General features: G+C 35.1%; 1 protein-coding gene and 3 long non-coding RNA genes across 4 annotated transcripts; 2 read left to right on the plus strand and 2 right to left on the minus strand.

Annotated features, from left to right (window-relative positions):
- The first annotated feature begins 1805 nt into the window (after positions 1-1805).
- On the plus strand, positions 1806-2657 carry LOC145736577 (uncharacterized). The gene is made up of 2 exons (XR_014180017.1): positions 1806-2504; positions 2564-2657. It is a non-coding gene; the product is annotated as an uncharacterized LOC145736577 (long non-coding RNA).
- Positions 2658-18780: 16123 nt separating this feature from the next.
- Positions 18781-19571, plus strand: LOC145736494 (uncharacterized). The gene is made up of 2 exons (XR_014179980.1): positions 18781-19243; positions 19397-19571. It is a non-coding gene; the product is annotated as an uncharacterized LOC145736494 (long non-coding RNA).
- Positions 19572-37219: 17648 nt separating this feature from the next.
- On the minus strand, positions 37220-39150 carry LOC145736594 (uncharacterized). Its single transcript, XR_014180032.1, has 2 exons — positions 38639-39150; positions 37220-38568 (listed from the first exon to the last, which is right to left on the minus strand). It is a non-coding gene; the product is annotated as an uncharacterized LOC145736594 (long non-coding RNA).
- Positions 39151-44378: 5228 nt separating this feature from the next.
- Positions 44379-45116, minus strand: LOC145736203 (uncharacterized). Its single transcript, XM_081990505.1, has one exon. The coding sequence runs from the start codon at positions 45114-45116 to the stop codon at positions 44379-44381; it is 738 nt and encodes a 245-aa protein (XP_081846631.1).
- Positions 45117-72089: the final 26973 nt, after the last annotated feature.

Genomic DNA, 72089 nt, shown 5'->3' on the forward strand with positions numbered 1-72089 from the left:
GAATTGGGAAAAATTGTTCCTGCACATTCCCGAGACGCAGCAACTTCGACAAATACTTCTAGATGGCCTTATTTCCATGCATTGTCATTCCTGAAAAGAACTGTTAAGCCAAGAGTTTCAAAAGGGCCCTGTTCCAAGTCTAGTGATAGCCGGGATGATGAATCTTCAGATCAACTATCTGCGGAGGAAAATACAGTTCCTGAAGCAGCCAGCACTGAACAGGAAGTAGGAAGCAACGAACGAGAGGCAGCGAACACTGAACGTGAAGTTGAGCATGAGGACTCTGATGCAACCGACATACATGACAACCATGAAAAACAATCAGAATCTACTGCTAGCAAACGAGTTCGCAAAAGCTCACAAGCGGATCTCTGGAATGCAGCAATGATAAATATTGAGAAGCAGAAGCTAGAGTGCTTGAAAGAAAAGTATCAGAAGCCAAAAGAAGAAGACGAAGATTTGCTTTTTTTTTAAAGTTTGCTTCTACATGTTCAAAAAATAGCTCTTTGGAGAAAATTGGCGTTCAGAGCGCGGGTACAGAACGCTGTTGAAGAATTTGCATATAATAACCCGGTGGACTCATCACCCAGCTCCAGCTTACATTATTCTTCGTCTTCTTCAAGACAACCTTCAGAATCAAATCATATTCTACACTATTCCGCCTTTTTGAACAATGATTTTACTAATCTTTAAATAATTGCTTACTTAGCTTATTGCTTAGTTTAGCTATAGGTACAAAGTTAGATTACATATGTACTTAACTTACATATGTAAGCTAACGCTGTACCTATAGTATCTCTGAATACTCTGTATACTTACGTATATTTTCAGTTTTCAAATAATTAAAATATATTTTTGTCACTTACCTTAAAGTAATAACAAGTCTTTCCTCTCCCAAAATCGGTTGTTGATGCCAGTTGTTCCACGCTTTTACCAATCTGTGCTGAATTTTATTCCGAATATAGGTAAATGTTTCAAGCCCCATACGCATATATGCGAACAAACGGTCCTCATGTTCCTTCAACTGAGGAAATAGATGGTGATATTCACCATACGCCGATCGTTCTTTATTTATAGGATGCACGCCGAACTTTCTTTTATTTTTTATCAATTTCAAGAACGGATTGTTTATTAACGCTTCATCATCTGATGAACCGGAAGACATAAATAGAGAGTGACAGTGATGCTATGGTGCACTTCAACGCACCAGCCAGCACGCGGGTGCCGGCGTTCGCTGTACGTACCCTAGCAGGTTTTCCAGCAGCTGGTTGCCGGCGCCGGAAATCGGAAACCGGCAACCTGCTTTCGTTATGTTTTGGGCCTAAAGGTGCACTCAAAAATGTGGACAATGGCGAAGGACATACCTTAAAAGCTGCTTAACACATTAGACGCTGTCTTTCTATAAAGGGATAGACAGCGAGACCCATTAGTGGCAAAGAATTATCCTAAACATTAATGGAAGGCAACTAAACTGTAAAATGGTTGAAAAAGAATTTGGAATATAAAATTAAAGTATAAAAGAGTTTCATTACCTTATCATGGAGAAAAAACACTTAACTACACTTAGTAACTAGTAACATGTTAAAAAATTTAATAAAAATTATAAAAATAAGCCCGCAGGGCAGGGGGACGCCATACCGTAGGCGCGGGAGCCCCAATCGTACAGGGGAGTGCAGAAATTTTCACTATATGTTGCTGAGGGCAGAACAAGGGCAAAATGGACAAAGCAGACCAATTTATTGAAAAAAGTTAATTTGAATGTGCGCATAGGAAAACTGTTAAACTTAAGAGTGGGGAGGGAGGGAGGTTTCAAGAAAGAAGAATTATTGATTAATAAAAATAAAAATTGAGAGTTCTGCAACCCACAAGACAAGGCACGCCGTGACCCGCAGAGCAAGAATCCGCATTCATCAAGTTGACACCTGACAGGTGTAAAATCACTAGAGTGGCTAGCATGGTGGACAGAATGACGGCTGACAAAAGACGGATGGTGATTACAGTAGGAAGGGGAAGGGGAAGTTTAGTGTGGTGTGATGAAGAAGGAAAATTACGACTATTAAAACGAGTTAAAAGAATGAAAAATAATAATTTAAAAGGTCAAGGACTTGAAAAATGCTGTAGCAGCGTGGTTAAGCTGGTCATTGAGGCAGGGGTGCTCTCCATCCTCTATTGCCCTGCCAATCTCCAACACCTCCAGCAGACTCATAAGGTTGCCCTTATCACAAAAATGTAAGGATTTAAAGCCCTCTTCGGTAGTGAAGGTATGGTTGTTGAAGTGAAGGTGGCGGGAGAAATTAGATCTCATGTTGGTGGCGTCCAAAGTAGGTTTTTTATGGAACTTATCAAACTCTCTAAGGTGTTCATGGATTCTAGTGGAGAATTTCCTACCAGTCTGGCCAACGTAACGGGAATTGCAGTTTGGAGTACAGCAAGTTAACTGATACACTCCGGATCTGTTAAGAAGAGGGGTGGGGTCTTTAGAGTTGCAAAGGAATCGACCGGAAGTGTGAGAGACTTTGAAACAGATGTTGATATTGTGTAGGCTAAAGAGATTCAATTGTAGGGAAATGCCACCAAGGAAAGGGATAGAGAAGAATTTTGAGGTTATTTTGTCCTCTTGTATTATTAGATTTTTTTTAATAAATTTTTTAAATTGGTTGAAGTAAGTTTTATTGACTAAGGAGGGGGGAAATTTGTTGTTGATGGCCACAGTTCTAACCCAGGATAGTTCATTATTGAAATTGGATTGGGACATTGGGATGTTGTACAGGCGGGTGAAGAAGCAGTTGAGGGCGGCCATTTTTTGGTTAAAGGGATGGTTGGAATCAAAAGGAATAATGGAATCAGTGCTGGTAGGTTTATGGTAAATGGACAAGTCAATGTGGTTGTCAAGTTTAGTGCAGAGTATGTCAAGGAAGGGGAGGGAATTATCGGACTCCAATTCCATGGTGAAGGTTATAGACTCGTGTAGGGTGTTGATGAATGTAAAAAAGTCGTCCAAATCACTAGCGGTGCCGTCGAAGATGCAAAAAATGTCATCCACGTAGCGTTTAAAAAAGAGGACTTTGTGAATTGAATGGTAAGACTCCAATGAATCTTCAAGTTTAGTCATAAAGACCTCAGCCAGAAGTGGCGAAAGGCAAGAACCCATTGCCAAACCTTTGATCTGGGAATAGTAATTACCACCAAATTGGAAAAAGTTCTGGTCAAGTACTAAGGAAACCAAAGATAACAAGTCCTCAACTTGAAAAGGATCAATGGTTTCGGAACTGGAGAGCAGCTCTTGGACAAAGGTAATACAATCGGAAGGTGGGATACTAGGAGTAAGTTATAAACGTCGAACAAAACCATAACAGCAGATTGAGGAATAACAATATCCTTGAGTTCTGAGCACAATTCAACTGAGTTTTTAATTGAGTATTTACTTTTAAATTTAGTGATTTGTAGTATGGTGTCATTCAACCAAGAGGAGAGGTGGTGACAGGGAGAACCACAAAAAGAAACAACGGGTCTAACTGGGATATTAGGTTTATGGATTTTTGGGAGGCCGTAAAGTTTGGGAACAGAAGGATTAAGTGGGGTTAATCTGTACTTGTTAAAACCTAGCGGTGTTAGAGATTTAGCGGTTTTGTTTAAGGTTGATTTAAATTTTGTAACAAACTTGTCCAAAGGTGAAGTGTGTAAGGGTGTGAAAGAGTCAGAGTCCAGAAAGGTCAAGACCTTGTCAACGTACTGGGCTCTGTTTAGAACTACCACGCAGTTACCTTTATCTGCCTTAGTGACAATAAGGTCGTTGTCTTTAACCTTTTTTCGTAAAGTTGACAAGGCCTTGCCCTCACTCATTAGTCTAGAGTTGTTGGAAGACATGTGGTGATGATGGAAGTTGTTTAACTGGACAGCACAAGCAGAACGGACTGCACCCTGTGATGGTTCAGGGACAGCTCTGGAGATGACATTTTCTACATGTGCAGAAAGAGTATGTAAGTCTGTAATTCTTGGTTGAAAAGTAAAATTAAATTTTAAGCCACGGTTCAGGATATTTAAGTCGTCATGAGAAAGAGTACAATTTGAAAGATTGAGAGTACAAGGGTGAAAAGAGAAATTCGATCTTGGTGTCTTTTTGACACCGAAAATGCCCACAAAAACATCATTGGAAAATTCCACTGAATCTGGAGATGCTTCAGGGAGTGTGGGTGTGGGAGGTAAAATGGGTTGTGAAGGAGAAATATCAGGATTAGGGATGGGAGTGAAAGCAGGGGAATTGTGTGAAGGTGTAGGCAAAGGACGTAACTGAGGTAGCTTGGAGCGTAAAGACTCAAACTTTCTGTCCCCCATGTCAACCACAAAATCAAGGAGGGCATGGTGCAAAGTGTCAAATTCAACGGGGTGTAATGAGGCGGTAAGTTTAAAATAGATACACTTAAGTTTAAGGTCGGTGTTACTTAGCTTAAAATACAACTTCTTCAGTTCCTCTTTAATCCAGATTCTTGTGGCGTGGGAGATGGCTTTCCTGGAGGAAGAAGAATCCGTGTTGCAGCGAAGGGAAATGGTTCCTCCTTAAGCATTCGCAGTTGAACCAAATGTCCAGCTGAGTGAGCTTCCTCGTGAGCAAGCTCTTTTTGAACTCTCGGACCAAAAATGCTCGACCAGCAGTTTGAAGTTTAAAGTAGAAGTCCATTGTCTCGCAGTGGAGGTGTAAGAATACAGGGTGCGGAATAACACACAGTCTTCTCCACTATAAATCTATTAACCCACCAGTTAATGGGGGCGCGCTCGACTAATTTCGGGCATAGACTTGCCCATCATCAGGAGCTAAAAGAATTAAAACGCTCTACAAAGGTGAACTCAAAAATGTGATAAGGGCAACCTTATGAGTCTGTTGGAGGTGTTGGAGATTGGCAGAGCAATAAAGGATGGAGAGCACCCCTGCCTCAATGACCAACTTAACCACGCTGCTACAGCATTTTTCAAGTCCTTGAGCTTTTAAATTATTATTTTTCATTCTTTTAACTCGTTTTAATTGTCGTAATTTTCCTTCTTCATTACACCACACTAAACTTCCCCCTCCCGTTCCTACTGTAATCACCATCCGTCTTTTGTCAGCCGTCATTCTGTCCACCATGCTAGCCACTCGTGCCTTGTCTTGTGGGTTGCGGAACTCTCAATTTTTACTAATCAATAATTCTTCTTTCTTGACACCTCCCTGCCTCCCCACTCTTAAATTTAAAAGTTTTCCTATGCGCACATTCAAATTAACTTTTTACAATAAATTGGTCTGCTTCGTCCATTTTGCCCTTGTTCTGCCCTCAGCAACATATAGTGAAAAAATTTCTGCACTCCCCTGTACGATTGGGGCTCCCGCGCCTACGGGATGGGGTCCCCTTGCCCTGAGGGCTAATTTTTATAATTTTTTATAATCTTTATTAATTTTTAACATGTTACTAGTTACTTAGTGTAGTTAAGTGTTTTTCTCCATGAAAAGGTAATGAAACTCCTTTATACTTTAATTTTATATTCCAAATTCTTTTTCAACCATTTTACAGTTTAGTTGCCTTCGATTAATGTTAGGATAATTCTTTTCCACTAATGGGTCTCGCTGTCTATCCCTGTATAGAAAGACAGCGTCTCATGTGTTAAGCAGCTTTTAAGGTATGTCCTTCGCCATTGTCCACATTTTTGAGTTCACCTTTGTAGAGCGTTTTAATTCTTTTAGCTCCTGATGATGGGCATGTCTATGCCCGAAACTAGTCAAGCGCCCCCCCGTTAACTGGTGGGTTAATAGATTTATAGTGGAGAAGACTGTGTGTTATTCCGCACCCTGTATTCTTACACCTCCACTGCGAGACAATGGACTTCTACTTTAAACTATTACTTTAGATACTTGCGCTCTACAAAAAAGTTATTTTCCCAACCAGTTTTCCGCATGCTGACTAGGAGTGGGTTGAGCCACAATATAGCGCGGAAAACCACATAACTCTCAGTGAGTTACGTAATGAGAGATTTTACCAAACTAGTGCAATACAACAATAATTGTTACAGCACTACTGGGGTAAAATCTCTCATTACGTCTCTCACACAAATGCGTTATGCGATGAATTACTTCCATGCTGGTAATAGATAAAATATTTCAGTAAACACAAATAATTATCAAAGCATGGTAAAGCAATTTAAACACATTGTACTTAATGACAAAAAATAAAAATAACCAAACATCTACAAGTAGACAAGGTTAACGTTACATAAACACGAAAAAGTCTTGACCGACTTAGTGAGGAGAGGTGGTGTTCTTAGGGTATTAGTCCTGAGGAGGCCTCGAATAAAAGGTTAAATTTTGAGGCTACTAAGCTTGCGGAATTTAGTTGATTCCTTCATCAGGGTACTATAAACATGTTATACAACAACAACGCAAAGGGGATGTTTCTAGTCAATCAGACATCATATTATACATACAGTCCGCCACCCAATCTTTGTTCATGTTACATTCGTTTAAAAAAAAATTTAAAAACATTATAAATCTATCAGACTTAACCTTAATTAGGCACATTACAAATTATTATAACTTATTATTCAGGTACCCATGTTTGCTTATTAACATGGGTACCTAAATAATAAGATTTAATAATTTGTAGTGTATCTCTAATTAATGTTAAGTCTGATAGATTTATAACGTTTTTAGAAATTTTTATAACGAATGTTTTTTTAACTGATTTATTCGAATCAACCTCTTTAAAAAACTCTAATGTTGCGTAAAGGCCATATGTTTATAACACTAAACCAGCAGCACCCTGATGAAGAACTCAAATAAATTCCGAAAAGTTAATCTGTTATTCGAGCCCTCCTCAGGACCGATATCCTAAGAACACCACCTCACCTCGTTACATAAACAAATATGTAGGAATGAAATCACGAAAAAAATAGTCTCACATGATTTTTCACTCTATGCTTGAATAGAGTTAACGCCTTGTTCTATTAAACTCAGATGTAAGTATTCATGTTGAAGCTTACTTCTCAATAGGGCAGCCGATTTCATAGATAATTCGGGAATAGTGCTAACAGCCAGTTCTAATTCATTCTGACTGGGGTAGGTCATTTTTCCAGTCGATTTAGTTCTTGCCTAATACTTGGCAAAATGACTCCGTAGTTTCATTTTTTGAGGTGTCGTCCATCCCCTTGAAAAATTTGGATTTCCTGTAATTTAAGGCACCATTAACATAACAGAAGTAACAAATTGTTAGAAAAAAGCTACCTTTTGTTTTTTGTCTACTGGCAATCTCCGATCTAATCCAGCATTGAATCTGCAACGGAGTCCTATTTATTGAAACGTTTTTTTCTAGTAGTTCCTTTTGGACAACTGATAATCGTGGCACCGACTCTGTCTGAATGTAATTTTGAAACACTTTTCGACAAAGAGCTTTATGTGGTGTACGCCAAGTTCGACTTGAAGTTATTTCTTGGTATCGTATCTGTTTGTAGGTATTAATTTTTAGACCAAATTCACTTTTTCTTTTAGCAGTTCCTTTCAAAGCCGTTTTTCTATTTGTTTGGAAACTGATTGAATTCTCCGATGAAGTATCATTCACTACTTGATCAAGATGTATGTCATTGAGTGCTTGATCACAACACTTTTCTGCTGCAAATTTTTTCGTTTCACGATTGACTGAGCGGTTTAGGTGAGCAAAGTCAGCCATCACTTCATTCGATGTATTGTTAGAAGCATTTTGGAATGTTAATTCTATGGTTTGATTATTGTCGTCGTCAGAGTCAGCAATTACTTGACCAATGCCCACTTGTGACCCATATGACGGTCTATTCGAAGCGTTTTGTGGTATTAATTCCATAGTTACAGGATTGTTTGTGCGATTTAAGCCGGAAGCATCATATAAAAGACGTCCCATTACAGAAATGTCAGTTTGAACTTGACGCTGTTGGTAAATGTTTTCGTGAATATTGTAGCTATGACCCATAAAATCAGAAACAAGTTTTTGAGTTGTCTGATCCATATTTGACGTAGCAGTTGCAAAATGTTTTCTCAGTTTTGTAGCTTGATACTTCTTATAATCCAAATTTCTTTTCTGGCAAATTCGTTTCAAAGCTATATCAGGTCTAAAAACAGGAGATCGTTTGGCCCTTGGATTAGCAAAAACGTATATGTCTTCTTTAAGAATTCCTACATTGCTTCTGTTGCTAATAAAAAAATCAAGGGCATTTGTCATATCCTTGGTTATTAAATTGGACGTTGTTTTATTAAGTTTTCCTTTTGTGATGTACCTACATAAGTTTGAAGCTACTTCTTTTTCCGAGTCTTCACTTAAAGTTGATAAATAGGTTTCATCAACAGTACTTATGTACTTAATAAACTGCAACACTGCATTGCTGGATATGGATTTGCATATACTCCATTTTGTACCTCTTCTTCATATCTACCTCTTTCTCTGATACATTCAACTATTAGAGTGTACCGAGATGGGTAAAATAAATCATCCATTTCTTTAATTTCGCTATTTTTAGATTTTGCAATTATAAGTATATCTGCTAACAGTCTCAACTGATTGGACACATATTTATATAAATCAGCAGATTCAGGTTTCATCAGCTGCTCTTCGACCAATACGTTAACTAATATTATTGCAACTGGATCATGATATAATATTTGTCTATGATATTCTTTAATAACGACTAGCGTGACGTGTTGAATTTTTATATTTTCAGCAGCAAAATTACGTATTGCCAGACTAGTTTCCCTAATTTGATTGCTATCGAGAGATTCAGCATGCGGCATAATGTTTGCTTCAGTTGGTAAAACAGGTTCTCGTCCATATACTAGCATAAAGGGTGAGAACTGCGTGCTGTCTTGTTTCGCTGAATTATAGGCAAAAGTTAGATGTGGTAAGTATTGGTCCCAATTTGACTGATTTGTGTTGGTGTACATTGCCAACATATTTGCAAGAGTCTTATTAAATCGCTCCGTAAGACCATTTGTTGTTGGGTGATATACCGTTGTAAATTGACTTGTAGTGCCCATTAAAATGTTTCCTTCAATAGTTTTGTTACCAATTCTGATTGAAACACTTTTCCTCTGTCACTTAATAACTCCTTAGGCGCTCCATGTCTCGTAATTATTTTTTCCAAAATAAATTTTGCTACGGGCCCTGCTTTTCCACTTGGTAACGCCTCAGTTTCTGCCCAACGTATTGCATAGTCTGTTGCTACCACTATCATGGTTTTACTATTGCTACTTCGGCGAAAAGGGCCTAAAAGGTCAATTCCCACCTTTTCAAATGGCGTTCCCACAGGAATTGGGTTGTAAAAATCCTATCGGCTTTTGATTTTGCTGACCTTTTCTAGCTTGACAATCTTGACAACCCTTAACAAAATTTTCAACATCTTTTTGCAACCCTTGCCAATAATACCGTTGCTTAATTTTTGATAGCGTTTTTGCTATTCCCAAATGACCACTCAGCGGTTCCGAATGGTGAGAATACAAAATTTCTCCCACTAACTGTTGTGGTATTACTAATAGCTTATCTCGACCTAAATCATTCGGATTTACTCGGTATAAAATTCCGGATTCAATCCTGAAGTTTTTTGCCTGCTTCTGGAACTGTTTGCATTCCAGTTGCATGATGCATGCCCTATTCTTTTGCAATTAATGCATCTAATGCGTCCATCGTGTGTTTTTGTATTAGGTAAATAGCTATTACCTCGATTTCGGTAAGGTGCTCTGTTTCCATAGTTTGGACCTCTGTACTCATTATTTCTATTCCCTTGCATATTCCGATTTTGGTATTTCCTAGTCCGCTCCTGACTATTTGATTCTCATTATTTAACGCATCGGACACGGAAAGCAGTGCCGTATCACGTGTCATCTGATTCACCAGGGTTCTCTCTTTAATGTCACTCAGCTTTAACACTAGCTGTTTTAAGTCATTAAAATGTTGATCTCCTGAACTCAGCAAGTAATACATTTCATAGTAGGATGGATGTAAACCATTTTCAAAATGGTCCCTAAAAGTGTCAAAAGACATTGTCGGGTCAATTTTTGTTGCCAACGCAAGTAAATCAAAATAATATTTTTTAACATCCTCATTGTCTTGATGTTTTCGTGTATTTAATCGAAACTTTAATTTTCTTAGTGGCTGTTCACCAGAAAATTCTTTTAAAAAGTCCGTTTTTATATTCGTCCATGTTTTTGCCTGGTTTGCCGGTTCGTTAATATAACCATCAAACCAAGTCTGAGCCTTCCAAGAAATTTGCCAAGTAGGAAATTTTGTGGTTTTCCGACCAGCTGTTTGCAGTCGCTGCTTTTTCATATTTACTCACAAAAATAATGGGAGAGTCTATAGATGGGTTAAATATAGGTGGGCATGTAAACTTTGGTGTGGCCGGAGTTTTTGGCTCAGCCAAAGCTACCTGTAAAGTCATGTTAGCCATTGCTGCAGTATTGTTAGGATGTTTCTCTCTCGAATTACAGGGGGTGGGCAAGGATTATTACAACCTTGTAATAACTCTGTGGGGCGGGATGAGGTAGGCTTTGGCACTACCACTTCTAAGGGACTTTCTTGCCAGGGCTCTTCTGATTCCCGCGGTTTAGGCGGAGTCCTACTCAATGAAGCTCTTGGCTTAAAAAACTGTTCTGGGGATCGTGATCCTGCTTTGGAATCTTTAGTTTTCTGAACTTGGGAAGTCGAAGCTTTGGTTGTTTGAATTCGCGGGGTTTCAATTTGAGCACTCACGACAGTTTTTTCGAAAGGGCTGTTCTCGTCCTCACTACTTGTTAAACTGGCAATAGAAGCTGTTTTGTCAACTTCTGGGGCACCTGCAGATATCGATGCCTGTACAGAAGGAAGCCGACAGTTGAGCTATGATGCGCGGGTTTAAACTCTCTCAACTCTTTTAAGAATTTTTCGGGGTTTTTCCCTTGGGCTAGTGCTTGTTGCAAAACAAATTTTTCTTTGTCTGATACACTTTGAGCTCTACTGCGAGTTCGTACTCGTGATTTGTCACTTGGTTCACTCATGTAAAATTAATACGAAATGTTTGGCAGTATTTTTAATTATTTCGATTTTTCAAGTTTTCGGAAAAAAATTAAACGATTATCTTAAACAATTTGATTATTCCTAGCAATTTCTTTGCGAATTTGCTTATTCATCAAACTAATAATCTACCTAATGCTAAAATATACCAGCATTAATACCCCCATGCACAAAAAAAAAATAAACAAAATTATTGAAAATAAAACACATTTAACTCTACCATCAAGTTCTATTAAATAAGTACTTTAACATTACCTAATAACTCCTAACTTACTAACTAATAAAATAACAGGTTTCCTAATCCAACGAAAACGTTACTAACTCCCAATAAAATCATAATAAACCAGGCGTAAATCAATACACAACATAGAAGTACAATAAACATACTTACATCTCTATGGAAGACAGAATCTTGGAGAGAGGTTTGTCACTTGGAGCGCGTTCACGAATAACTTTACTTGAGCGTTACGGACATGTCTAATTGACACTTGCGGTTCGGTCACTAACGTGGTGCACAGTAAAACTGGACTGACTGGAATGAATTGAACTGAACCCCTCTCTAGGGTACAACTTCCTTTTTATAGCATTCCAGACACTGGTTCCACCAATCAAAGTTCCCAGACCTGGTCTCGTCTAGCCGACAACTCGTGACGACCTTTCGACTCTCGGTACTTGGAAAACATTCCACATATTTCGCCATTCAGCAAATGCATCATAATTGCAGTTGTACTCTGACCGCATTCCACCATTTTAATGTTTCCGCTCAAGTAATAAATTTGATTTATTATCCTTCGTGACAATAAAATAAGGAAATATTTCTTCTTTCAGCACGGGATGAGCTTCTTGACTAATCTTAGATGTCGCCACCCTTGTGCCGGTGCCTGTTAAATTTCTGCCTTCATTTTCGCAATCATCTGTCCAAACAAAAGGACCATTCAGTCGTGTCAGGTTAGTTATGCAAGCTACTTTAGATGAAAAAGCAGGGATAAATTTACGGAAATAGCTAGCTAAGCCAATGAACTGACGAACTTGTTTGACATTTGTTGGAGGTGCGCTTTCCTTAACTGCTTTAATTTTGTTTGGATCAGGACGAATTCCATCAGCCGATATTTCACGACCCAGATAAATTATGCTATGCATAGAAAAACGACATTTGTGAATATTGACCGAAAATCCTGCTTCTTCCAAGGCGTCAAGGACCAATTTCAAATTAGAGAAGCCATCCTCTACAGTGACAGATGGTATGACAATGTTGTCCATGTAAACGATAGCTGTGTCGTACTTTAACTTACCCAAAGCTTTATTAATTGCTCTTTGGAAAACTGCAGGGGCATTGGCCAACCCAAATGGCATTCTCAAATATTCATACTGACCGTCAGGGGTGACAAACGCAGTTTTTTAAATAGATTCAGGGTGAATAGGAATTTGATGAAATCCCGATGCCATGTCTAATGACGTAAAATATCGATGTTTACCCAACCGGTCCAATTGATCGTCTATACGGGGTAGAGGGTATCGATCCTTAAGTGTTATCCTGTTAAGGCCTCGAAAATCAACACACAGACGATGAGAACCGTCTTTCTTTTTAGTTAAAATAATGGGGCTGGCAAATGAAGAGTTACTTTCCCGTATAATGTTATTTTTAAGAAGGTCACTAACAGTTTCACGGACTTTTTGCCGCTCTGAATCTGACATACGGTAAGGGTGATAATAGACAGTTTTATTTTCTGTTAAAGTGATTACTAATTCTCCCGTTTTTACAATATTGGTCAATTTGCTAGAACTAGTTAACATATGAGAATATTTCTTTAGTAAGGTGAGCAGTTTTGATTTATTGGTTAAGTCCAGATCAGTAACGACATCTAATTCAATCGGTTTACTCGGTACGGTGCTTTCGACAGACAGCACTGGGACGATTTGCTGATCATTTTTGCCTTTAATCAAGACGACATTGTTTTCATAGACATTTTCACCAATTATAACTTCATATTTACAGTGACAGTCAGGTACAACGACAAGATCAAGATTTAAATTTACACCGGGAAATTCTATTAAAGCGTTAGTTATAAAATAAGAATTGCGAATAGTACTATTAAACCATTGTAGTTTCGTAACACATGGCCCTTTTTCAAGCTGCAGGTTATCAACCAAAGATTCACTAATCAAAGAGCATGTAGACCCGGTGTCTATTAAACAGTTTGTTTTGTAACCCAAAATAGAAATAGGTAAAGTTTTTAATGAAGTAATTGGGGATGTATCAAAATTAAACAGAACCTGTTCATGTTTACGTTTTTTATCGGACGATCGATACTCGGCTTCAACCTTATCACTTTGAAGACGCTTGTTTTGCCGGCGAAAACATTCGTCGATCCGGTGACCCGGTTTTTTGCAGTACCGACAAATGTTATCGCCTTTTGCGGTAAAAAATTTGCGTTTTTCAAGGCAATTTTTAGAAATGTGACCAACATTACCACAGGAATAGCATTTTATCGGCTTTACTTCGGTTTTGGAAGTACTTGGAATGCTCGAATATTGATTGAAATTGGATGTAGATAATTTATACGACGATGGGACTATTACATAATTGGTAAGAAATGCAATCAAATCACTTACCGAGGTGGCACTACAGTTAAAAGCTGCAGTTCTCACAACAGCATCATCTATTGAATGCGCTATTATTTCAATCATATCAGAATCAGACCAATTAGCCCGGGTTCGTTTTAATTTTACCAATTTCACTCGTGCATATTCAACGTAGTTTCGAGCCTCAGTGCTATGGTAGCTTACCGCATCGGTCAAAAGCATTCCCAAATTTTTTTGTTTATGAAAACCTACAGAGAAATCATTTTTGAATTAGTTTGGACAAGGCTAAGAAACTGGGATATGATATTATATTAAACTCTTATTACCATGCCATGCTAGTATTTTGACATTTTTTAAGCACTTCCTCTTCTTGACATCTTTTTTTAAGCATACTGTTCGAGAGCCATCAGATAATTCCAAGAGAGCAAACATTTTCCTTTAACTACTCTCTAGTTCAGTACATACAAAACAATCAACCGCTTTTGAAGTTAGGTATTAGGTGTCAATTATTTAGTTGTAATTGTAGCAGCATCCGTAGGGTGTAGCTATCATCTTAAAGAAATATGCAAATTACACTTTTATTCATGTATTAATTATAGGTTAATAGATAAAATGGTGTCTTAAAATAGCAGTAATTTTTCTTCTAATTAAATCATTTAGCAGAAAGTCTTAATTTGTCATTTGGCTCATTAATTAAAAAATTCTGAAACAACTTAGGATTATTATATTGAAATTACGTTTAAATAAGCTTCAATTCAAAACACGGTACTTGACAACTGAACTCTTTGCCAATTTTTAAAATGCAACATGCTTTATTCTATATTTTTGACTACAAACTCAAAATAAGAAAAGATGTCTTCAAGAAAAACGCAATTAGTCATGGAAAAAAAGTTTACTGTTTATGGACAGAGTCCACCTTAGAAAAAGTTTAAAAAAATACTATTGGACATTGCTTCACCTGAACTGTACAAAATTTTACGCAAATGCTTTAATTATTATTGTTTCAGCGAAAATGTATTTAAGTATCAGATCGTCTAATGTAATAGCTTCTAAAAAAAACTGCATAAAAATAGCACCTCAATAAAATTTCTATACCTCGAAAAATTTCACAAATTGTGACGATTACTAAAATTTGACTCTTTATTGGATATTGAGACTGATTATTGTGGTAAAAATAAATTTTTTGTTCAAACGGACGTAAAGTTCTCACTTCACGTACTGTTTAGCGGCCGTGAAATTCACTTTTACGTCACCAGTGTCAATAGCAACGCCCGAAAAAAAAAATACAGGGAAAAAGTGAATTAACAATCACTATGTCACCGTCTACGCTTATGGTTGCTGGTTACGATTTCTCTATGTGACCACTGTGTGCAGCAATTACAGCAGTATACCCATCCATATCAGTACAGCAATCTTCGTTTCCCAATTTCATTTTCGCATATATGAAAAAATAGAAAATATTTCTGACAAGAGTCAGTTTATTATTTTTTCGCCGATTGTCAGTAAACCTGTCGTTTTACTGCCTAACGACAGGGTGTAAACAACCACTTTTACTGCCTAGGCAGTAAAAATTTTTTACTGCCGCTTACCTGGCGCAGGGACAATATAAATATGACATCGTTTACGCAACATAAAATTTAACATTTATTAAGAAAAAACACACAACAACACTATAACATTTTTGGAGTCAAACATTCAAAAGTATATATAATTATTTATAAACATTAATAGTAAAATGAGAACATCCTTCTATTATTATTGATTTGTCGTTCACTTCGTTGTAACTATTTTTCAAATACACCGATGAGTTCATCTAGTTAGAAGTTTCATCTTTTCTCTTCCCACTGTCACTGCAGGTGGGAACATTCGCTAGAATTTTTTCACTAATCACACTTTTGCTTTCGACTGAATTCTCTATGTAGCCTTCAGCAACACTTGTGGACTTCCATCCTCCATGTCTTTTTAGCATTGTGATGTCAGCTCCAGAATTAACAAGCCAAGTAGCAGACGTCCTTCTAAAGCAATGTCCAGTTTACTTCTGAGCATTTGGTAGTTTTAAATAAGTTGCTATCTCTTGTAGCATAGCACCAAATTTATGAATTCCAATAACTTGTTTTAAGGCTTTACCCCTCCAATATCTGAAGAAAAATCTTCGGCTTTCAAATCCAGCAGGACGATAAGAAGCATATTTTCTATACATGTCCAGGTGTTCTGATACCACAAAAGATCCCGGTCTCTTCGTTTTGGTATCAGGAAGGGAAACTAATAGCTTATTGCCCATATCTTCAATAACATCTAATTGCATTCGCACAAGTTCGTCACTTCTACATGCTCCGGCAATCGCAAGAACCGCCGCAACCTAGACAAAAATACTTTATTCACATTCATTACACACATTTACGGTTATTCACTTAAAATTCGATCCAAAGTTCTGAAACTTTCTTTGGTTGATAAATAGTTGGCATCTGGAGCTTCCGATAAAAATTTAATAACTTCTTCCTTCTCAAACACCTTAGATTTTTTGGGTTGGTATCCATCTTTCTGCCTTTTTAAAAAAGCCCTTAGTTTCAAATACTTTGCCAAATCTACATTATGATGAGTTAAGCACTCAGGTGGATTTGAGCATAGAATATACACTCCACAATGTAGAAGACTTTAGTTTTGAAGACAGCTCAGCAAAATATGCGATTAACACGTTTTCTGAAAACGAACCGATGTTCTTGTTCTTCCGGTAATCCATAAATCGGCAGTATGTGTCTTCATATATTTTTTTCGATTTTTCCGGTAGGAGATTAATTTCTACATTCCTGGCTGCTTCTCGCACCTCCGGAGGCGTTAGTGGTACATCGTCGTCACTCTCCATAGTCTCCATCATGAAGAAACAACTTATAAATTTGCCGAAACTTTTAGATGTCAATTTTGGCTTATTTAAGATGTCTATTTAAGATCGTAATCATAGCAACCAAACAGGTATAATTATTGTTGTAGGTACATCATAGGTGGACAGTTTTCATTATTAGAAATAGGAGAGGTGTATTACTACTTAAATATAAAAAGTAATTCTGATTGACAATAATCGGCGAAAAAATTATGTGTTTGACTCGGCGAAAATGCACATTTACTGCCTCATCTTTCTTCATGGCCTCGTCTTCGACTCGGCAATGAATAGCGCTGCGGCAGTAAATGTGCTACTTTTTCGCCTTGTAAAACAAATAACTTTAACGTCACATCAACAATGCATAACCAGCAAACATAACAATAAACGTCACCGTGATTGCTAGACCCTTCTCATTTTATTTATCAAAAATTAAGAGTTTCTGAATAAATATCGTTTGAACAAAAAATTTTGTGTACACCTCGGCCGTGAAATAATTTTTTCGTCCTCAAGATTATTGTCCTCGGTCGTAAGACGGCCTCGGACGCCAATCTTTCTTTCGGCCGAAAAAATGCCATTTTTTTTTTCTCTTGGGACATTTACAATTTTTGCTAAATCTTAAACAATATGAGACAACTCGAACTAACTTCTGTAAATTAGAATAACGATCGAAAAGATTCAAATTAACTTCATTTACTACATTTAAAGATAAAGTTTTATGAACGTCTGAATTATCCGTTTTACATGAAAATGTCATTTTTTCAGGCCACTCAGCATGTCCCCTTAAATACAAAGGACCAAGCCACCAAATATCCAAACTAACTATTTCATTTGAAACACTCCTCTGGTAGCACAATCTGCAGGGTTCTCTTTGGTGGGTACATATTGATTTACGTCTGTCAAATTTTTAATAATTGAAATTCGGTTACGAACAAATACATCCAAATTAGGAAGTGGAGTATGTAACCAGTGCAAGACAATTTGTGGATCACACCAAAATAAGCAATGAATATTTTTTATATTCAATGATTGAATTACTGTGGTAGAGAGACGTGCTAAAAGAAGAGCTCCAGCCTGGGTATGGTCAACTTTTTTACAGGTGCGACCTTGGTTTTTGCACATAAGAGCGCTACTTTAAGAATATTATCGTTGTCAACACTTCGCAAGTAAATAGCAGCAGAATATGCCCGCTGAGATGCGTCACAGAATCCATGTAATTCTACATTGCTTGTGTTTGGACTTAGAACATATCTCGGAATTTTTAAAGAGTGGAAAACCTTTGCGTTTTCTGCAAACCTTGTCCAAGTTTTATAAAGTGTAACAGATAGTTCAATGTCCCAGTCAACGCCTTCAGCCCAAATATCTTGGAGTAATATTTTCAACGTGATAACACAAGGACTGATGAGCCCTAAAGGATCAAAAATTCTAGCTATATTTGATAATACAATTCGTTTAGTTATATAATTAGAATCAAGTGATTTTATAGCAATTTGATATAATAAAATATCAGCAGAACTAGACCATTGAATTCCGAGTGTTTTAGTACTTTCACTCTCAAATTTTAGCACACTTAACGGGTCCGACTTATCCTGAAATAGGTTCACCACTTCCCTACAATTCGATGACCACTTTCTTAAATTGAAACAACCTGTAAAATCGTAGAAATCTGTGTACATATATCTTTAGCTTGGACTACATTATCAAACCCAGTTATAAGGTCGTCCACGTAAAAGTCATTATCAATAATTTTACATGCATTTGGAAAAGCTTTACAATGTTGTATTGCTAACTGCTTAATACATCGAATTGCCAAGAATGGTGAACTGGCCATCCCATATGTAACCGTGTTGAGTGTAAAAACTGACATTGGCTGATCTGAGCTTTTACGCCAAACTATATTCTGCAAACCTTGATCTCGAGAGTCGACCAAGATTTGCCGATACATTTTACTAATGTCTGAAGTTACAACTATTGGATGTTCCCGAAAACAGAGCAAAATTGCAAAAATGTCATTTTGGATAACAGGGCCCTTTAATTGAAGCTGGTTTATTGAACATCCTGATTTTGGAAGAGCTGATCCGTCAAAATCGACTCTTAACTTTGTCGTAAGGCTATCGTCCCGAATGACTCCATGATGTGGCAAAAAACATAAGTTTGTTACATTCTCAGGATTAACCAGTGACATGTGTCCTAAAGAGATATATTCTTTCATAAAATCCTTATACTGTGCTGAAAATTCTCTAGATTTTTCAAATTAGCGTTCCATGGCTAATAACCTTTTTTCTGCCAATGGTTTAGTGTTACCACAGACAAACTAATATATACAGACGGTCAGCCAAATGGTTAAAAAACGAAACGCTAATTGGAGACCCTTTGCTGTTCAACAGTCTCCATCGGCGAATCGACGGTATCTATTTCGAGCGTCTCATAACAGATGGCAGTGCAGCCAGTAAATTTTTCTGCAGTTTGGCTCTTGTTTGAAGGCATAATTACGCAACGTTGCCTGGTATTGCTAGAATTCTTTGTACCATCAGAAATTTTTTTAAATGATCATTGCAATTTGCTTATATTGTTTTATTAAGAAATATTAAGATATTGAGGGTAACTAGGAATCGTGTTATTGGAGTTAGAACAGATAAAACTTTATTTAGAACGTATTTAAGTTTATAATTGGCACTGTATTTACGGATAATGTTTTCCCGCCAAATTCATCAAAACTGTTGCTATTTGTTAACCGTACGTGCAGACATCGGTAGTGGAAGTTTAACTTTTGTGTTATTTATTATTTTTTTTCTGCTCACATAGATATCTGATATTTACAAATATGTCGGGAAATGTGTGCAAGTACTTAAACTGTGGAAAAAGTGGTCGTGACGGTGTCCGATTATTTAGATTTCCCCATAAGAACCCTGAACTTTGTCGAAAGTGGGTGATTTACTGCGGTATGGGCTATTTTTAACTAAAAATGTTCTTATTTAGCTTGCTTTAATGTAGTGCCGCATGAAGCTTTTCTGTATTAACCTATTACCTTACTTAAAAGTTAAAAGACTATTTAAAACCCATTGTCGCACTTTGCAATAGGTATTCAATTTGTTCAGGGTTAGGACTTCTTTAATATTATTGTCGGTCAATATTATTGACTATCTCGTTTATTACGAATAGGTAGGTAGGTACACTTTTATAATACAGGGTGATGCTTAATAACATGATAATATTCTACTAATTAGTACTATGTTCATATCATAGACTAGACTTGCACATGTTTTAATGTGCAAACAATTTGGTAATTTTAACCAGTGGCGTTCGTACAGATTTTACAAAATGCTTTTTTTGCATTTTTTTTGTATACAAACAGGATGGTCCTCCGGGAACTCCATCGATTGTTGATAAAGTACACTTAAAAAAAATCGAAAATTTGGCTACCAACCAAAATCGATGGGGGGTCGTTGATCTAAAATATTTCCAAGTTGGTGGTACTTCCGGTTATAGCAAAAGTAGCTACCAACTTCCGTATTTTAAATGGAACACCATGGATTAAAAAAATATTAAAAATATTCTTTTTTGTACGACTTGTCTAATTTTGAGTGATTACAGTACCTGTTTTGAAGGCCTAGTTCCTGTCTAGTTTCTGGTTGGAAGGGCTAACAAACCGGGAAGTAAATACCTGCTGCACTTACCGTTCGTCTGAACAGGGAAGTAAGATACAAGATTAAAGGAAATTTGTTAAAATGTTTTCATTTTATTTCATAATTAGGATGATTTTGATGAAGTCGTACAAAAAATAGTGTAAGCATCACGCATTATGTCATTCTGAAAAAAATTACGTCATTCTGACGTCACATTCGCTTTACTCTCTCCATATGAAGCGTGAAGACAAACGCTTAAAGTAACCTAAGATGATTATTAAAAAATGAGAAACTTAAAAATTTAATCAAAAAATAAATACATTATAGAATGTGCTTCTCTGGGCATTCCTGAAGTATTGTTCATAAAACCTGGATGCACTGTATACAACAAAAATCATTTCGATCCTTTTTTATTTTGATTTGTAGGTAAACACAGAGCTTTATGACTTAAAGTAACATATGAATTATATGATCAGTCAATAAATAAAATAATTAAGATAAAAATGGACGAAATATTATTATTTACTATAAGAAAAAGTTTTTATTTTTAATAATTTTACAGGAAACGCAACTTTAGCCGATTTACCACCAGACATTATAAGGCAAAAATTCATCTGCGAAAACCATTTTTCCGATGAAAATTACCGAGGTAAAAAAAATTTTTATTTAAAAAATGACGCTGTGCCAAGACACTACGGTACTCTCAACTTCGAAGAGTTGAAAGTCCTTACACCTCAGAAAACTTACTCGAAAACCTGGAGCAACATGGACAGGCCCAAGAGAAAATTAAATTTTATTGAGCCCAATTTGAACGCTCGAAAAAGGAATTGAAATTTTTGAATCTCTTGTAAAAGTTAGTACGTCATGTCCAGCACTGAACAGAAATAAAATTGCAAAAATTTCTCGAAAAAGCAGACCACCATGCTTTGATGGAATGGTGCAGTCTATAAAAGCAATATTGTTATTTGAGTAAGAAAAACAAAACTCGTTCATTTTGACAAGTAAACTCAACCAAGACTATTTGGAAAACTTCTTTTCAATTTTGAGGCAGAAAGGCGGATGGAATTTAAATCCTACAGCTAAAGCTTTCAGGTTAAGTTTTAGAATTCAATCTATTACTAGTTTACTTGCTCCATCTAAGATATCAAATTGTGAAGATAGCATCTCTGACACTTATTACCTATTAAAATCTAATAAAACCACAGATTCAAATGCTAACATATGTTCAGTGACTGACGCATCTTTACAAAATACTGACAAAGAAATTGAATTACAATGTGAAAGTGAATCTGAAGACTGTTGCGCAAATTCTGATTTTTCAAAAAGTGTTAAACTAGAAGATTGCGCAATACGGTATTATGCGGGATACCTGGTAAAGAAAACTATAACTAAATTTCAATGTTCAAATTGTATTTCAGAGTTGCAAAATGCAAATCAAATTTTAGATGATCCAAAACAAATTTTAATTCTACAAGAAAATTATGGTGGAAATCTTAACTTATATTTCCGAATCTACCGCTAATATGGTTGAAAAATCTATGAAAATTTTTTCTAAAGCATTTAGTGATATCAAAGAGCAAGAATTTATCGGCATGAAAATAAAAAATAAAATTATTTGCAGAAATAATACTTGGTTAGGATCAAAGACAAGTACATGCTATGAGCATAAAGTTTTTTTAATTAGTCATATGGTTAACACAAATTTATTTAAATTTTGTGCATGGGCTAAAGGTAATAAGAAAAGTTTTAAACAAAAAATTGATAATTTAAAACATACTTAACTCTTACAACTACCTAAGCGTGCTCTACATTTTGTATTGTCAAAATGATTTTTATTTTGTAGAAAATGTAACTTTTAAATTGTGCAAAATACACTTGCAATTTTGCACAGAGTGGTTCAGTAAATGGTGTATACTACGTGCATATAATTTTTTATCAATCTCTTTCATTTTGGCAAACCAGTACGCCATTTATATTTTACAAAGCTACTATTATAATGATGAAATTCAAATAAATAAGAGTGATTTTTCGAATTTCATATTTTTAACACTGAGCATGACCCACGAGTAGGACTAAGCATATACTTTCTGATTCGAGAACCATCCCATAGCATTTCCTCAATTATAGGAAACAATATAATGTGGATATATATTCTCATCAATTTGCTTAGTCCGATAAAAACTTGAGGCAAAGCTTTTTTGTGTTAAATAAGCTGGAATACATTTCTTTAAATCACTAAAAATCTACATTTATTTATCAGTTGTTGATTTCTAGTTTAAATGTTAAAATAAATCATGTTACCCTAGAAATTTAAATCGCTACTGGTTTGTTTTTTAACTTTAAATTGAGTAAAAGCGTCTTATTTATTTTCAAAACTAGACGCTTTGGCAATTGATTACCATAAATGAGTGAATCAATTGTTCGTTGTTGAAATCAAGAAAAAATATTGTAATACAAAATACATGCATCCAGGATAAGGAGAACCATTAATGGGGATCTTATAAACGGTTAGAGGTCTGTGGAATTATTAACTTAAACTTAAAAGTGAAAGAAAAAAATGTTTTCCAATTCCAAAAATAAAAGTTTAAATTAAAAATAAGTAAAGTTTCATACATCAATATATTCGGAAAAAAAGAACTATTTTAAAAAATTAGTTGATGGTTCCACAAAGACGAAGCGTGGGATCTAAAAACTAACCACGCCAGTTTAAAGAGCATTAAAAGTGGCGGTAGAGAAGTGTCATTAGTTTTGATCAGGTTCAATATTAGCTTCACAAAAACATACAATCTAAATTTAAAAAAATCATTTCTTTCAAAAACCGAACAAAAAGATGTTTTAATGTCATTTTATAAGGCCATGATTACCGAACTTATCTCCCATGTTCAACCAAATCTGTATCTGTAATCGTTTTCAAGATCTCCATAGTGGCTCGCTATATCGTGAACACTTTTGCTAAAGAATGGATTTTTTCTTTGTCATTACACATACAGAATTCATTAAATAGAAATATTTTAAGAGAACTTCAAATCTCGTTTAGAATTTGCTTTAACTTTTACACCGTTACTTCTTGTAACAATGTGAATCATTGCTTTTTTATTTGAAAAGACCACTTTGTTAGGTAATTTTTATTTTTCTATTTTAGGTAGATTATTATTTATTAATAATTATTATTATTGTCTACTTACGCTGTGGTTTAATGTATAGTCTAGAAGACAATGAAGAAGTGTCATATCACATGTGTATTCAAAAAACAACATAATTTAAAAAATGTTCAACGTAAATTTGAATTTCTCTTATTATTCAGTACTTTTCAATTTGATTGATTTTATGTATCATATCATCATCAAACAAATTTCGCTCGTTCAGGCGATCGCAGCCGATTACGCATGAGTCATCAAAATATTTTAAAACAATTTATTAGTCTGACTGGTCTGGCGCCTTCACCAAAATTATATGGCTTCCATTTGCTCTGACCGTCTGTATATATTAGTTTGTCTGTGGTGTTACCTATTTCCTGTATTGAACCTTTCAAGGGGATCCTAACTACAAACCTACCTTCTGCGGTTCGCCAATGGTTTTTTATAAAATGCTCTTCACAAACATCATTTTCATTTTTATTTAAATGTGAGTCCTTAGAATATTCTTCAATTTCCCAAAATTTTTGAAGATCCTGTTGCAAACTATGAGTGTATGTAAAATAAGACTGTTCTCTTCGTTGAACCCTACATTCATTAACTTGTCCAGATACAATGTAACCAAAAACTGTATTTTGTAAAATAGGTAAACCTTTTCCTAAACTAACTTTATCAGCTCTTGGAAAAAAAAAATCCATGGAAAAAGTAGGTAAACTGTCTCCTATTTTAGGCAAAACTAAACAATGAATGTTAAGTTGAAAGTCAGAGACAATTCTAGATTTTAGCACGACTGAACATTCTGAGTGAATATGAGACACATTACTAGTAATCCCTACAATGGAAGCATTTACTGAATTTACGTTCAAATTTAACTCTTTTGCAATCTCCAGAAAAATAAAAGAAGACAGACTCCCACTGTCTAACACCATTCAAGCTTTTCTAAGTTTTTTGTGTCCATCTTCTACAAGCACTTCAGCTGTAGCTAACAACACATGGCATTGCGCCATTTGTGAAGAAAAAGACACAGTTGCTTCTGAATGTGCATTTGGATGAGTCTCTGTATTCTCTGCCTGTGTTACAGTGACTTGCCTGTCAGCAGCATTTGCTGTTGAATGCAATAAATAATTTTGTTTAAACTTGCAATGTTTACAAGCATAACCCCTGCATTGTCTACTAAAAAGCCCTTTTCTGAAACAGTTTGAACAAACTTTAAAATGCTTGACTTTTTCCCAATGTTCTGGTACGGTTAAAGCAAGAAATAATTTACATTGGTGCAATAAATGGGATTCTTTACACATTAAACATGTAACTTCAGGCAAGCCACTGAAAAGAGAATATTTATTACTGTGTTTATGACTAGAGTTGTTTAACCATGTGGGTTTTTTATCTGACTTATTATTTGGTTGTTGTTTAATTTCCAATGTTCCAAGAAAATCTGCTCTACCTTTTAAAAATTTTAAAAATGTTTGTAATGAACTATAAGCTATAAGCTTTCTCATCATAATGTTGTTTCCATGCTCTAGCTGTTGATTTATCTAACTTTGTTGACACTAAATACACTAGCATGGCATCCCAATTATCAACAGGGAATCCTAAGCTTTTTAGTGATCTCAAATGCTTATTAATAGAGTCAATCAAATTTCTTAGCTCCATTACTGACTCTTTTCCTAATGACTCTCTTCTGCATAGTTCTTTGAGGAAAACTGCAAGCTTTGAATGGCATTCAGTGCGCCTTCACTCAAAGAATCACGCAAATAATTAAATTTTTTGATGTCATTTAGTGAATCATTTTGATGAATTAAGGATTCAAATGTCTCTCTATACAGGTAATTTTAATACAGGTAATTTTATAGGTGGAAAATTCATATTCATAACATTAAGTGAAGTATTTCCTAAGATATTTCCTTACATAAAGCCTTCCCCATGCACACTATGCCTACTCCCTTCAAGGAGACAAAAACTTTTTTAAAATAAGTTGGGCAAGTGCTAGGGCTTCTGTATACTTTGAAGCTATATCTTCTCTTTCATCATAATACCTTTTAAGTTCTATTTCCTCACAACTGACTTCAATTTCAGATTGCAGTTCTAGGAATTCATTGAAATTTGTTTCTAAAAGTTTAACTTTAATGGACAACTCACTCTGAGTTTTTTCCCCAATATTCTGTATCAAATGCCTCCCCAATAGGCTGTATATACTTAAAGAAACATGTTAGCTTGTGGTTAACATTACCCCTTTTTCTTAGTAAAACTTTTATTGCAGATTTCAAAGAAGCCTCATCATGTTGAAGACTATCAACCATGTTTATTTTTTATGTAGATTTAAAAACTACCAACCCATGTAAACCGACAATGTCTACAACTTAATTTCAATGAGTTAGGTACTTCGAAATGGTTAAGACCACCCAACTTTCAAATTATAGTTATAAAACCCCTACAAAAACGAATACAACTTAATCCTGAATTTAGTATAGTCTCAAACACTCCTTATTCTACACTTATAAGAGTGCCAAGGAAGTTAAATTTGCTTTTATTATTATAATAAAGCACTATGGTGTGGTTGGAGTTGTTGAAGGAGAGTTGATGCTCAGTTCACTAAACACACCATCAATTGCGTTTTAATGTTTATTCACCTAAACTTAACAACTAACACTAGATGGTAACAGATTGAGTTTTATTGTACATTATTTGTAGAAAACAGTAAAATAAAATAACAAGTACAGATACACGTGTTGTGTGTGGCGTGATCGTAAGTGGCGGAACCAGGAAAGCTGTCGGTTGACTTTTTGTCTTTCATAAGTCAAGTGTTGACTGAAATGGCAGTATTGACTCAAGACAGATGTTTGATGTCTGACTGTTGGGTTTAGATAACTGACATACAAATTCGTGTAAATATGCCAAAACTTTATTGTGAGTATAGGGGTCGCCACAATACTCCCCCTCAAATAACGGAGTGGTTAAATGAGAGAAAATTTTATTGAAAAGTTACTCTTAGTGATGATTTATTTATCATGCCTGTATTAGCATAAGAATGATCATGTGAAATACTGTCGTTGGATAAAATAAATGCTGGTTTTAGACGATCTTTTGATATGTTTGTGTCTTTAGAATTAATTGAAATTGTAAAGTATTTTTCAAAACGCTTTACAACTTTAAAAGGGCCGTCGTAGGGAGGTTGTAAAGGTTTCCGAACAGCATCTCTTCTGACGAAAACGTGTGTACATGTGTTGAGTGTTTGAGAAACAAAAATTTTGCGAGTAGAGTGGTTACTATCGGAATAGGGCGTAACAATTGTATTTTCTCACGTAAAAGAGAAACAAAAGATGAAGGGTCAGAGTCAGGATGTGAGAATGTTTCGAAAAATTCGCCGGGCAACCGTATGGTTGTGCCATACAACATTTCAGCGGGGCTGACTCCAATATCGTCTCGGTCCTAATATATAGTACTGTAGGTAGTACTTCGGTCCAACGAGGATTGTTGTGTGTCATAATTGCGCTTTTTAATGTGCGATGCCACCTTTCTATTTTTCCATTGCAACTTGGATGGTAGGGTGAGGTGCGTACTCTATGACAACCTAGTAGAGATGCTAATGCTTTGAATAGACTGCTCTCGAATTGCCGTCTTTGATCTGTGACAATACGAGAAGGTACTCCATATCTGCATACCCATTGAGAGTAAAATGTGGTTGCTACCGTGTCTGCTGTCATATCTGACATAGGGAATGCTTCTGCCCAGCAAGTGAACCTATCTATGCAGGTTAGACAGTAAGAAAAACCTTTTGATGGTGGAAGAGGGCCAATGATATCCATGTTGATGAAGTCAAAACGACTATTAGGAATTTGAAAACTTTGAAAGGGTGTTGTTGTATGTTTAGAGATTTTGCTTTTCTGGCAACTAATGCATCCACGAGCCCATTCATGAATGTCACGGTTCATAAATGGCCACACAAATCGGGACGTAATTAGCTTTTTAGTGGCTCTGATGCCAGGGTGTGACAAACCATGAAATTTGTCAAAAATATGGCGACGTAAATTTGTAGGTACAAAGGGTCGAATTTTGTTTTGGGATATATCACAGTAAACTTGGGCGTTAGATTCGGAGAAGGTATACTGTTTGATGTTCAAAGAAGTACTTGAAGGAATCTGAATGATGTCTAAAAGTTCTGGGTCGTTTCTTTGGTGTTCTTCCATAACACTATAATCAATTGAACTAGGGAAGTTTACACTCTCGATACGTGATAGCGCGTCAGCTACAACATTGGTCTTCCCATTGACGTGTTGAATATCGGTTGAAAATTGTCCGATGAAGTCTAAATGTCGAATTTGTCGAGGTGAGGCCTTATCGTGACTTTGTTTGAAAGCGTAAATGAGTGGCTTATGACCAGTATAAATGCGGAATGTTCTACCTTAAAGTAAGTAACGAAAGTACTTAATAGCAGAATAGATTGCTAAAAGTTCTCTATCATAAGTGCTGTATAGTTAACTTGTGCCGTATTAAATTTCTTTGAATAAAAACTGATGGGTCTCCACATGCCTTGCTCGAATTGTTCAACTACAGCTCCCATTGCCTTAGCAGAAGCATCGACAGTAAGCGAAATGGGTGCTGTAGAAGAGGGGTGAACCAACAGGGTGGCGTTACTTAAATTGATTTTGCACTGTTCAAATGCTTGAAGAGCTTCGAGTGACCAGTTGAGGGGTGTTTTGTCATTCTTTTTGAATTTCATGGAGAATGGCTTGGTCATTAGCAGCATGGGGTAGAAATCTTCTGTAAAAGTTTAGCATGCCCAAAAACCTACGAAGTTCGTTCGCTGTATTAGGGGTGGGGTAGTTTGATATTGCTGTCTTAAAGTGGGCGAGTGCCAGCAGCTGAAACGTCATAACCAAGAAACTTGACGTTATCTTCACCAAAAACACATTTACTGAGATTAATAGTCAAACCGAATTGGTCTAATCGATGAAATACTGCTTGCAGGTGGACTTGGTGTTCTTCTGGACTAGATGAGGCGATCAAAATGTCATCTATGTAAGGAAAACAGAAATTCAGATCGCGTAGAACCTCATGAATAAAACGTTGGAAGGACTGTGCCGCGTTACGTAATACCAATTGCATCTTAGTGAACTCAAAAAGTCCGAAAGGGGTGATGATTGCTGTTTTTGGGATCGATTCAGGGTCTACTGGTATTTGGTGGTAAGCTCTGATCAGATCGAGGGTGGAAAAAATGGTTTTACCGCAGAGAAGATGAGCAAAGTCTTGAATGTTAGGTACTGGGTATTGATCAGGAAGGGTCACAGAGTTTAGCCTTCTGTAATCACCCACCGGTCTCCAGTCACCATTTTTCTTATTTACAAGATGTAGTGGACTAGCCCAAGGACTACAAGAGGGTCGACAAATACCTTGTTCAAGCATTATTTGAAATTCTTGTTGGTAAGCTTGTCAACTGGCAATCGTCGAGCCTTTGAAGAGATAGGCTGACCTTTGGTTAAAGTGATGTGTGTTGTATTGTGTTTTGTTGTTTGAATGTCAGATGTGTTTGTAAGTTTGGTAATTGAAGGAAACTGTTTCAATAAATCAAAATACTTGCAATTTGTATGTAATGTGTTGATGGAACTTGTTGAAATTGTAGCGAGTTTGCCAGATGTGGATAAATGTGTTACAGAGTCAATAATTCTATTGTGGCCCAAATCAACTAAAAGTTTGAAATGGTGGAGGAAATCTGCTCCAATGATTGCATGATCAACTTGTGCCACAATAAATGACCACTTAAAAGATCGTCGTAACCCTAATGTTATAGTTAAGTTTTTAGTTCCAAATGTTTTGATTGGGCTGTTGTTAGCAGCGTAAAGTGTAAAACTACTTAATTTTGATGAGTTATGAGACATTTTTGGAATAAGTGAGACATCTGAACCTGAATCAATGAGAAATGACATGTTTGTATTGGGGTCTCTAATTACTAACCTCAAGCTTTCGGTTCTTACCACAGAATTACAGTGCTGATCCCTATAGTTGTTGTTATGATCCAGGCGGCTGGTTTGTTCCACGTTGTCTGCCGCTACAACTAACGTGGGGATGCGTTTCCCTGAGTTGAAGTTCTAGTGCAAGGTGGAGTGCATTTCCTTGCCTTGTTGCCGTACTTGAAATGATACCAACAAAGTTCATTAGAAGAGTTAGAAAAGTTACCTAACTGAGTGTTTGCTTGCGGTTGGTGGTCAGAATTCCTATTCCTGTGTCTACTGCTGCTCCTGTCGCGATGATAATGTGCAGTTTGATGAGATTGAGTTGTCTTAAGCTCCTCAACTTGCTCTGATAACTTTTTGACCATGTTTAGGAGTGTGGAATCGTCAGTTTGGGTAGCATACACCCGAGGTTGGTCGATTTCACAAATCTTATCAGCCATTTTAGCTAGATTTTCCAGTGAGTCGCTGCTGGTAGTGAGAACGGATTGGACAGTGGATGGTAAAAGTTGCATCCAAAGTGTCCTGAGAATTTCTTCAGAAACTGCAGAACCACCGAGGCGCGACATTTCGTTGAGAAGTTGGGACGGTTTGCGGTCTCCAAGACTTACTTCTGAAAGTAGTTTTCGTAGCTTTTTCTCGCTTGATTCTGAGTAGATGTCAATCAGCCTGCTGCGGATTCCCTCATATTTGTTGGTTGCTGGTGGATTTGTTACGAAATCGGCGACTTGTGTGAGTATTTCTGTGTCCACTGCACTGACAACATAATTGTACTTCGTTCTATCGACGACTATGTTGGACAGGTCGAACTGTGCTTCAAGTTGAATAAACCACAATTTGGGGTCATTTTTCCAAAATGGTGGGAGTTTGATTGAGACTCGATCAACTTGACGGGCTGCTGGTTCTTGAGGTGGTTGTTGTTCGTCCATTACGGATTGTTTGAGGTTGCGGGGTTTGAAATCGGCTGTACTGACCTGTAGTTGTTGTTAGGCGCTTGAAATTGTCGGGGTCACCATTTATGGTGTGGTTGGAGTTGTTGAAGGAGAGTTGATGCTCAGTTCACTAAACACACCATCAATTGCGTTTTAATGTTTATTCACCTAAACTTAACAACTAACACTAGATGGTAACAGATTGAGTTTTATTGTACATTATTTGTAGAAAACAGTAAAATAAAATAACAAGTACAGATACACGTGTTGTGTGTGGCGTGATCGTAAGTGGCGGAACCAGGAAAGCTGTCGGTTGACTTTTTGTCTTTCATAAGTCAAGTGTTGACTGAAATGGCAGTATTGACTCAAGACAGATGTTTGATGTCTGACTGTTGGGTTTAGATAACTGACATACAAACTCGTGTAAATATGCCAAAACTTTATTGTGAGTATAGGGGTCGCCACAGCACCTTAATCAAATGCTATGCAGTCAATTTTAACCTCACTTCAGGTCAAAACAACTTCTACAATTTCTAGGATAGGTAAATAAATAGGAAAGAACTCACTTTTAGTTTCTTCTTTCCTGGTTTTAATTTCTGGTAAACCCGTCTACTGGTAAACCGGACTAGAGGCCGACCATTTTCTTCTCCTTTTTTTTACATCACACAACGACTTGGCACGTTGTGATAGTGGTTTTTCTTATTGCCTTTTTGCCCACCTGGATATATGCAAACATCCGACTCGATTGGACCAAACGTTGCGGACAAAAGGGGCTGATTTAATACTCCGTTCGATTTACTTTTGTAACAACTTTTTTTTAATAATAACAATTCGAAAACAAACGAAAAAGAACGGTACAGGTTTGATTTTTTTTTTCCTCGTTTTTTTGGCTCTACCAACTAGGGTATTTTGCCAGCTCGACACGTAAGAGGTCCAGTATGTCGGGCTTGTGCCCCTGAACCTCCAATAACTTTATTGTAAGATAAGTGCTGTGACTTCAACTTATGCAGGTGGCTCTTTTTGGTGGATCTCTTCAGTCTTCTTAATCTTCTTGGCTATGTTATCAATCTACACTAAGGGATGGACAGCACGACCACGTAACAGTACAGACACAGACATTAAATGAGATGCTTTCACACAGCCACAAGGGGCAGAGGTTGACTCAGGCTAAAAACAAAAATGAACCCACATTTATGGAAACTCTACTTACAATTTTATGTTGTTAGAACTTAGGAAGTTATTAAGTAAGGTCATTGTCATTATTTTTGGGTTCCGCACTACACATTCGATGTTTAATGGAGATGTGTAACCTATTTTGATTAATTCTTCATATATGTTATTATTAGGGCACTCAAAGAAGATGTGGTTTAAGCTTTGTATCATTCCGCATTCACAGTTGGGACTGTCTTTAATTTTAATGTTATGTACGTGTAAATTTGTGGAACAGTGGCCCGTACGCATTCGTATTACTGTTGTGAGTTGCTGTCGGTTCCCGCATGGTAGTTTAGCAAACCAGTTCGTGTGCGGAAAACTTTCTTGTACAGATCTGTAAAAGGAGCCTTTATTTTTTGTAATCTGACACCATTCTTGATTAAACTGTTCCAAAAGATGCGTCCTTATTTTGTTGAAGATATTTTTATTGTCAATAAAAATTTTTTTGGGGACATTTAGATCCCTTCCAATATTTGCTAGGGTATCGACTATCATATTGCCCTGTATCCCGGCGTGACCCGGTATCCAGGCCAATACCACACTCCATCCCTGTCTGTTGACTTCCGTTAATAGCCATCTTGTTCTCAGTGTTGATATGTTTGTGTTAGTACTTACTTGTGTCTTGATTATTTTGCCTATAGCACTTAATGAATCGCAGAAAATGATTGCTTTATAAATTTTCTTTTTAACTGTTATGATGATTGCTTCATGAATAGCTGCAATCTCCGCATTACATATTTCCATATCATTAGGTAGCCTACTCGAGAATTTAAAGTTCAATTTTGGGATATGTATACCGAATCCCACCCGATCATTTTTTTTTGACGCGTCGGTGAAAATAAAATTATGAGTGTTTTTATATTTTTCAGTTTCTATTAAAAATTGCAGTGAAACATCAGTGTCTTGTTTTTTTAAGTTTAAGTTAAGTATATTAATTTTGTTTATTTGAGTTTCAAGACTAATTTCGTAGCAGGGAAATATTTCATTTTGATATATTTTATTTAAATAAGGGATAAATGACTCAAAAGCCTGTATTAGTATTGGATTTCTTTGGTTAGTAGGATTTTTTAAACAAAGTTTTTGCACTTTCAATATGATTTGTATTATAGGATGTTGTTCTATTCCTATGAATTTAGATAAAAATTTTGTGGCTAAAATTTTTCTTCTATATCCTAACGATATTTCGCAGCTTTCTGCCAGTAATGCATTGGTTGGTGTTGATTTCATACAACCTAAAGATAATCTTAGGGCTGCATATTGCATCCTGTCTATTTTATCTATAAGTTTTTTTGATAAATTGTTGAAGAAAATTGACCCGTAATCTAGATGTGATCTGATTAATGCCCTGTAGGCCACCAACATAACTTTGGGGTCCGCCCCCCACCAAACTCCAGTAAATACTTTAAGTACGTTATATCCTGCCATCGCTTTATTGATCATTTTACCCACATGCAAGTCCCATTTTAAGTTTCTTTGTAAGGTCATACCCAAATATTGAACACTCTCTTTATATGTAATTTCTTGTCCCTCAATCATAATTTTATCTGGATTATCCTTTCTCCTACCTTTAGTGAACCATACCGCCTCGCACTTTTCTGGTGCTAATCTTAACTCTCTTTCTTCCAATTTAGATGTCAATATTGTAAGATACTCATTCAATTTTCTGACCATATTCTTTATATTTTTCCCGGTAACAAATACAACTAGGTCGTCCGCATATCCCAAAATATTTACATCGTCTGTATTTTCAAACAGCTCTCGTGTGTATATGTTAAAAAGAATTGTGCTAAGGGGTGAACTCTGTGGTAGCCCAGTTGATGTAATTTGGGGTCCTGCAAGTGATCCATTGTTTTTTCTAATAAATAATTCCCTATCTTTAATAATTTCTAATATTAGGTTGGCTAGGTAAGTTGGGATATTTAAAGACAACATCATTGTATATAATTTAAATACATTTACATGGTTGTATGCTGCTTTAATATCTAGGAATACTGCTAATGTGCTATCTTTAGTTTCAAAAGCGTGATAAATATAAGAAGTTAGTAGTGCTATATTATTATCCGTCCCCATACCCTTTCGAAACCCAGTCTGCCATTTTGAAAATGCTTGTTTGTTTTCTAACTGCCATTCGATACGATTTTTAATCATAATTTCCAAGGTTTTACAATAACATGAAGACAGTATAATAGGTCTAAAATTACTAGTAGTGTTCGGTTTTTTTCCCGGTTTTAATATTGGTATAATATTATATTTTTTCCATTCGGCAGGAATGGATCCACTATTTAGGCAGTTATTGTAAATATTTAATAGGGCTTCTTTGGCCTTTAATGGCAACTTTTTGATCATTAAATATGGAGTATTGTCCAGACCTGGAGCAGAAAGTGACTTATTTTCCAAACTGTTAACCAATTCATCCATAGAAAATTGTTTTATAGGTTCATTTATTTTTTTCTTTTCAAATTCTGGTAGAATATTACAAATGGCAAGTTCGTTGAGAATATCTAATTTTGTATTATCCTCTATGTTATAGTGATTTTTTCCTTTTTTATGATTAAAAAGTTTAATTTTGTTCCATATATATTTTGTATTTGAATTTCTGTTTAGTGTTTCACAAAATTGTACAAAGGAATTTCTTTTTTTCTGTTTAAATTTGAATTTTACAAAAGCTGCAGCTTTTTTTACCTTAATAAAGTTTTCTACGGTAAAATTTTGTATAAAAGTTTTGATAGCATTTTTTCTGTTTTTAATAATTTGACTACATTCCTCGTCCCACCAGGGGGTTACTTGGAAATTTATAGTTGTTGCATTTTTTATATGGTATTGTACCCTCTGCTGCTGTATTTACTCTGTTTATGAAATTAGTAAAGTCCGTGTCGGCATAGTCTAGTAAGGATGCTTTGTCATAGAATTCTTCCCAATTCGCCTTATTGAAGTTTCGGGTTAAGTAAGTATTAACAGATGATTTTTTAAACTCATGATCAGGGCATTCATTGATATTAACACAAGTGGGGAAATGATCACTGTTACCATTATCTAATAGCACTTGCCATTCAACAAAAGACGCCAATGATGGGCTTATTATTGTCAAGTCGACTGTACTAGATTTTTGTGAATTGTGAAAGGGTGTAGTTGAACCGTCGTTTACAACTATTAAGTCTTCGTCAAGCAATTTTTCAGCTATAAGCCGTCCCCCATAATTTATTGGCATTTCATCCCACATTGGATGGTGACTATTTAAATCCCCCATAATAATCATGGTGTGACCCATGTTCATTATTTGGTCAAGAACTTCCATCTGCAAATTATTTCCTGAGTTGCAATAAATGTTTGTGATAAAAATATTATTAATTTGAATGGTTATGTATTGTGTGTGATTGTTATTAAAATACTTTATTTCATTGTATATTATGTTTTTGTGAACTAAGGTTGCCACGCCTCCAAGGCCGTCCTCCCTATCCTGTCTTAAAACAGTAAAATTTTTTATATGTAATTTATCTTGGCTCTTAAGCCAAGTCTCGTTTAAAAGTACAACATCCGGTTTCTGTTTTTTAATAAGACATATATGGTTATCCCTGTTTACTTTAACACTTCTAACATTCCACTGCAAAATTTTAAAAAACTTTGTTGTATCCATTTTTGTATAAAATTAAAACATATCTTCATCTTCACTTGAAATCTGTTGGGAATTTAAATATGAAAGAATAAGTTCTGCAATTAAGTCTCTACCTTCTTTATTGTTAATATATTTATTGAGGAGGGCATCAGTGTCTGATGCTTTCCCACTTTTTGTTATTTTCGTTTGATAGTCTATGTTAATGGCACCTTTGGGCTCCTCTGAATTCCTAGTTCTTTGTAAGAGTTGGGGTACATTAATTGTATGTTGCTGTAAACTTGTTGAGGGTTGTTGACAGTTTTGAGAACTTAAGGGACGTGAATTTGGGAAATAAAGGCAATCATTATGTTGTTGTCTATCGTAACCCTTCTGAATTATTCTTTTTTTTTGTTGGTTCATTCATAGCTACTTGTTGGTAAGATCTTTTAGATCCTATTGTTTTAAAATATTCAGTTCTCCTTTGTGTGGGAGTAATAGTTTCGTTAACATTTGAATTTTGGTGTGATTGAGGTTTTTTAATTGCTGGGAATTCAGTAGGGTTATAATAGTACTCATTTCTTACTTCATAAGTCTTCTTACACATGTTATTTGCATCATGATAGGTTAAATTTTCGAATGCCATTAGTTTTTTAATATTAAGTTGTCGTTCGTATTCAGGACATTTCTTATTATTGGAACGATGGTTACCTTTACAAAAATGGCATTTACTTTCACACGAAAAATCTTTAACTAAACCATTTTCATCCTGTTCTTCATGTTCGTTACCCGCACAATTAAAACACTTTGGTTTACTTTTGCAATTCTTTTTAGTGTGGCCATACAACAAACATGAAAAACATTGAGTTACGGGTGGTACATATATAGAGACCCTCATCCCCATGCCACAATAATACACCTCTTTCGGAATTATTGTTCACCTAAACGTAAATAGGCAGGTACCTGTTGGAACATATTCAGGTTTATCGTTTTTAAAAGTCTTTCTGTTCATTCTTTTAATTGAAATAATCTCTACTGAGGCTGTAAAATAGTTTTTTAAGTCATCCTCAGACAGATCCATATCTACCTCCCTAACAATGGCTTTACAAGTGACAAAATTAAATGGTACAAACACTTCATATCCTTTGTCCTTTAGTTTTTTATTTTGTAAAAACTGGTTAGCCGCTCTAAAACTCACAAACTCGACAGCAACTCGATGCAATCCTTTATTTTTTACGCTTTTAACATCTGAAAGATTAAGATCAAATATCTCTCTGGCCAGTTTTAGATGCGAGAATTTACCAATAGTATTATTGCTTTTTTTGGATGTTTCAATGTAAACAACAAAGGGTCCATTATCTTTTTCGCTGTATTCCGCGGTAGGTTTTATTTTCTGGTTTTCAGAACTTTCTTTATTTGATATTTGCGAAATAGTCAAACTCAAACCACTTCCCCGGTCAGGGGGGTCTTTCCCCCCTGACACCAATGCCGTAGCCATTTTTACAACCACAACGTGTGTGGTTGTTATTTAAATAACTTCCCAATAAAAATCTAACTTTTGTCTCTAAATTCACAAACAAGAAACAATCCAACAAACTCACCCACAAATAGCTACACAAGATCAACCGGTTATGATAGTTGTGTGCAACATCTGGTGACATCTGTACTCAACTCTATGAGTTAGAAAGTACAGATGGCGTTCCAAAATCTAGGAACAGCACCATTAATGCCGCATCATTCGGTAAACACCGATCTGATTGGTTGAAAATGGTGAGGTTTTAGGTAATACGGCGAAACCGGTCAGAGGATTGGGATTGATAAACAAAAAACAAAACCTCACCATTTTCAACCAATCAGATCGGTGTTTACCGAATGATGCGGCATTAATGGTGCTGTTCCTAGATTTTGGAACGCCATCTGTACTTTCTAACTCATAGAGTTGAGTACAGATGTCACCAGATGTTGCACACAACTATCATTTCTGGCATCCAGTTGACTATACTGGAACGAAGGTTTTGTTCTTTGGTTATCAAGCCCTATAGCCTCTCTGATGAGCCGTAATACGGCGAAACCGGTCAGAGGATTGGGATTGATAAACAAAAAACAAAACCTCACCATTTTCAATCAACCGGTTAGTTTTACAAGGTCACTAGCCGTTTTCTTCGCTGTAGCCAAACGCCGATCCACCCGCCACCGAGGTTGTCACAGCACTGAGGTTTGATTTTTACATATAAACAAAAACAAGCGCAATCATTCGACAACGACATTCGACAGAACCCCGACATCCTTTTTAGCAGCGTTGCCACATTTATTAATTATTTACACATTCGTCCACTTACTTTATAAGTGCATCTTGCAAATTAACTAATCCACAGACTATACATAATATAGGATCAGTAAGAGAAATTGACTTACTATGTATACAAGCATGAGGTTTCTGAAATTTGAATTCTCTTAACCGCCTAATAACCCTTTCCACATGTGTCCTTAAACTAGCAATTCGCTTGGTAGTTAGAACTTCTACTTTTGAAAGTTTAGTACCTAGGTGGTCTAACTAAAATACATCCTTTCTCATTCAATAATTTATCAATATTTTTGAAACCCCTATCCGCCATTACAATCATGCCTGGTTTTAAAACATCCAAATAGCCACTGTTTTCAATGATTGTTGGATCAGATGTCTGGCTACCAAACCCTTTTGATATAAACTTGATATATCCATCAGGGGTAGATGATATTAGATACTTTATGGTATTTGCTTTTTTCATGTTGATATGAAATGGAAGATGGGAAAATGGTATTTTATTTAAAATTGCAAGAAACTTGTTCAGTGAGACCTATTTCCTGATTATATCAATTGAAACATAATCTCCTTCGGTTTTTCGTAAATTTGTCGACTATTTTATTATGAAAATCCTGTACATTTTCATTGCTATTATTTTTTTTAATTTCTAAGGGGAGGGGCAGCTGCCCCTACCTGCTCCCCCTTGCTGACGCCCTTGACAATCCACATGTTGTTTTTTGAGATGCCGATGTATCGTCTTGGATTTGAATTTATTTTTGTCATAGTAACTTTAAATGATAATGACGCATTATTTTCACTGTCTCTAAGTTCTTCACTTGATGATTGAACAGGTATAGCGAGACTCTCAGAGGACGACTGGGATGGAATCGGGATGTCTTCTGATATATCAGAATCAAAAACAAGTTTCTTTTTTGGCAATTCCGTCTCACTGAAATAACCTGAGACATTTTTAAGGGTGCAGTTGATGTTTCTTTGCATTGGGGCCTTAGTGGAGAACAAAACTGATGTGTTGTTTGTGGAGCAACTTGAACTCCTTTGCTTCTATAATGGGGTTTTGCCCATACTGCAGCATCTTTAGTGTCACAATGTACAGCCTGTACATTGCTTGCAAACTGTTGGCTTGCATGTTCATCAAATCGTGCCTGTTATTGAGGAATCTCTGTAATTTCTATATTGGGAGATTTGAAAGTTCTACTAGGCACAGCCTTTGATGTCGATGGTTCACTTAACATTGTTTCATAAAGATTTTTATGAGGAACAACAGTGCTTCTCATTCGTTTCTTGCAAGAAGTCATTTGCCATTCCAAAAAATTCTCCATGTTATCTGGCAACTGGAAGAGACAAAGTTTTGTAATTATATAACTTCATTCTCAAACTAAAAACGCATTTGGTGATACTTACATCAAAATGATCTTCACATATAAACAGGCTACTTTTGAAGGAAAGAGTGTTTGGGTCTCGTCCTGCAGCTTGAAACCATTGAATTCTAAGTGTTTTTTCTGAAGGCACTTGGATGAATTCTTTATTGGAGTGGGTATGGAAATTGTTTTTGCAAGCCAAAACAAAGCACCATTTTCGATTTTTACTCATTTTGCAAAACAAAAAACTTCACAATAAATAAGATACACCTCACTTTCAGATAAAAACAAGCAATACACTATCAAAACAAAACACTAATAAACAAATCCAGTCGCCAGTACGCCGTTTGCTGTTTGGCTTTGGTTTGCTTTTTTTTGTTAGGTTAGGTCCCCTTTGTTTTGAACAATGGTAGTGTTGCCACGACGGTCAGCTGAGATATGACTCTTCGATTTTTTCAGCTGTTTGTATTTACTGCTGTCCAACGAAAAGAAATTATAAATTGTAAAAATTTTATTTGCTCTATTTTGTTTATGAATGACGTTATAAAGTAACCCTCAAACGGCAACACTGACAGAGATTCACAAGGTTAGCTTAGTACATTTTCATTCAGTACAGTTAAAATTCAATATGAATTGTACAATCAGTTTACGTCTCTATTGTACTGAGGAATTTCGACAACAACGCGCTGCCTGATAATCTACGTCACATAGCAGCAACTACGTAAGCGGAGTTTTTGCGGGCAGTAAATTTCCGAATTATTGTTTTGCGATATACGTGGTAACAAATTGTTAAAAGAAATTGCAAGTAAGCTGGGTTTTATTTGACGTTACAACAAATTGAATAGCATATGTTCAAAAAAATGTCGAAGAACCCAATTGGAATATGCATCAAATAACACTACATAACTTTGTAAAACGTAGGTAAAAATATCAGAACCTACACTCTCCCATGGTCTGGATGGCACTGGGAAGAAGCGGTTCTTCTATAAGATTTCTTCTACCAAATTTTTCACTAGTTTAATCAGGAGTTAAGTGAGTGAGTTTTTAAAGGAGTTTTTTTGATATTTTTTCAAATAACCGAGTTATGTACTCGTTTCATTTTTTGAAACAGATTTGAAGGAATATTTCTCTTAAATGAGCTTTTAGGGCAAAAGTATCCTGACGCAATCTTGTAGGGATTATAATTCCCTACAACTTTCCCTTATTACATATTTTTCATATTTTGTCAAATAACCGAGTTATGTTCTTGTTTCATTTTTTGAAACAGTTTTGAGAAAATTTCTCGCTTAAGTGACCTTTTAGGCAAAAGTGCTTTGGCACAATCTTATAGGGAATTTAATTCCCTATAACATTCCCTTATTACACTTTTTTCATCTTTTTTAAAATAACCGAGTCATGTAGGTACTCGGTTCATTTTTTCGAAACAGTTTTGAGGAAATATATTCTTTAAATGACCTTTTAGGGAAAACGTGTTCTAAGGCAATCTTGTAGAGAATATAATTCCCTACAACTTTATATTCCTTATCACACATTTTTTATATTTTTCCAAATAACCAAGTTACGCACTTGTTTCATTTTTTAAAACTGTTTTTAGGGAATATTTCACTTAAATGACCTTTTAGGGCAAAAGTGTTATAATGCAATCTTGTAGGAATTATAATTACCTACAACTTTTCGTTGTTACACTTTTTCCATATTTTTTCAAATAACCGAGTTATGTACTCGTTTCTTTTTTTGAAAGAGTTTTGAGGGATTATTTCACTTAATTGCCCCTTTAAGGCAAAAGTGTTCTGATAAAATATTGTAGAGAATTTAATTCCCTACCACTTTCCCTTATTACACTTTTTTGATATTTTTTTCAAATAACCGAGTTGTTTCATTACTCATATACTTGTTTAATTTTTTTGTTGTTTCTCCACAGCTGTATAGCTTGTACTTTGATCTTTTAAAATATTATAGGGTAAGTTGACATTGGTCAAAAGTAGTTTTGAGTTTTTCCACCGGTTGTGTAATATTCAGATTCGCCTTGTAACAAATTGTCATCCTGGCTAAACGAGGTATATTACGGTGCCAAACAGATTTCAAGAGTATATTTTTGACAAACAATTTAGTACAGTTTGCTATGGATTTCAAGTTGGTGAAATCTCCTCCCGATTCATTTATGTTTTCGCTTAATATATTAGTTTGTCTCTGGTAATAGTAGTAATAAGGTAGTTTGTAGTGAGTTTAAATATTAGTTCTAGAAACCACTTATATGAGACAACATCTACCTATTAACTACTATGATTGTAAAGAAAACTTTTTCGTGCTGCTGCAATGTTTTTTTTTTAAACATTAAGTCCAATACTTAATGACTGTAAATTTTTAGATGTTTTGATTAGTCCAACTTACCTGCCCCTTTCTATAAATATCTCAAAAGGAAAGTACCACTCTGTGAAGATGGACTACTTTAGTAGAGAGAGAATTAAATAGTAATACAAAACCATAGACAACGCCCAGTAATCCCTTGCTTGGGTATTAAGTCCATATTGTGCACCCGAGCATCCACTCAGACGTCACCAGGCGTATCGCCTTGAGGAGACAAATTCCACTGATATCCCATCTTGCTTGAATCTGTTTTGATGTCAAATGCCAACTTGTCATTTTGCTTTGCAGCTAAAATAATTATTGTATTTTTATTACAATAATCCAATAATTGGTGAAGATTATACACTAGTCAAAGTCAAGTAAATGTATTTTTTTTCAATGGTCATAATGGATACAACGCCTGCTTGTTCAGGTAAGATTGCAATAGTATTTCATACCTAACCTTAATAAACTATGTTGATGCATCATTACTATAAATTTCTATAGTCTGACATTTTTTTAGGGTGGTTCAAGTAACAAATTGGGCCTATTTCACAAATCTGTATCCTGTATATGCTGAATACTTCACTACTTTTCCATGTGGATGAAAAAACAACTTTTATGAAGAAATTGGCCTAAGGGAGGAACAAATTACCTACTAAGAAGATTGTAACATAGTTGAAGAGTGAAATGGTGTGCAATGGGTTTAACTACTTACATTAGATTAGAACAGTGGATAAAAAAAGCAAGTTTTAAGGTCAGTATACTGATTTTACTTAAGTTAAGGGATAACCCAACTTCATAGTCATAGTCATAATCATAAACTTAATTTTGGTCCATAATAACTCATAGTAAACAAAATCGTCCTGGTTACTTGTTTACTATGTGTTCCAATGAACATAAATTTAGTTTATGATTACAACTATAACTAAAAAGTTGGGTAAACCCGGCCTAACATCCGAAATGAAAAGCATTGCAGTTTTCATTATTGTTATGTTTAACACAATAATTATCATTACACAATTTAGTAAACTGCATTGCTCAACCTTCAGTTAATATGTACATGTATGTTTATATGTACATGTGTATATTATACAGTGTTTTTGTCAAGGGGTAGACTGCCGATAATTTTTTGTACACCAAAATGCCGTTTTGCACATGAAGTACTTTGAAATGCCTTTCAAATTTTACCTTACAATGCTGCTATTATTGCTCAAAATGCCTCATAGTTATAATGCCTTAAAACTGCCTAAAATGTCTTGAAATACATCAAAATGTCTTTAAATTATAGTTGTAAGTCCCCTGGTATTGAGATAATGATAAATCTTGATAAAATACACCCTTGAAATTAATTTTTTTATGGTCACATGACAGTTTTTAGGTTGGATTAAGTAGCATGTCTGCTTTTACAATTTGTACATGACTTTTGACTAATGCCAAAATGTCGATAAGGATTAATGATTCAATAAAAATGACTTCTGCAGGTTACATGACTGTTTTTCCAAATTTTAAAGACCCAAAAGCTTAAAATTGATTTTTTTAAAGGTCCCCTCACAGTTTTTAGATTAGGTTAGGTGACAACGTAAAGGTTTTACCAAATTTTTGACACTTGATTTCTAAGGTCAGGTGACTCTTTCCGAACTATGACCAACAAAAAATATTTTTTGTATGGTTGCCTGAAATTACGGGTTATATTTTAACGTTTGCACGAATCTTCTGACTGTCATAGTAAGTAAGTTAGCACGAGTCAAATAAAGACACTTATTGTTTTAAAGAAACAGTTGAAAAATTGGTAATTTAAATTTAGACAGTAGTAAAATTGTAATAACTAGGTCACATGACTTGATAATTCAATTTTGGAGATTGCAACATTGTAAAAGCCAGTTGACATTGTCAAAAACAGTCACGTGAACTTCAAAACGCAGTTTAAACTTTGAAAAATGGTAAATTAAATTTAAACAGTTGTTAAAACTTAAATTGAAAAATACACGTTGCGTGACGTTGAAAATGCAATTCTGCATGTTCTTGCAGCACTGTAAAGGCCAGTTGACATCTGTCAAAATTAGTCACGTGACCTTTAAAATGTGGTTTAAAATTTAAAAATTTGGTAAATTAAATTTAGACTATTTTAGACAGTTGTAAAAACTGAAATTGCAAGAGACACATCACATGACTTTGATTATGCCATTTTAGAGCTTGCAAGACTGTCAAAGCGAACTGACACCTGTCAAAACCAGTCAAGTGACTTTAAAATGTAATTTAAATGTTGATCATTTGCTAAATTAAATTTAGACAGTTGTAAAAGCTGAAATTGTAAAATACTCGTTGCGTGACGTTAATAATACAATTTTGAACTTGCATGACGGTTAAAGCCAGTTGACACCTGTCAAAAATACTCACGTGACCTTAAAAATGTAGTTTAAATGTTGAAAAATTGGTAAATTATAATAATAATTTGTAATGAATATTGTTTCAACTCAATATCATGTAACAAAGATTTTACCATATTAATTAAATGTGCCTATGCTGTTCTGTTCAATTTTCAGTTAATTTTGTTATATTCATACACTACATTTTGAAATATACAGACAATGCATCAAAATACTCTCAAATGCCTTATAAATATCTCAAAATGCCTCGTAATGCCTTGTAATACCCCACAGTGCTTCATAATAATGGGAAAGTGCCTCATAATACCTCGAGTGTGTACACCAAATTTCCTAGGTGATCTACCCCTCGGTCTTTGTAAAGTACTTCATAAATTTGATACTGCATAAAATGGAAGGGAATTACTTTTCACAAAGTTCAATACCTTATGTTTTTATACTGACATTCAATTGTTTTCAAATAAATGTTAAAATCAGTCTTTTCAAAACTATAGATCTCCCAAGTTTTATATAAAAAAATAGTAAAAAATTAAAATCAGCTATTCAAAATTAGTTCTATCGACTGTTTGACAATAACCAAAACTGTTTATTAACTTCTTTTAAATGTTATCAATAATTTTTGGGGATGTTACTCTGATTTCTTGGAAAATTATTGGTTTTAAAATATTAATATTTACAGAACAATTGTGGTACAACTTGCATGGAAAGTGTTTAGTTAAATGGAAATGTTTAGAACTGTTTCTAGAATCCAACTTATACAATAATAAAAAGGTGTTGTGTAAGAGAGGAGCGTTGACGATGAGTCAATTAAACACACCTTTTCCTTAACTAATATATTTTAAAATAGGTTCTTGCAACAAGTAGAAAACAACGTATTGTATTATATATTGTGTATAAAGCTTTTCGCGGCGTAGTCGTAAACAGAATGCCCGAGAGCCGTGCGTAACTAACATAATCTGCACGCGCACTGGTGTTTGTTGTAAGATTTCCAAATATGGACCGTCTGCCAGGCTGCTCTTCTGATTGGCCGCATTTAGGTTGCTGCGACCTTCAACAGCAAGTGGTGCGGCCTACTATGTTACGTTTAGGCCGGGTTTTGGAATTGGTTCTTACAGTCTCCCCCTCTGGTTGTGAAGACGGTGACGTCGAGGAACCAGCTTTTATAGGTTCTGGGTTCTTTCGAGGGCGTCCCCTTTTCCGTATAGGCACTATAGGACTTCCAGACTGACCACCATGGTACATTCGTAAGGCGCTGCAATGATATACTCCCAGTGGTTCATCAAGTTGGTCGGAGCTGGCGATTTCATAAGATACCGGTGATACACGGCGGATGATTGTATAAGGTCCATCTCTTTTAGGATCCAGCTTGGCGGTTACATGCTTGTCTTGACTGCTTCGGGTGTGTGTAGTAACCAGTACTTTATCACCTATAGCGTAATCAGGTGTCTCTGCTCGCTTTAGATCAGCATACTGCTTTTGATAATCTTGTCTTTTCTCATTAGTTGTTTGTGCTTCTATCAATGTCATGTAAACTTGCTTCAAGTAAGGGGTTATTTCTGGAAGGAAATTGTCGGATTGGACTACTGGTCGTAAGTCATTAACAACTTCATCAGGACTCCTTAGCTCTCTGGCAAAGTTTAAGTAAGCAGCACTAAATCCAGTCGATTGACAATTAGCACTATTCATGGCAAATCGTATACTCGGAAGCTGTTCAGCCCAAGTTGTGTGGTCTTTGCCTACCAAAGTTGCAAGTCTCTGCTTCATGTCGCGGTTCTTCCGTTCGACCATATTAGCTTGTGGATGGTATAATGGTGTTAAACTCTGTTTAATGTTCATTGCTTGGCACACTAGTTGCATGACATGTGAGACAAATTGAACACCATTGTCCGATATGATTCGGCGAGGAAATCCGAATCTAAGGAACACTTCGTCAATTAGTTTTGTGGAGCATTCTTGGGCGGTTGCTTTGATAAGTGGGAGAGCTCGACCCATTTGGTAGAAGTATCTTCCACTATAAATATCCATTGTTCACCTTTTGGTGTTTCGGGTAATGGCCCAAATAAATCAATTGCTAGAACCTCAAATCTTTGATTGTAAGCTGGCGTCTGAACTAATCCAGCTGGTTTTTGATTGGTTGCCTTATATCTTTGACAATCAGGGCAATTTTTGACATAATTCTGGATGAATTGTCTCATACCGGGAAAATAATAAAGTCTTGATATTCTGTGAATAGTTCGTTCAGCTCCATAATGAGCGGCGGTAGGGGCGTCATGATGTTCAGCCAACACTCTATTCCTTTCGTGAATTGGTACAACCAGTTGAGCATCTTCAAGATCTGGATCTGCGTACTTGTATAGAACGCCATTAGTCATGATGTATCCCCTTGAGGTCCAGCGGGCGTATTCATTACTGTGTACATCCTCAAAACTTTCTATGATTTTCTTGAGATCTGGATCTTTCAACTGCTCTGCTCTCACTTCATTCGGAGTACGTTTTGGTATGTCAATAGTAAGGTAGCAAATACTACAAGAGTCGTCATTAGAGTGTTTACAAGGCGGTCTTGATAACATGTCTGCAATGGCATTGAGTTTTCCAGGACCATATTCAATTTTTAAGTTGTAACCTTGGATCATTAAAGCCCAACGTGCTAGACGTCCAGTTGGCGTCTTAATGCTGAGTAGCCATCTCAGTGGTTGGTGATCCGTGACTACAATTACTGATGAGTGATCCAAGTATCCTCGGAACTTGTTCAAGCTCCAAACTACAGCTAATGCCTCGCGCTCTGTCGTCGAATAGTTACGCTCAGCCGTCGTTAGTAATCTACTGGCATATTCCACCGGGCGTTCCTCTAATCCTTCACCTTGTAGCAGGACGGCACCTATGGCATATGCTGATGCATCGGTTCGCAACATGTACGGTTTTGAGCCGTCATTTTGTTGTAGAAGGGGGGCAGTAGTCAGCTTTTTCTTCAAAGTTATGAAGGCATGTTGTTGCTGTGGTCCCCATGTCCAGGTCACATTTTTCTTTAAAAGATTAGTCAAAGGTCGGGTTATTTCAGCAAACTGGTCTATAAATCGGCGATACCACGAACAGCTTTGCAAAAAGGACTGAATCTGTTTTATGTTCTGTGGTGGTAACATTTTGTCAATGGCAGCTGTCTTCTCTGGATCCACTTGGATTCCTTGAGCAGTGATATAATGGCCTAAATATTTCACTTGCGAACTCGCAAAGGTACATTTTTCCCGATTTGCTCGTAATTTAAACATTCTTAGTCGTTCAAATACACTTAGGAGATCTTTAACGTGCTGTTCAAAGGTCTCTGACAATATGAAAATATCGTCCAGGTAAGCAAGAATTAAAACATGTGGAAGTCCGCCTCTAAATCGATCAATGAGCGGCTGGAACGTGGCTGGCGCATTTCGCAAGCCGAAGGGCATCACTAAGTAGCGGAACGTTCCAAAGGGGGTCACAAACGAGGTCTTATCTTGATCTTCCTGCCGAACTCGGACTTGATGATAACCCGCCCTCAAGTCAAGTGTTGACATATAGAATGTTTTTTTAGTGCAATGGAGTAAATCATCCATTCTGGGAAGCGGATAACTCACAGGCACCGTGATAGCGTTTAATGCCCGATAATCTACACACAGTCTTGTGCCTCCATCCTTTTTGGGCACAAGGACGACAGGTGCGGACCATGCTGATTCACACTCTTCAATAATCCCAGCTTCCAAGAGTTTGTTAAGTTCAATTTCAAGTTGAGCTTTTTTTGCAGGTGTCATACGATAAGGTGGAACAGATATAGGAGGATTATTTCCAGTATCTATTCTATGTTCTGCAAAGGGAGTGGGATCTCCCCCTAGAGCAAAAACATCTTGATTTACAGTGATTGTGTCAGAAAGAATTTTCTTTTGCTCATAAGATAGCATAGTTCCTTCGTTCTCTCTCAACATGGTTATGGACAAAGCTTCGATGGTGGCGTCGTTAAATTCCACATTGTGTTGATCTTCAAATCGTAGTTCATGTTGATTGAAGTCGTCTTCTGCAAAGTACCAGAAACACTGTCCAAGGTTGATTGCTATATTTCCGGCTTGAAGGAAATCAATTCCAAGTAGAGTCTTATTGGCATCAGGCAAGCATACTAGCGTAGTGGGTATGGTACGGCCTTGTAGAAGTATGTCCACTGTAACAATCTTGGTGTCAAGAGTCTTAACACTGCCATCTGCTAATTTAATATTAGCCCTAGATGCAGTAAATGTTGCTCCTTTTTGATGTAGCGCTTTATACAAAGAGCTACTTGCAACACTCTGTTTTGCGGCCGTATCAATGATTCCTGAGCCATTCAAGCCCATGATAGAGATGTTGAATAATGGTCGAGGCTGTGGTGACAGTTTGGCAACGTCGCCCTCTAAGCAGCAAAAATCAAGTGAAGAGGCACCACCAGAACACGTGGGACAGTTTGACTTGATGTATCCAGGTCGCTGACAACCAAAACAAGTAAGCCGATTTGGTCTATTAGTTCTAACAGAATTTTGAAAACTACTTGGTTGAGAGGGGCTAGGAGAAGAAACCATATTTAAATGTTCCTGCGGCGCAGTGGAGGAAGAAATTGCACTGGCTTTGGCAGTTCGTTTCTTGCGGCACTCGTCCTCTGTGTGTCCTAAGTATTTGCAAAATTTACATTTAGGTCGTTTGTCGCTAACTCGGTCACTATCTCGTTTGACTTCAAAGTGTTCCGAGAAGTGTTCACTGTAAGTCTCTTCAATTTGTCGACAATGCTTGAGCAGGTCATTAAAAGTCAAAACTTTATCACGCGGAACCCGTTCGCGAATACGTTTTTGTAAAAGTCCGTACACCATGTCTAGTTGAACTGACTCATTAAGAGTACCGGTTGGAAGCTGAGCCAGAAGTGACCTAGCTTTACAAATAAAAACGTCTGAAGGAGTCTTTGAATCTTGTTCATTAGCAAAAAGTTCACGATACACTAGATACGCGGGTTTTCTTGGACCAAACGTGATTTTCAATAGATTAATTGCATCATCCCAAGAATCTACAGAGTCTTTCACGCCTTGCCACCACGTAGCAGCAAAGTCATCTAACAACATAGACAGTCCGCGTAACGTGTTTGAATCGGACACTTTTGAGCAATCTTTGAAAGTTTCAACAGCATTGATGAAAGCGTTTACGTCACTGTTTTTATTACCGTTAAACCGAGATGAACATGTTGAAAAATTGCCATCACTCGCGGTTGGTAAAGGAACTGCACCAATTCGTGCAATAAGTTCTTGAAACTGTTCGTTGGATAATGTCACGTGATCCATTTCAAGGTCACTCGGAGGAAAATTATCTTCACTAGTCTCTTCTCGGCTTCGAAGCCAATACTTTACGGTTGGCGGTGGCAGATTGTCGAATTTTGAAGAACAATTCAATGACAAAACTTACCGCAGTAACTGCCTCTACTTGTACACAAATGCTTCACTATTCATTAGCAAATAAAGCACGTAAAAGTTCAATGAAGCCGTGGATGAGTTTTTTCCTAAGAATTTTCGCGAGGTAGCAACGAAATGTTCTTGGAAATGTACATTCACGTTCACGGGACGTACACACGGAAAACGAAGAGTAACCAGATTTTCGCGACGAACGTTCGAGAGTCACAAAATGTCCGATTGAACTCGACAAAAACACCGTTAATTCCTGAAGTTTTCTTTAAAACTGCTGCAAGCCACAAGTTGGACGCCAATTTGTAAGAGAGGAGCGTTGACGATGAGTCAATTAAACACACCTTTCCCTTAACTAATATATTTTAAAATAGGTTCTTGCAACAAGTAGAAAACAACGTATTGTATTATATATTGTGTATAAAGCTTTTCGCGGCGTAGTCGTAAACAGAATGCCCGAGAGCCGTGCGTAACTAACATAATCTGCACGCGCACTGGTGTTTGTTGTAAGATTTCCAAATATGGACCGTCTGCCAGGCTGCTCTTCTGATTGGCCGCATTTAGGTTGCTGCGACCTTCAACAGCAAGTGGTGCGGCCTACTATGTTACGTTTAGGCCGGGTTTTGGAATTGGTTCTTACAGTTGCCATTTAAAGAATCAAATATAATTTAAACTTTTTTTACTTAGTTTTTGGGCTCTGTATAATTCCAATTCACATAACACAACAGCGGTTAAAAAAAATAAAAACATAGGGTTTCAAGCATTTTTGTGAAAAGTTAGTCTTTTCAATTTTATTGAATTTAGGCAGCATGTACAGGGTGTCCCGACTAGATAGGAAAAAACTAGTATACATGTCTAGAGCTCAATTTTTGAAAAAAAATTAATGGCAGAAACGGTATTTCGATATCTTGTCAGTTTGCGGCACTAGAAGGCGTTTTTCAAATATCGCCCGTTTTGAAAACTTCACAACTTTTTGTTTATGAAAATATTGAAGTGAAACAAAAACATTTTTAAGGCACTTTTTCTACGTGATTCCAGTGGTGTGCTTAGTTTTTTGCCGCTACCTTCTGTTTTCTCAATACTTGACATAACTTTCTTATTTTAAATACAACTTACAACCAAATATAACTTTTAAAAAATCTAAATTAATGTTAGAAAAAAATTAAATAAAGAAAAAAAATTGAAACTTTGACTCGAAATAAATAAACGTCACTTTTGACAGCTGATGTCAAAACCTGAGACAAAGCCAAATTGAATAAAAACAAAAAGGTGTAATATCTCAGTTATTTTTAAGATTAACTATAGACATATTTGCATTGTAGTTAACGGCATAAAATGGACATTTTATTAAAATTATAGCCAACTGTCATTTCAATTTAAAATAGTAAAGTTAGGTAAATTTTTGAGAAAAACTAATACATTAGCAAAAAAACCAAGCACGCCACTGGAATCACATCAAAAAACTGCCTTTTATGTGTATTTTCAAATTCGTATAAGTGGCAATTTTTCAGATTAAATGATGAGCCCTGTAAGCAATTATAAAACACAACATTTGCCTATCTAGTACTATGATTGTTAAGGAAACATCTTTGTGTGGCTGCAACTTTTTTTTTAAAACAATCCAATATATAATGAAGCTAAATTTTTAGATACCTTGATTATTCGACCTTACCCTTTGCTATAAATATGGTCTCAGATGGAAAGTAGTGCATCCATTCTGCAAAAGTAGATTTTTAGATTTTACTGTTCAATGTAAAAAATAATATAAAAAGTTTTAAGTTCATATTGTGCAGCCTGAGCACAAATGATTAACATGCAGCTAAAATAGTTATATTTTTACGAGTTGAAAATTAGACAGTTAAACAAATTCAGATTTTATAAACTAGTTTTTTTTGCAAAAAAACACGTTACTTAGTTTTTTAGTAATTTTATTAGTATCCAAAACGTTCATTAAAATATACCTAAGCATTATTTTTACCAAAATCAACATTGTTTTTACAAAAAAACTCAAAATGTTTCATCTTATCCCAGTATTTGACCGAAAATATTTATTTAGGTGAAAAATGTCTCTATTACTTATAGTTTATTTAGGCTTGAAATTACATAAAGTTAGTTGGGTTGGATTAGTCTCTAGTTCGGGAACAGTAAAAAAACTCGTTGTTTCGTCCTTTCATTTAATAAAGATAATGTTTTTAACTACAAATTTTTCAATAAAAATCTTGATGAACGACAGGAATTAAATTGTCATTGCAATGAGACAGTAAATCTGCTTTTTTATTGTGCGGAAGAACAGGTGCTTGGGTGTAACATGGTTGTAATTCAATATTATTATTTACTTTGCTTCTCATCTTTTCTCTGGTATCTAATATTTTAAAGTCTTCATCTTGGTAAGATGTTTTATAGAAAACTTTACCATTTTCTCTTTTTATTGTTTTTAAAATTTTAATGTCATTCCATATAATTTTTTCACCATCCATATTCACATTAAAATTTTTACAAAAAGCTTTGGAAATCTTTTTCCAGTCTATAAAGTCCAAAGTATCTAATTCTTTAACGCTGTATGGCTGTCCTTGATGGTCCTTATGGCTGACAAACAACGGTCCACTTTTTAAAATGCGTTGCTTTTCTTTTTCAATGCAGCTGTGCATACTGTCACCTTCATTTTCGGTGTGACCAACAATTATGTGTTATTGACTCAAAGTTTAGTTTTTCGGTGCAGAATAAATACATAGAAACTAAATATTTGTTTTTATTTTGAGCAACACAATTCTCACTATAAAAAATAAAATTTTTTGTGTGTAGGTTCTGTCTCAAATAGAAATAAATACATGTTGCTATTTCATTTGCCCCTCGCTTGGCTAAAGCTTCATGCCATAAAAAGCAATTTCCCTGCATGCTATTGAGATCAAACAATGTAAAGTTATAAATATTTAACTTGCTCTTATAAAAAAAAGTTGCAATGTTTAAATTAGGTAGTGGAATCGTGGCTTCTAAATCAAATGTGCAAACAGCGGTTTCATGATTTCCAGTTCCATGTAATAATTTGTCTTCTGCTTTAGTTTGATGAGATAATGTTATCTACCGTCCATGTGTTTCCATTTTTTCTTTGAGATTTTCTTTTTGTTCATCACTACTGTTTTTAAAAGATTCGCACAGCGAACATAAATCTTTCTTTGGCCGAAAAAAACTCGAAAGTTAAATTTAGTATTGAAAACATTTTCATAGATGTGCTGTTTCACTGGTTCCCATCCATGTTCACTACATTTTTCCCGGTACAGCCGATACATTATACTAACATTTAAAGACCCTTCTAAGTATTCTCGGGTAGTTTGAGATCTACAATAGTGGGATTCCATTTTGGTAAAACTATTAATATGAGAAACCACCTGATTAATCTTTTGCTCATCAGTCTTGCGATGACTCTCGTGTTTCCCTCTTCTTTCTATGTCAACCATACCTAGATCATTCGTTTTTTCTGAACAGTTGTGATAGTGTTATTTGAAACATCCAAAGTTGCTTTAAAAAATGGTTTGCATACCGAAACCGATTTTCCCATTATGTGAAAATTGTAGGAAAAATTACAGTTTCGCTTGCGGCTCGCTTTTTGTTTATATTTGCTTGGTGGAATAACCTTCATGCATTTAAAAATAAACTCTTTTTGTCGCAATTTGTCTACCATTTGGTGAAATTCTGAATGAATTTGAAGCCTCTGTTTTTCAGTTATTTTTGTTGTGCATTTAAACTTACACTTATTTGCGTCACAAGCCTTTTGAACAACTTTTTTTCTGTGTTCTTTACCCGATTTTGAAACTTTCACCAGTATTTACTAAAAGTTTCCGTTTATTTTGTAGCCAGTTGCTTGGGTTTTTTAATCTTTTTCTGGATTTAGGAGCTTGTGTTTCCTCTTCATCTGAACTTGAATCGGGTTCTTCTCCAGGAACTGCAGTATTACGATTAGGAAGGTTATTTTCCAAATCAGTGCTAGGTATAAAGTCGGGGTCATTGTCTATGTCATCTATGTCATTATTATGGACTACAACTTGGATTTCTGGAAACAATAAAAATGTATTTAACAATAAATAACTAGGTAGTGTTAAAAAAAGTAATTGAAGTTAAAACATTATTATTTAGGTATTTATTATTATTATCAAAATACATACCATTATTTTCCTGCCGAGAATTAGTAGCCAATTCATCTACATCAACATTAACGTCTTCAAAATATTTTGGTTCATTTTCTTTGTCTGTATTCGTCGGGTTATAATTATTATTTATGTTTTCATATTTTTTCAGCTCCTCGCTTAACTCAACATCTAAAAGAAAATAGAAAAAAGTTAGAAATGAATAAATAACTTCCTTCTTATCTAAGATTTAACTCTATCTAATGCATTTAATACAATGACTAAGCACGTCGATTTAAATATTATCAGCAAGAAGAAAAATTGCTTTACGGGGGATTGTTTAAGAAAATTCACTGATTTAATTTTGCTGTGGCTATAACATAACCTCAAACATGTTCTAAAAGTAATGTTTATTTAGAAAAGTAGGTAGCTTACCTTCAATGTTTATAGCAGTGGCCAACGCTAAAATTTTTTGGGTCCTTGAGGACATTTTATGCACTAACTTATTACACTTATTACTTATAATTGTAATAATAAACTCGTTGATAGCTATAAGGCCGCTATGGGATAAAATAATATTATTGTTAGGTTAAGTACACGCATTTCAGAATAATACTGGGACAAATAAAGATGTCCCAGTATTTTACTACACCTATTATACTTCTAAACCGAAGATGGTAGTATAATAGTGGGACAAGTAAATATCCCAGTGTTGCCTTAGAAATGAAATAAAATCTAATGAAATTTAATACAGAGACATCTATTTTTTGAACGTTAAAATATCACTGATGATTATAAAGCAAACATCTTTGTGCAGTTTCAGTGTTTTTAAAACCAAGTAAATTCTTTTGAATTTTTGGATATTTTGATTATTCAGGTTTTCTCTTTCTGCAAATAATATCTCAGATAGACAGGAGTTAACATTAAGGTTGATTTGATTATTTTAATCTTTATTTGCACCATGGTGCTTGACTGTAATTGTTTTCACTTGTATTGTCACAGCCTGAACCACATTTAGCTTAAGCTTGAATTAAATTACAACTGCTGTTGTGCTTGAAAAACAAATATAAGCAATACTCAAACCTGAATTTAAACCCTAACTTTTGTGTGAGGTTTGTTCAAATTATAATTATTTTTTGCTATAAGTTTCTTTACTGCAGTACTTTTGTCGCTCCATAGAGATATTACTGCCAGTGCAGGCCAATATCATAACTCTAATGTGATTGGCTATACTTGCCTTAATGATAGAAAATAACTATTTTTCTGTTCAACGTGATTGGTTTTATTTCCACCCACTCTTAAACGTTTCTACTTGATTTTACAAAAAAAAAGTAAATTCATAAGTTGTCGGGATTTATCTAAAGAATTAAACCTAAACCAAAGTAAACTATTTGGGTAGCTACAAAAAGTATCTTGTAAAACAGTGACAGTCTAAACTTTTATTGTTTTATAATGGGACACCCTGTATATTATTAAATTTTTGAATTTACTCATTGATTGATCAGAAAGATTTGTTACATGAATTACACATCTAGCGTGCGCCGTTTTTGATATTGTTTTTTTATAAACTATGTGATAATATTGTCGCAGATTCCAACAGTTACATACCTATCGTACTATACACCGAATAATCGTGTATGTCAGCAAGTCTGGTAGGAATCTGGGTCAATCGACGAGTATTTATTCAGCAAGGCTGGCCATCTAAAATCACTGGTCTCCGGGATCCCAGGCTGATAAGAGAAGGGTTCTCTCGCAACTTGAAGTGACCGTTAGAATCCTTAACCCTGTCAGTTGTTCACTTGGTCTTTTGGTCACACCGCACAAGAACACCTTTGCGTGCCCCTTTACGGTGTAGCTGAAGGACTAAAACCCAACACACCCTCCCCGAACTCTCATGCGCTCTACGACGTTTACGGCCGTGTTGGCCCTTCTTTTCTGGGGGTAAGAATAACCCCTCTTAAGTGTTTGTTTTACATCGTTTATAATAAATAAGGCTTACCTGTAAGCAGAGTTGTTTCTCTACCATCCCTCACTACGCACCCCTAAACGTGACAATATCAGTTAATATCAGTACAAAGTATATCAGTGATTGGTTTTATTTTGCACTCAACCTTAAATTTTTTCTACTTTGATTTTACAACAAAATATTGTAAATACATACAGGGTGATTCACGCTGATGGTATATTAGAAGTATCTAGAGAACGACTCAATATTTTTCGTTGAAATTTGGAGTGTAGCCTAGGTTGAGTCCAAACTCTCTATCTAAAATATTTTGAACTTTGCGGTGTTGTAAGATCAGTCGGAAAGACCACCAACTTTTGATTTTCAAATGGCCTGTGTCTAATCTCATTTTTTAATTCCTCGCAAGAAGGTAGTAATTAATGTTGATACTTTTCTATATCTATCTTGCACCGTTTCTTACATATATCATAAAAATGGTAAATTTGTCAGCATAACGGTAGTCTAAACATAATTAAATTCTCAAGTTCTGAAAGGTTTGCTTATGTGACCTTTTGTTCTCAGTTAGACAATACCACATAGTTGAAAGATTCAATGACTGAAAATGAAAAAAACTAAAGGGTGGTCAATATTTACCTTTAAGGATAGAAATACTGCCAGAAGTTACCTTTAATAGATAGAAAACTGCCAGAAGTTCGTTTTTTTTCAAATGCAACCACCAATGTATTATGATTTGTAATAAAAGAACATTAAATTTAGAGCAATTCTATGTACACTCTTCCTATACCGTGTAAGTGCGTATAAAGTCGTACTCCATACTAATCTGAATACGGACACCTGCTTGTGCTAAGTTTGAACCAGTGTTGAATTTAACAAATATCTGTAACAACATGTTGTAGTTAAGGAATCGGCAACTAGTCATTACCACCAAGCAGGTGTCCGTATTCAGATTAGTATGGATTACGATTGAATGCGCCTTTTAAGGAAAAACTGTTAATAAGTCAGAAACGGTTGAAGTTAAGTATAGGAAATGGATACATGGATTTATTCTTAATTTAATGTTCTTTTACTACAAACCATAAAACACCGATGGATCCATTTAAAAAAACGGACTTTTTACAGTTTTTTTATCTGTCCGACTAAAAGGTCCACTCTGTAGGACAGTCTAAACTTTCTTTGTTTTATAATGGAACACCCTGTATATTATTGAATTTTTGAATTTACTCAATGGTTGATCAGAAAGGTTTGTTACATGAACTACATATCTAGCGTGCACCGTTTCGCGCTTTGTTTTTTATAAACTATGTGATAATATCAGTTTTAATTTAAGCTAGGCAACTTTTTTTAAAACAAAAATTAAAAATGTTTTTTTTTTTTTTGACTATTCATTGAGGTGCATAAATTTGTAGCAGATAACGAATTTGTTTTTTTTTTTAATAGAACCACCCATATTTTTTTAATACATTTTTAGATTCTACGGGGGATTCTAAAACTGTTATTTTAAAAATGTTCTATACCTAAATCTAATAGTTTTTACTATGATGAAAAATTGACTGCCAGGGCCATTCTATCTAAAGGTAGAATACTATTACTAGAATATTTGGTACAAAGGTTCTACAGAGACGACAAAATAGTTACTTATGCACAAGTGCAAAAAAGTACATCTTTTTGCACGCAAATGAAAGTTGTTATACGAGACTGAAAGGTAGGACACATAAGTGCCAAACATATTATATTTCCTTAGGAGTACAAAAATAAAGGTTTTTTCAGCCTGCATGCAAGCACGGAAAACCTATTTTTGGGCGAATTATGAACGACATTTTTCATTACATATACTTCTTTGAAAACGAAGGCATAAAAGCCAGACTTAAGAAAAAAAGACATGACTGACACCTAACTGCAATTCCAGCATTTACATATTAACTGACAATGCAGGTTTATGCTAAATATTTGCCGGCTTATAAATTGTCTTCAATTTAATATGTTGTGCTATACGTTTCTATATTAAAGCCATTTTACTCAGCATTTTAATTCAGCGCACGGAAAAAAAATTACGTGCGGACGCACAGAAAAACGCGTTTTTTATTACTCCTAATAGAGATGGAAATACAGGGTTTTCAAAAAAAATTAAAAAAGGATCTGACAAAAACCGAAAAACCCAACAATTTTTTTTACCACTTTTTATCGAATATGCTGGAAAATGAAGGGCTCTTTCTGAAGGCTATTTTTAATGCTATTTAAGAAAATAATTATAGTTTTTCGCTCCAACGTTTCGTTTTTTAAATGAGTATGTTTTTTCATAAAATAAAAATGCAATTTGCTTGACTATATCCTTCATTCATTGAAACTACGGTGCAATTTTCACTTGATTACAGCGACAGTTGCACTCCTAAGTGAAAATTGGATCCTTCTGGTGACCATATTGTTCAAATCATATAGCACTTTTTTAGGAAAATAACCATAAAATTAATTCAAACTGTTTCTAGGGCAACAACCTTCATGCATGATTTACGGCAGTTTTACATGCACTTAACATATTACTATTGAAAACGGTTAGAGGTACGGAAGAAATAATTAATACATAAAAGTTTCTTAATCAAATAGGGATATTGAATTTTTAAGAAAAAAAATCAATGGGGCTATAGAAAAAAATTGAAATCTTCAACACTCACTTTATTTCTGTCACAAAGCTTTTTTTTTAGTTTAATTTATTTTATATAGCAAATTATCTTTATTTTTAGACCTAGAATATGTGGCTTAAGTTTGCATATTAAAACCTGAAACACTCTGTATATGTTAACTAATTAAGAAATGTCGACTTTTTATGACTAATTACTCTGTGTATTATTATTTTTTCTGATGGCTTTTACGAAACACTTCAACTTTTATAAAGTATCAGTCATATACCTAATTTTAATAGTCTGCGATTTATTTTTGTTTTTTAACTTTTACCTCCATTTTTTGTTAACTAAACTAAAATCTGAAAATTGTCTTTGACAATTCAATTGAACAAAACTAAAAAAACTTAAAACTAACGTTTTAAATATTGTTCTAATTTTGTACGTTACTTACAGCAAAACTTAAACTTATTAATTTGACATAATACGTTTTGAAAATCCAACGTTTGACAACACCTGCATATTTATAAACTTAGTTTAGTAAAGAACATAAAAATGGAAGGTAACAATTAAAAAACATAAATAAATCGCAGACTACTCAAGTCTGAAAAGTACATGAAAACTCTAATTGAACAATACCGACAAGACAAATGGCTTGAAGCGTGCCAAGAAATAGAAAAATACCGAGGCAAGTCATATTGGCAAAAAATTAAAAAGCTGGCTCAGTACAAAAAAACTAATAATATGGGCACTATTGACGAAAACAGAATAGACAACAGACAAAGCTGACGCGTTTGCCAGACACTTTCATAGAGCTTTCAGCATATCGACTAACCCTAACTTTGACAATAACAACTGGAACTCCATTAACAATTGGTACTCCAACTTCTTTGAAAACTCATCACAACACACTTACAAACTAAGCCAAAAAACTTAAAAGCCTATCTCAAGAAGCCGACAATCTGATCCTTACCCAACTTAACTACTGCATTGCAACAAACAAAAATTTCAAAAACATGGAAAAATGGAATAGTTATTCCCATACCAATAAACGGACTGGACAACACACAAACACAAAACTACAGACCAATAACATTACTGCCGGTATTGAGCAAAGTTTACGAACAAATAATAAAAAACAGACTGCAAAAATTAATTGGACAACATATCCCCGCATACCAATTCGGTTTCAAAGAGAATCACTCCACTATTCATCCACTTTTTGTCTTAACAAACAATATCCAAACTACTCACCTTAACGACGGCAAATCAGCATGTTTATTTATAGACATCAACAAAGCCTTTAATAGTGTCTGGCATAAGGGTTTACTGTACAAACTATACGAACTTCAAACTCCCAAATACTTACACACACAAATACTTACATTATCAAAGACTTGTTAGAAAATAGACAATTGGAAGTACGAATTGACAACACCTTGTCCTTTCCTTGCTCTCCAGAACAAGGACTACCCTCCTCTAAGTTTCCTGCCATGACATATACAATCACAACCTACAGAACAAAACACAAATAGACAAAACGGCATACATACTACAATACGCTGACGATACCGCCCTCATTGTCCATGAAAAGACTACTGAAAAAGCGGTAAACAGACTCCAGTCACTCACAAACAACACACTGACATGGTTTTATAAATGGAGACTAATACCTAACGAGATAAAAAATCAGCTTTTGCTCTCCAATCACAGAATTAACATAAACTCTCCTACAATAACAGCAGACGGCCACATAACTGAACCAAGATCTTACGCAAAATACCTCGGTATTACGATGGACCATAAACTTAAATTCACAAAACATGTACAAAACATCAGAACAGAAATGACAAAAAGAACAAAACATTTTTGCTCACTGACCTACAAGAACAAAGGAATTAGCACAAAGACGGCTACAAAAATTTACAAAGCAATCTGTAGACCACTACTTGACTATGGCAACATACTCATGGAAAACGCTTCAGAAGGAACTAAACGACACATACAAACAACCGAACAAATCGCTCTAAGACTGATAACACGGATAAGAAATCCCGAAAACTCACTCCACAATCCCCCAAATGAGTTACTGTACCAGCGCACAAACTTAACTAGAATAACAGAAAGACTAATACAAATTAAATCTAAATGGAAAAACAACCAACAGAACTGGACCATACTAAATTCTCTTTGCCTCATAAGACAGATAAGACAATCTCGTTTTCTTTCTCCATCGACGATTCTACTCGAACACTTACAAACATAACACAACTAAGACAATTATAAATGTAACGAAATGTAATTTTAGGTTAAGATACATTTTTGTAACACTTTATTTTAGATTATTAATTATACCACAACTTGTAAGCCTAAACCAACAAATGTACACAAGGGCAGAAAGACCATTCCGGTCGATAGCCTATTTCGTAAAGAATTAAAGATTGTTTATGTATATATGCATTTCGACATATACACCTCCGACTCGCATAGTTTAACATTCGCACACGCCTCCAAAACGGAGGCGAATTCGAAAAATTGGAGGCCAATACGAATCGACCTTAATAATTTCTCAGGATGTCTCTCTGGCCTCCTGGAGGCCGTACGCAAAATTTATGTCGGAGGCCATTTTAGCAATACACATATACCAGGTGTCCAAGAGCACCCTGGACATAGGAGATTAACATGGGAAAATGGTTTTGATTTTTTTGCGCCTGTACGGTTCATTTAATGGAAAAACGCTTTAGATAAAAGTTGTAGAGCACATTTTCGGCTATCTACTTGTAATTTTTTCAATACCGTAAATTCGACCATTAAGACGAAAAACGGATCTAAAATTCGGAAATTTTAAATCTCCCGCCAAGCGGTCGATAAGGAAAGTTTATATCCGGTCGTGCTACCAACCTTTCAAAATCACAACAAATAGTTGTCAGTCATTCTGTAATCAAAACATTCAAAACAAGTTTATTTAGTAATAATTTTGAGTTACTACCCACATACTGCGAAGAAAATACAAATAAATCATGATAAAAACACTTTATCAGGAGCCACAGTCCAAAAATCTGGTAAGTTACGTTCATAACCTCATTCAATGTCTCTACTAAACTTATTTACTTTGTAGCAAAATTCTTTAAGAAAACACTGGTTTTGCTTGCAAATATTTAATGAGGATGACCGAATCACCTATCTCAAGCCTCTTCATAACACTACCAAACGATTTAAAGTGATAAAAACAATGGACTAGGAAGGCCTGCAGATGTTTGAAGATAAGTTGCTTTACTATACAGGGACCACAAAAGAGGGTAAATACTTTAGTGACCTATGTGACTGATAGTTTTATTGTATCCTTCTTTTGTAGTGTTATCAACACACCATAGTGTTTAAGTGGTTTTACATTGTATGATGTTAATAAAAAGGCATTTTTTATAACTGATTGTCAATGTTTTTTCCCATCTCTACAGGGTAAGGTAAGTACTGATATTTAATTAGCTCCATTAGTTAACTAACATCATTCACCTACAAGGATACTTGTAAAATGTCTACTGACCAAACATAGTTTATTTGCAAGTAATGTGTAACTCGAGTTCACATTTGATTAGTAAAGGTATGTCCTGTGACATGGTGTATTGAATTAGAAGCAAATTGTTTCTCTTTAGAGACTTTCAATCACTACATTTCACCTACCTTTGCTAATTTGGAACTCCACTATTATCCAAACAAAAATTAGGTTAGTAAGACAAAGTTGTTTTTAGCATAGCTTGTATGGTGACAGGTTCACCCACTCACACTCAATCTGTGGAACAATCACTGTTTATGTGGTAAGACCAGTTTTCTTTGCCACCTATTGTACCTAAACTTTTCACTTGAAGAAAATGTATACTGTACCTTGAACTGTGAATAAATAATTAATACAAACGTTCAGTGTACAAAGTTTTATTTGGAACAATTGAGTGTGTGGAAATAAGAACACAATTATAATGTTAATACCTAAACCTAGAATAGAACAGCTCATGTAGATAGCTCAATTGAAAAGTTGGTTTTTCGACAATACCTACCGATATACAAAAAGTTTTGTCACCTGACTGATAATTTGACTGTGTAAGTCCATATTCTCTTCTTAGAAGGGGTTTCTCAGAGGTTTTATAGCCAGTTTAAGATTATTCACATTTCATAGGCACATCAAATTTTGAGATTTAAGTCAGATATCAACACTGAATCATTTTAAGTTTTAGTTGCAACACTGGTGAAGACCCTCGCTGATGATAGTCTATGAAGTTAAGCACATTGAAACTAAATCACACCACTTTTGAAGGAAGTATTTGGCCCCTTTGTTGTTGTCCCTGTACAGTAGGAAACTTGTCTTCAAAGATCTTCATTGTCCACTGTTTTCATCACTTTAAATCGTTTGGTAGTGTTATGAAGAGGCTTGAGATAGGTGATTCGGTCATCATCATTAAATATTTGCAAGCAAAACCAGTGTTTTCTTTAAAAATTTTGCTACAAAGTAAATAAGTTTAGTAGAGACATTGAATGAGGTTATGAATGCAACTTACCAGATTTTTGGGCTGTTGCTACTGATAAAGTGTTTTTATCACGATTTATTTGTATTTTCTTCGCAGTATGTGGGTAGTAACTCAAAATTATTACTAAATAAACTTGTTTTGAATGTTTTGATTACAGAATGACTGACAACGATTTGTTATGATTTTGAAAGGTTGGTAGCACGACCGGATATAAACTTTCCTTAACGACCGCTTGGCGGGAGATTTAAAATTTCCTAATTTTAGATCCGTTTTTCGCCTTAATGGTCAAATCTACGGTATTGAAAAAATTACAAGTAGATAGCCGAAAATGTGCTCTACAACTTTTATCTAAAGCGTTTTTCCATTAAATGAACCGTACAGGCGCAAAAAATTCAAAACCGTTTTCCCATGTTAATCTCCTATGTCCAGGGTGCTCTTGGACACCTGGTACAGTTATACAATGTAGTTCACAAAAATTCCACCACGTGGCGGAGCGATCTCATACGTTTATACAAACGACACATGGCCTGTGCGGCATCAACTCCGCATGAAATACCGCTAATCCGACTCAAAAAAGCGGCAACACCGCGGCATTACTCACTGGAGGCCAGTTGATCGAGAGCATATACCAAATTTCGTAGTTGCATATAAGAGTGAGGGGGTTGGAGGCCAAACGATCGAGAGTACATAACCAATTTGAAGGCCACTTATCTTTTATTAATATATACTGGGCGTCCTAACTAGTTTGCTATCTTATACAGAGTGTCGCACCAATATCGGCTTCATTAATTGAATGTGTGATCTTTTAAAAAGTTATGTCTCAAACTAAAGCTGACTTGGCATACTCATTTAGAATATTTAGAGGCTAGTTTAAAAGGCACTTTTATTCGTGTCGGAAGTAGAGATCAACTGGTTGACTTAATTTTTTTAATTTTGTGCTATTCTGTCTATTATAAGTTTTCGATTTTGATTGATCTTGCGCTAACTTGGAAAATAACCAAAAATTTAAATATTTCCGACCTTCTTTTAAAACTTCAACATTTCTGGTTATTTTGAACGACCTGAATCTCCAATTTTGGATTTTTGACGTTTAATAGCAAAGAGGGGTTCGAAAACCCGTTTCTTATAAGATGAGATGCACAGATTGATTTTCAATAAAAGTAATTCCTTTATTAATTACAGAATACAGGGTAAGAAATATTGTACTAGACGTTTTTGCATACAACCTAGTTTATTTAATAGCTGGGAACATTTTAGAACTTTAGTTGTGTCATATACAATAATAGGCCTGAACGGTATCTCAAAACTCTTAAATTTTTAAAATTTAATTCACAAACTTGCAAGCGTAATGTCTATTTTAATATTACATTTTATGGTGTTGCACCTTAGTTCGAACACTTCCACCATTAGAAGAATTGACTAGTAGGAGTGCAGTTTTTGAAAAGTAACTTATAAGAATAACCAACTTAAACTTATCTAACTAATTAGCTTTTACTAATTTAAAGTCTTAGTTCAAGCTCTCTAAGGGTTGTGAAAAATGTCAGTATTTTGTTGTACAAAAATGTCAGCCAAAAATGTAAAAATTTTCAAATGGACAGAAGTCATTTTTTACATTTTTACGTTCATTTAATTTGACAGTAATTGTGTACTAGGTTAAGAGCCAGTAAAATAAAAGTATAGTAGTAAAAGTATACCATTCTTGAATGGATTGCTATAAAAATTTAAGACAATATTGTTTGAATACTATTTAGTAGCTAATATTAAAGAATAGCTATGTAACAAGAACAGACAGTTGAAAAGAGAAAGCGAATTAGAGAACGATGGACTCTTCCTACCAAAGTTTAATTGACAAGCGACTGATATCGACTTTGGCCGTTGAATATCAGGAGTTTTATTGGTTGTTTATTCAAGTTGTTGAAAAACGTTGCCGTATCTCAGACCACATCAAATATTTGTTTTGAAACATCGGTTTAAAGTTAATAATAGTTAATAAGGACTGATATTTTCCAATGATTAATAGGCGAACTTAAAACACTTTGACTCAAAAGAAGTAAACAATGATTATAAGAAATTAGTTTATATTATATTTGATTCTGATAATTGGATGCCATTTTTTTTCATCATTTCAAAGAAAGAGACAACCGGCAACATGTTTCCTACCAAAGGGAACTCGAGGACAGCCAAAAACATCACCCCAATCACCCATCAAAGGAATTATGTCCCTTCTCTATATGTTAGGCATTTCACATTTTTTTGCATGTTGAATTTGTATTAGCGCTATCCGATGCAACAACAAATTACAATAAGCTACAAATAAAAACATTTTAAGACAAGTTAATATACAGTGTGCTGTATATAAACTAAGTGTCGGTTGAAACAGGCTTTCCCAGAAAATTGTGGAATAGAAAATATTTGCTTTAAAATTGAACACCCTGTATACTAAAGTAATCATTCTTATATGTGGTACTAACTACTTTTGGCCTGCACTGTATGGGCGGTTGTCGAGCAACGGGTAAACAGGTCATTGTTGCTGGTACGGTTGCTCGACAACCGCTTATACAGTGCAGGTAATGAGTTTAAATTTTCTCATTTTAGTTCGTGTTTTACGACAAAAGGGCTCAAGTTACAGATCTGAAAAAAATCCAGAAAACTAGTCCGTGATAGGTACTACAACTTTCATTAATACGATTTTTCAATCAAATCGACCGTACAGGTGCAAAAAAATCAAAACCGTTTTCCCATGTTAATCTCCTATGTCCAGGGTGCTCTTGGACACCTGGTATAAGCGTTATAAGTTAGAACGTTCTTTAATTTGCCACCCTAAAAACTATAATTTGTTTCGGCCAAAAAACTAGAATTTAAAGTTTTAAACAAACAATAGCAAAATTTCCTTTTTAACGACCTATTGAAAAATTGAGGACACTGAAAAATGACCCAACTCAATAAACATTGTTAATGTAAGGAATAAATCACGTATATAAAATAATAACAATAGTAATTTTAAATACTCAATGACTGGAATTATAATTAAAATGAGATCTAGAGAGTCTAGAAATGCAAGTCAAAGTGAACATAATAAATTAATAAATGATTTATAATTATATTGCAATGTTTGACAAAACTTGTTCAGCCATTTATTTTATCAATTTGCTTGAGTTAATGAAGTATTAAAAAAGAAACAAAAATATTGATGTTATTATATTCAGTTATTGTCAGACATGTGTCTAATATTAGAATGATTAACGCAGAAACTATACGATCAGTATATAATATAGAACACCAAAAACTGTCTAATGTGGCTCCTATAGCGATCGAAAAAGAACGAAAATACGGCTGGACTGAATATTAAAATAAGTTTCCTGTTCCAAGAAATCTATTTTTAGCTGTCAAGGCCAAATCAGTCGGCGAACCAGACAGATAAAATTGGCAACTGTGTCGGTGACGCCTGCGTCGGTTCCACATGGCGCTGTATATTGCGCGGAGGCCAGTAAACCGCCGCATCGTGGAGGCCGGTTACATTTAAACCCATACCGTATATACAACTTTTTTCCTTATAGTTTTTCCTTACCCCTCTGCTGTGACCATGAAAGACCTTGAATTATGAAGCGTAATCGTGCAAAATACACTCCTGTAACTATGGCGGTTATAGTGGAGGCTTGGGCGCCTGTGTTTATGTATGGAGGCGACGATATATATATATTTTGAAAAAGTATAAAGTTTTATCTGTCACGCCTTTATGAACATGTATACCCGAAAGTAATTTGAAACTATAATTATAAATATTCTCTAAAACTTTTGTATTCAACATTTTTTTGTATTTCTCAAAATAAATGAGATAATGAACTGTACTCTATCATTGACTCACCTGTACAAAGTGATTAGTTTTATTTTGCACCCAACTTTAAATTGTTTCTACTTGATTTTACAACAACCAAATAGTAATTGAATTTTTGGATAATCCTACTGGCTATAAGAATGATATTGTTAGACGAATAACACCGTTTTCATGCATCATTTTTGAGCTTTGTTTTTTATAAGCTATGTGATAATATCAGTTGTTTTAACTTAAACTCTGCATTTTTTTGGTTTTGTTTTAAAATGATCAATGTTATTAAAAATATTTTGTTCAAAGAAAATGCGCAAGCGGCATCATTAAACGGTTAACAGAAAAATTTCGATCAGAATGTGCACTCGATCTTTTGAAAAGTAGAAACAATTTCACTTGAAAGTTGAATCGTTCCACTAACATTTTTGTTATAATCAGTAAGCCTTTCCAAAAATGCAATAAACTTCTTGTGCTGTTTTTAACTGGTGAGATTTCCCGAGCGCTGCCAAATACGTGTTTTGCATAAATTCAAATTTTTTAAGAGTCGGTAATTTTCTGACATCATACGTTAATTTACGTATACGAATATTTTGGTACAGATGTGTAGGGTAACTTCGCAACTTTGCGTATAATTTTCATACGTTTCTAAAGTTGGGTGCTAGATTACCATTCAATATAAAATGAATTTTTATACTGATTGGAACATTGGTTGAAACACATTGACATTTCTTATATTCTCGTCGTAATATTGTTTTATTTATTTCAGATACTCTCCCGGTGAAGCAAGAAGCAAAAAAAAAGTCATCAAGGTGAATCTTGGAATTTGTATTTATTTTAATAATAAACTAAAGATTGGGGCGCGGGTTGTGTGTAGTTTTATTTTCTATTTCGATTTGCTGTTATGTATATGCAGCATTGTTCTATCCACAATATCTGGCCGAATAATTTTCATTTAATGTCCGACTAAATGGTGAAGTATTAGAAAAACTATCATTCCTTTAAATGTCAATCTACGCATGGCGAACTGAGTAACTGTGCAGAAGTTGACATTGGAAGTGAACAATGACCAGCAATCAGTCATTCATATCTATCAAAACGTACAATTTATTTTCCAACTGATTAACATCCAACAGCAAATTTAACTATTTGTGTCTGCTCAGCTCCTATTTATATCAAAGAATCAATACTAATAACGTGTGTTTTCTAAGAACTATCCAGAATGTTTGTTATTAGAACTTCAAAGAAATCTCGTTTTTAAATGTGTATACTCATTTAGAAGGAAATATAAAAACTGTCAAGGTTTTTTTTCACATGACTTGATTCATGATCCGATATTGGTTGGGTCTTTGAAAGTCAAATGTGATGTATGTCAAGTTAGGTCTGTCAGCAATCAGTCATGTCTGTCCAATGTGAAATATTGACCCAGTAACCTGTAATAATTACATTTCTTACCTTTAACATTCCACCTGTAAATTATGTGTGATTTAATAAGTAGAAGCTCTTTTCAAAAGAGGTTAAGCATTGGTTAAGCAAGCGGTTACAATTGGCTGAACGGATATAAAATCTTTGATATATTATAGTTAATTTTGACCGGAAAACATTATTGAGTCACTTTTTTTCAAGTCAAATAAAATCAATATACGCTTTATTGTTTTTTAACTAAAAATAGTTGTAAACAAAGCCATACTATATACATACAAATAAAGATAAAAATACAAATTTACCACAGTCACGTTATCACTAACAAATTACATGTAAGTACAAAAGTTTAGTATAAAAACAATTTCAATAACTTAGAGGTACACATGCACATAAAGACAATTAGAAATTTAAAACCGTTCCGCATAATATTGACTAACATTATAGTATGCTCTCTCAATGAGCAACACCTTGACCTCCTTTCTAAATCTGCCCCCCTCAGAAATTTTTCTGATGTCAGTGCGACCTTGCGGCACGCCGCTGCTCAAGCCCTGTCGGTTGACCTTGCTCCATTGCATGTGACAAACTGGAACCTTTTGTCCAAATAAGACTGGATCCAGTCGAGGTCCGTACCTCGGAACCCGTAAGTTTCCAATTTCCGCAGTAGTATTCTGTGATTGACACCATCAAAGGCCAAATCACAAAACACCGCCGCGACAGCCTGCCGATCGTTTACGCGCAAGTAAAGGCTTTCCAAAAATCCAAATATAGCGTCGTCAGCTGACTTCCTCTCTTGGAAGCCAAACTGTAGCGGAGTTAAAATATTTTTTATCTTACAAAAGTTTATTAGTTGTTGTTTCACCAGCTTTTCTATCACTTTCGCTAACGTTGGCAACAGTGCCACAGGTCTATAGTTTGAAGGACTTTCCTCATCTCCACCCTTATACAGGGGCACTATATTGGCAACTTTCAAACAACTGGGAAATTCGCCCGAAACAAAACAGAGATTTACGGCCTCCGCAAGAGTTCTAATAGCATTATCTGGAAGTTTTTTAAATATTGTGGCTGAAATTCCATCCCAGCCTGGATTTTTGCTGTCCAATTCTAAAATAATTTTTCTTATTTCATGTTCATTAGTGGGCGCAAAGAAGAATGTATCAGGCACATATCCACCTCTCAAAAACTCTTCGAAATTTACATCATTTTTAATCTGTCCCGATAAGTGTTGGGCCACGTTGCAATAAAAATCATTCAAGTCATCTGCATTGTGTTTAAAATCCATTACTGTACTGCTACTCTTTTTCCCCATTAGTTCATTTACAATACGCCAGGCTTCTCTTTGTTTGTCAGAAGAAGAATCAATTCTATTTTTGTAATAAAGTTGTTTCGCGGTTTTTATTAGTTTACGGTATGTGGTCCTATATAAATTAAAATATGTAATAAAGTTTGGGTTCTGCATATTAAATTTTCTAATATAATGGAGCGACCTCAAGTTCCTGGGTGATACCTTTATGCCCTTAGTAGTCCAAGATTTTCGTGATTTTGGCTTTATAGATTTGATAGGGAAACAAGTATTAAAAATATCTGTCAACAAAGCATGATAACCCTCCAAAGGACTTTCAGAGCCCAACACAGCACTCCAATCCCTTAAAACCGCCAGCCGCGAAAACCTATCATAACTTTTTTTAGTAAACATTCTGCCACGGCGCTTCACTATTTTAGTCTTTTTTGTCTGACTATGTCATCCATAGTCCTGTCCAACAATTCACCAACATTGTGTTTGAGGATATCCAGCAATAGTTTCATGCGCATTTTCGGCATAAATATAATATCTACAATATTTCGAACTGTAATTATGTAACCTTTGGTTATTCCAATATGTATTTGCATAGATCAATAAATTAACGCATTATTTTACTTTTTTCTTCTCAATAAAATAGTATATTATTTATTAACGGATATGTTACGGGTCTAGTGGAGTAGCCTTTAGGCTAGATTGCGCAAGAGTTATACCCAATTTCTTTAAAAAAAATTTCACATGTAATTATGAATAAAGGCCTTTTATTATCATTATTATTATTATTATTATTGTTACTATTATTAAATGTTAAGACAGCAAATTCACTACGAAGGACGTTAATAATTGTGGGCGTACATGTACCAGCAGCGAAAATATGTTCTAATCGTTTATATTCTACATGTTGAGTTTTTTTTAAATTGGTATCAACATATTTGTTTGAATTAACCCTTGATGTGAAAGGTCGGTCCTTCGTAACCACATTTTATAGCTCTGTGTGCGAGAGATCTGTTTGGTTCTGGTTTGGAGGGGAAAACTACAAAATTTCGAGAAGAACTTGGATAGCTTGGAAGCATTTTGATCGATTTTGGGTATTTTTTTCTCTTACTGTTCTAGTGAGGGTCATCTCCATTTTGATTAGCCATCATAACTTAAGTTAGCAAACTTGCAGAATTTAAACATTAAAACACAGTCCCAATTTTTACGCTTAAATAACCAAGTTGCCATCAAGTTTTAATCTCCTTTTGTCCAAACAGCATAATATGATAAACTTTACATCTTTACATTGGATTTGCAGAGTCCCCAGCCTAAATAAACTTTTTAATCTTTCTCGATCTTGTCTGTGTTTAATTTCGCATACATCCAGCCAGTTTTTCTTTTCGGCAGCCAGATCTTCGGAAAATTTTCTAGTATAGATTGGGTTGAATGGACGGTACTGAAATTTGCATAAATTGAGTCCTTAATAGATTATGTTGTTCTTCTCTCCATCGCGACTGTTAGCAGAAGTGTAGTCACCATCCTGAGTGGTCATAAAGTAAACTGAGTTGCTTTCCAGAGTTGTAAACGAACGCCAGGACGACAAATACATGCTTTGACCCTTGAAGAATTCTTCAGGCCGCTTTGTCAGGCTTTCAAAAGTGTAATTTTGAAATAAATTAACTGGGGGAGTTTTATTACACCTGTTCTCCTCGCTGATACAAAATCTGCAAATGGCTGGTGCCTCCTGAAGCATTTTGTTTCGCAAATCAACAATTTTAGTTAGATCTTAATAAAAAAATGTATGAATAAATCATAAACGTCAAATAAATGAAAACTATGAACCAAAATAGTTGGTACTTCCGGTATTGTACCTCTATCGACTAGTTTCAGGTGAGCGAATTCTAGCTGAATGGAAGAAGGAACCACGCCACATGATGCCTGGGTGCGACACATACACCTACCCACCCCAACTATTTAGCATGAACAGTATGTGCTGTTCTGTAGAAGTTTTTTATTCGTTTTATTAACATAAGATATAATTTATATGTATAACATTTAGAAAAGTGGAAAAAAAAACTAAGAGAGGAAAATTAAAAAAGAAAAAATAGAAAACTACCTTTCTTGTATTGTCGATATTTTGCAATTAATTTACTGCATTATCAGGGCTGACAAGATTTTTTGTAATCAAATACTAACATAAAAAGCGTAGTTATAATAAAATATGATAACTAATAGCCCAACTATTTGAATACAAAAGAACTTCTTAAAGCGCAGGAAAACATCTAAATGACAACATATTTTATACAATAAGGGTTTAAACAGGAAGTAGTTAATTTGTAATATGTTTTTTTTTTTAAATCCTAACCAAACCCTGGTAAAGATTTATATTTTAAATTTGGTCGCAGTTAATTTGCGCTAATTTCTTCAGTGATTAAATATAGATATTGGTCCATTTAAAACAAGGCAAGCAAGAAGTGTCATTTTCACACATCCAAAAATTAATAGTAATATTTATTTATTTAGCCAAAGCTACATACATAATTCCATCACGTACAAAAACCCTATTCCTATTAACAATAATTACAATATTGTTATTGGATTAGGTTTAAATTAAATCAAATTAAAATTACAAAAACGGTTATTCATCTTTTTCAGCGCAGAAATCTCGTCCTGCTTTGAGCCAGGTGAGGTTATTTCATTAAGGCCGTTTTACAGTTAGCAAGTTTCTTGGCAATTTTCTTGCCGCAAGTTTTTGACTTCGAAAAACTTTCCAGCAATTTTTTTGCTTATTCGCATTACACTTGGCAAATTTATTGCCACAATAAAATAAATACTGCCAACAATTAAAAACTAAATATCCTAACTTCAATTTGTTTTGATTGATGGTTAAGTTAACCTAACATTTGTACATGTCAAAGTTGTATCCATTCTGTGTTGTTGTTTGAATACTTTGAATATGATGAACAGTAACAAAAAAATAAAAGCTGCAGTAATCTGTGTTATAATTGCTGCTGCTGCATTACTAGAGGACGAGGAATGGTTAGAGAGTTCTAGAAAAGCAAAAACCCAGAGACGATGGTGGGTTAGACCCTAGCTCAATCGTGCTAAAGGAAATCTTCAGTTACCTTCTGAATTTGATGAAGATAAGGAAAAATTTAAAAACTTTCTCAGGATGGATGAACAGGTTTTTACAATGCTTCTTAAAAAAATTCACCACAGGATTACTAAAAATTATTTTTTGAGAGAAACAATATCTCCAAAAGAAAAACTTATTATTACGTTACGATACCTGGCAACAGGAGAGAGTTTTCGTAGTTTGATGTACAATTATAGGATTTCAGAAAGCACAATTTCTTTATTTATTCCTATTGTGTGCAAATCAATATATGATGAATTAAAAAGTGAATATTTGAAGGTAACTTTTGCTATGTGTATCAAACAACCCAGTATTGTTGTTTGTGTTACCATTACATTACAGGTTCCCTCAACTGCAGCAGAATGGTTAGACATTGCACAAGACTTTGAAAACATGTGGCAAACTCCTAATGTAATAGGTGCTTTAGATGGTAAACATATAATAATCAAA

Source organism: Ips typographus, linkage group LG12 (assembly GCF_016097725.1).
Source record: "Ips typographus isolate SLU linkage group LG12, UJ_Ityp_2.0, whole genome shotgun sequence".
Classification (NCBI taxonomy): domain Eukaryota; kingdom Metazoa; phylum Arthropoda; class Insecta; order Coleoptera; family Curculionidae; genus Ips; species Ips typographus.

Excerpts from the sequence above, each read along its gene's own strand:
- LOC145736203 (XM_081990505.1), bottom strand. The coding sequence starts at position 45,116 with ATGGTCGAACGGAAGAACCGCGACATGAAGCAGAGACTTGCAACTTTG.